The sequence below is a fragment of the Ochotona curzoniae genome, unplaced genomic scaffold, assembly GCF_017591425.1.
Source record: "Ochotona curzoniae isolate NIBS_2020 unplaced genomic scaffold, NIBS_Ocur_1.0 contig_1274, whole genome shotgun sequence".
Lineage (NCBI taxonomy): Eukaryota > Metazoa > Chordata > Mammalia > Lagomorpha > Ochotonidae > Ochotona > Ochotona curzoniae.
Window position 1 is genome coordinate 12,444,622 of NW_024465023.1, and position 72,089 is coordinate 12,516,710.

Genomic DNA, 72,089 nt, shown 5'->3' on the forward strand with positions numbered 1-72,089 from the left:
AAGGCTTTGGGCCGTCCTCGACTGCTTTCTCAGGCCACAAGCAGAAAGTTGGAACAGAAGTGAAGCAGCCAGGATATGAACCAGTGCCCAAATAGGATCTTGGCACATACAAGACGAGAATTTTTAGATACTAGGCTACCTACCAAGTTAGGCCCAGAAAATAATAATTTTTAAATGACAACAGAGAACTGATATTTCATCCAAATCTGAAGGCCTGGAAGGTCAAAGTTCAAAAACCCAAGCACAAGATTCCTCTTATTTAGCCTTGTTGATACATTCAGATGTTGTATTTATTACATACGGCTTATCAAGAGGGTAAGAGTCTTTATTGATCTACATTTTCAAATACTAATCTCATCTAAAAATTTTCTTATCGACACACTCAGAATGTTTGACCAGTGTCTGGACTCTCTCAGCAATCTAATCAATTTGACACACAGAATGAGTCTTAAATACCAGGTTTTTTTTTTTTTTTAATTTAAAGATTTATTTATTTAAAAGTCATAGGGAGAGAGGGCGAAAAATCTGCCCTTGGCTAAGGGTGACCTAAGCCAATTTCAGCAGCCAGGAGCTTCATCTAGCTCTTCTATGTAGATGGTAGGGGCCCAAGTACTTGGACCATCTTCTATTGCTTTTCCTAAGACATTATCAGGGAGCTGGATTGGAAGTGGAGTGGCAGAGACAAGAACTGGCACCCATATAGGATGCTGCCGCTACAGGTGGCAGCTTTAACTTCTTTGCTACAAGCACCCCCCACCCCCCCAATAATTGTCAGCTTTTGTGAATTAACAGCCAGGAATCTTTGGAAATTGCAGGAGGAGGAACTTTCCCATAAAGAAAAATATTAAGATGAAAACACTTCTAAAGGAAGATATAAATTTGGGAGCAGATGAAAACTTGAAGGAGGTACACAAAGTAATTTGTATGCGTGAAACAAGAAGATGAATGAGGATAAAAAAACAAAGATCACTGAAGATCTACTTGAAATTAAAAATTTGATTACTGGGGTCCCACATCATGGCAAGGCAGGTTAATCTGCCTCGCATGACTCTTTCATCCCATACGGGCATTGATTCAAGCTCCAGGTGCTTCATTTGGGTTCCAGCTCCCAGCTAATGGGAAACCAGTGTAAGATGGCCCAAGTGCCTCTCCCACTCATGTGGGAGAGCCAGAAGAAGCTCCTGACTTCATTCTGGCATAGCCTAGGCCATTGTCACCATTTGAATGAGAGAACCACAGGATAGATGGTCTTTGTTTCTCCCTCTTTTTCTCACTCTAACTTTCAAATAAATACTTTTCTTAAAAATTGTGATTCCTGGAATATAAAAATGTTCAGAATATTGACCCCAAATGACAACAGCAAAACTAATATTCTTGTTAAGAAATGGGAGAAGGAAATAAACAGGAATTTTCCAAAGAACCCATTCAAATGACTAATAGACATAAGAAAAAATGCTAAGGATCCCTAGCTTTTAGATAAATGCAAATAAAACCACTTTGAGATTCCACCTAATTCTGGTAAGAATAGCCAACATTTGGAAACCTAATAACAATACCTGCTAGCGTGGATATGGGGAAAAAGGTACCCTTCTGCACTGTTAGTGGGAGTATAGGCCGTTGCAGCCACTGTGGAAGTCATTATGGAGAATGCTAAGAGAAGTGAAAATCTGACTTATGACCCAGCTATCCCACTCCTGGGAATATATCCAAATGAAGTGAAATGTGGATATGAGAAAGTGACATACAACCCTATATTTATAGAAGCACAATAGCAAAGAAATGAAAACCCAGATGCCCATAAAGAGTGGATAAAGAAACCACAGTACATCTATGCAATGGTCCCTACTTGAGGCCAATATGCTCAGTGAAATAAGACATTCCCAAAAGAAGTATCATATGATCTGATCTAAGGCAACAGTCACGCGAAACAAAACAAATAGATGTATAGTTGAATAAGTATATACATATATTCTCGTAGATGAACTGTATACTGGAGACTACCATACCACAGTGTGAAGATATATTGCGTTAGTATTTCTGCTTCCAAATAAAAGGAGGATGGACACAAGTGAAAGAGTTTCATATACCTTGCCAACATGAGTCTACAATTTGTTTTTGTTTATACCTAAAATGCTATGATATACCTAAAAAGGAAGAATAGTAAACTTGTAACTGTTTCTAGAGTACTATACTACTATAATATTGGGGGAAAATGGTGGGGGAGGAAAACAGGGAAGGAGGGCAAGATGGGATACCCTATACCCACAAATATATATCATGGAGAATAATAAAAAATTTTTTAAAAATTGAAAATATTTTAAACTGTTATAAGATACAGAAAAAAGAAATATATAGCAAATATTCCAAAATCGGAGAGATGACTCTTAAATTGGAAATTAACTAAAATATTAAAATGCTGTGAACTTTCAAAATGCTGAGGATAAAAAAAAAATCACAATTTTTTAGAGATAAATATTGGTTATTTCACTAGGAGTGGGAATTAATTGTATCCATGTTATTGGTCAAAATATTATTATTAAGAAATTTTCCTGTGAAGTGAGAGGCATATGCAGAGTCCTGTGGGGTATAGGATTAGGGTTCTAAGAGGAAGGCATTGAAGAGGCTGGCTGGACTCCACCTAGGAAGAGATCCTTCTGCTGATTCTAAACTTTTCCTGGGCAAAGGAATCGTTTCTGCAGTATGAGCCACCTGCCCTCCTCAGCTTTGCACTCCCATGGTGGAGGAGACAACATGATGGTGATTATGCCTGTGGCCTTCACCTTTTACTGTAAGAGTGTGCAATATTATTTTCTAGTTTGTTGGTCAATACAGCCTGAGAAATTGCTGGAGCTATTTTGCAGTATTTCTTTTTTTAAAAAGATTTATTTATTTATTTATTTATTTATTTACTTTTGAAACATATACAGAGGAGAGACAGAAAGGAAGATCTTCCGTCCGATGACTCACTCCCCAAGTGACCGCAATGGCTGGAGCTGAGCCAATCCAAAGCCAGGAGCTCTTCTGGGTCTCCCAATTGGGTGCAGGGTCCCAAGGCTTGGGTTGTCTTTGACTGCTTTCCCAGGCCACAAGCTGGGACCTGGATGGGAAGTGGAACTGCCAGGATTAGAACCAGCACCCACATGGGATCCTGGCACGTTGAAGGTGAGGACTTTAACCACTGTGCTATCGCACTGGGCCCTGCAGTGTTTCTACTAGCAGTGTTCTATGAACGATTCCATGCAGCCTGAGACTCTAGAATCCTTGATCTAGCTCCCTGCCAAAACTGATTCCATAAGTCACATTTCAGCATCCAACATAGTTCCATGCCTGTCCCTGGACCAAATAGAACTATCCTTTTGGAGATACATATAGCTGTTAGGCAGCAGATGCTGAGTTTTCCTCACCTCCCAAAGACAATGCTGCCTTTCATTCAAGTGGTGGTTCACTACTTCCTTATGTTCTACTTCTTGTCCTATAGTAAGTAGGCACCTCTGCATTGCAGTGGCAGCAGGTGCCTGGCTGGGATACTTTCTCTTCAGCTAGAGAAAAGCAGTGATAGTGCACATTACAGAGCATTGCCATGATGTTAGAATCAACGGCATGGCCTACTGATTGCATTTGGAAGCAATTTGAGCCTAGATTCCATCAGCTCTTCTTGCTCTTTCACACATACACACACATGCTCGTGCATGTACGCCCTTTTTGCTCAACAGATTTAGCCTTACAGTTCCTCAGATAAAGCAGTAACCTCCTGGGCTGCTTTTTTTTTTTTCTACTGAGATTCCCACTTTTCAGAAAGAGATGCCACTTGGGGTGATCCCAGTCATATGTTCTTGTCTAATTGGGTAGCTTTCTCATTAATGACTTGATCCATTGCTTCTTTTTTTTTTCTTTTTTTTTTTTTACATTCTGCATTTCTTTTACCAGCCAATATACGAATTTGGTGTTTGTCTTTTTTTTTTTTTCCAAAGTCACTAACGGAAAGTTTTTGAGTTTTCCGCAATATCAGTGATAGCTGAGGAAAATTTCTTATCTAACTAAATGTAAAACTCAAACTTAACAATACAAAATAAATTCTGTGAGCCTGACACTGTGAAGCTGTGGATAAAGTCATTGCCTACATTGCCAGCATCCCATCTAGGCCTTGGTTCAAGTCTTGGCTGTTCCACTTTTGATCCAGCTCCCCGCTAACGTACCTGTGAAAAACAGGGAAGAAGGCACAAGTGCTCAGACCCCTGTCACCTGCACGGAGACCTGGGAGAGGTTCCTGGTTTTTTAGCCTCTGTCTGGCCCAGCCCTAACTATTTTGGCCATCTAGGGACTAAACCACTAGATGGAAGAAGTCTGTTTCTTCCACTGTTTCTTTAACTCTTTCAAATGAATAAATGAATAGATATGGAAAATAAGTTCTAGACTAGTCATTGGATTCAATTAGTTGAGAAATACACTGTGCCTTTCTCTAGGTATGGTGTGTTGCAGCAAAATCACTGTACAGAGGGGTGTTTGAGACTAAATTCAGGCTCAGAGCTTGCAGAGTGTGTTTTCTTAGGCTGCTAATGCATCACTTTTGTTGCCAGTTTGTTTAGAATAAATTTAAAAAGAGGCATATTTGAGAAAATGGTGGTAGATATTTTAAAATAAAACCATTGACATTTTACTTTGACTTAGTACCCTGGTTTACCACAGTTGAACGAAGCAAAACAGTTTGAATTGTTTCCCATTAGTGCTTTCACATATCTGTCTCCAAACCAATGATTTTTGAAACACTAATTGCTAGGCCTTAATCCCAGAGCCCCAACACTGGCATATCTTGGTTCCCAGGTGATATTCCTGCTGATGGGCACGGAACCCACACTTTGAGAATCCCTGCTTTAAACTAAGTGAGCATTCCCTGGCTTTGTGCATAGATATTTGAATTGCTGATTGGCAGGTTGTGTATCTGGACATAATTGAGGTCAAAAAACCACTGATCAGTACATAAGCACTCCACATACTTTTATGCAGCTCCAACTATGTGTACCTATATCTTTGTGCAGGCAGGGCTGCAGCCAAAGTACTTTCATCAGCATGCATCGAATCACTTGTCCTTATTTTTTAAAGAGCTGCGGTTTCTTGGAACTAGTTCAAAGTTGAGAGAGACCTTTGTTCTTCAGTGTAAATCGGCTAGGCAGTCCTGGGCCAGAAGGGCAAAAGCTCAACTTTCTCTTTGGAGAGACATACGGTATTTCAGTTAATGGCCAGATTTGGATCAGTCCCCAGCATCCATGTCCACACCAGGCAGAACCTCTTCTCTTCTACATGGCCATCTTTTATTTATTAAGTTTTAATTTTAGAGACTTTAATTCAGTGACATGTGACTTAAAATCTCTTTTCTAAATGAAGAATCCTTGGATTTTTATCTCCTTCAGTTGTTAGTATTACTGCAGTCTTATTCCAGTCTAAACTCCCGAGATAAAGTGATGATGATGATGATTCTTTTTTTTTTTTTTTTTTTTTTTTTTTTTTTTTTTTTTTTTGCCAAACTCTGCTGTGCTTTGCAGCTAGACCCAATTGTGCCTGCAAGGCTGAGGAGACACAACACAGCTGTCCTTATTGGCCTGTATTGTGGTTTGGGAGTGTGTACTTTCTCTGTGGATGCCAGTTAAATATTGGAGAGTGAAGAATGTGTGCTTCTATGGCTTTGAACCAAGAGAAGGTTATCAGCCTACTAGATCGGGGTTAAAATCCAAGAACCAATATTTATTTCTTTCACTTCATCCATTTGAAGTACTGAACTTAGCATGGACAGAATGAATGCCAGGTGCTGACAGAGTCCAGAGTTACACCATAATGTACAACTAGCTCATGACAGTCTCAGAAACCAAGGAATAATAAAACCGTGAGAAACAAGTAAGAGTTAGTGCTTACTGGTGACTCTAGTGCTCCCTAGACATCTCAGTATGAGCTGCTATAAAACATCCTTCCTGTAATGGGACCTTATCAGTTAGGTATGAAAAATCAAGGCCAGTTAGAGTGTTAGGAATTTGAAACTAACAGAGGAAAACCTCAGTTTGGGAGTTTTTAGATATTCAGGATAGAGAAATTTCATGCAAAACCTGAATTTTAGAGATCCATGCTTGTCAAAGGTTGAAGCTAATGAAGGAGAAAGAGATCTAAATTTCTTCCATCTTTCTTGAGCTGTTATGTTGTCAACCCATAATTATCTCATTTAAGTTCATTACTATGTTCCTGTTCATTTGGAATTTAACGCCTGATGTCTTTGCTCATTTTGGATCTAAACTTCTGTTTTCCTCCTTCCCCACTTCCCTGTTTTACAACTATTCAAAAAGTACCTTCAGCTCTTGGCCCCCTTCTTCTGCTCCCCTTTCCCCTTCCTGGCTTTCAGTCTTTTATCCTCTAGAGTCTACAAATCTCCTTAGTCCTCCTGATGTAGTGGACACTACTATGTCTTGGATCTAACTATCCCAAGTTGGTGTATACAAACCTGTTAGAGACCTTAAGCATGCTTCCAGAAGCAGTTGCCCTCTTGGATTTGTGTCTTTGAAAAGTGATACCTCGTAACTTCTTAAAAGTTACACATTCTTAGGTACTGTCTCCAGTCTACGAAACCCTCATTTTGTTTACCACGGAATTACAAATCCAAGTTTTCTTCATTGCTTCTATGGTAGAATCATCTAGAATTTCTTTTCAGGCCGTAGCTTCTGTCTTGGGTTCTAGTCACATTCAGTTCCTTGCAAAGGAGCTAAAGAAGAGAGAGCATGGACTACACTTTCATGCCATTTAATTATTATCCTGCCCTTCCCAACTGCTTCTGGAAAACAACTGAAGATACGTAGTCATCACTTCATATAATGCCATTAATCAGTGGGTATACAATTAATGTGGACTGTTTTATACTATAAGTACCGTAAAAGCAATATTGCTATAGCATGAATGTTTAACAGTGTCATGTGAAAAAGAACAAAACAAATATATATGTATATATATATTTAATTTTGTGATTGCAAAGAAAAGATTTTTCACCTAGAGTTCTATTCTAACCAAGTTGCCACAGTGTAATAACTTGTTAGTAATTGACATAAACATCTTATAGTAGAAAATCATATGACATGAGTAAAATATCACTTGTTCACTTTATTCTGTCACTGAGCCACCTAACATGAAACAAAAAAGAATTAGCCAGTCATTTCTGTCATTATCGTATATATGCTTTTAGATCTTTTAAAAAATATAAAAATGTTCTTTTTTTTAATATAAGTAGCGATTTGGCTTTTCAACTTAAAACCATATCTATATTCTTTCATTATCTATACATAAGGACCTCCATTGTAAGTTTTAACTGTTGTGTCATATTCCAGAATATAAATTCACTGGGACTCAACTATTAGAGAACAGTTGGAATAGGCCCAGCTTTTTAAATTTTATAAACAATGCTAGAGTGAACATCACTGCGTAGCCCTCTATTGACTGAGGTACTAATGTCCTATGTGATAATGGATATTATGCCCTCTATTTTGTCCTTTAGTACAAGTAATGTTCCTAAGACCCTGTTTACTTGTTTTGCCTTGAGTATGGCTACTTTGTTATATCACATAGAGTTCCTGAGCTTTTCTTTCTTTCTGGTTATGTTATATAATATTAAGTAAATTTTGACAGGAATTTCTAATCTATCATTTTTATGCTTAATTCTCATATTGAGACATTTAATTAATGTGATGGAATTATGGCTTGCTATCAAGGGACAAAGATAGGACCGAATTCTGTGGAATGCCACTTTTCCTGCCAATTACCTAAAGGTAAAAATCAGGCTGCTAAATCTTTAGCTTTAATGTCTGTTAGCTCTGAGTTACTTGGCAATGTGAACTATTCTAGTTGTTACAATCAGGAAAGAATTGGCCAGCATTTAGATCATAATAGCCTCTTTTTTAAGAATTCCAAAATAAAGGCTGACATTGTGGCAAAATGATGGCATCCCATATAAGACTGATTCAAGTTGTGACTGCTTCACTTCCAGCCAAGCTCCCTCTTAATACACCTGGGAATGCAGCAAAGAATGGTCCAGTATTTAAGCTCCTAAACCTACATGGGACACCAAGATGGAGTTCCTCGTTCCTGGTTTCTGGGTTGAGCCTGGCCCAGCTCCCACCATTGTGGCCATTAAGGAGTGACTCAAGAGATAAAAAAAATAGATCTGTTATTCTGTCTTTCCTCTCTCTGTAATTCTGGATTTCAAATAGATAAATCAACATTTTTTCTGTTTTTTTTTTTTAATGAAAAATAAATTCCAAAGTAGCTATAATCTTCCTTGCCTTGTATCTGTTTCGGGTCATCTTTTTTAATGAAATTTTCTTTGTGTTTAGTGGTTGCACTTAAGCAACACCCAAAAAGGAAAAAAAATCATTCCTATATAATTAGCTTTTCTGTCACATGTTTAGAAAATGGCAAAAATTGTGAATATTAATTGGTGTCTTAGGTGTGTTTACATACATTGTGTAATTTAATCCTAACTTCATTGTTGAAAATGGAAATAGAAAATGCCTTTCCCCTAGTTTCCCAATGTGCAATTGATGGAAATATCACATGTTTTCATTTTAGTCAACAAGCATTTGGTTCAATAAGATCACATTGTGTCCTCTCCAAGTTCACCCCAACTCCTTGTGTGACAGTATCTGGAGGCAGGGACTTTGGCAGGCGAGGTGGGAGGGAGGAGTAATTAAGGCTAAGTAGAGTCGTAATGGTAAGGCCCTAATCCCGCAGGGCTTGCGTCCTTATCCCAAGAACGAGACTCAGAGAACTTTCTCCCTCCATGCCTAAACAGAGAAAAGATCACATGGGGGTAAAACAAGAAGGTGACCTTTGGCAAACCAGCAAAAGGGGTCTCAGTAGAAATCAAATCTCCTGAAACTTTGATCTTGCACTTCCCTCCTTGAGAACTTTTAACACAACAAGCTTTTGCTGGTTAAGCCACCTGGTCTGTAGCTTAAACTATTTTTAAACTGTATCTTAAACAGACTGACACAAATAGGATCTCAGTTCAAATCCTTTCAGGTCTTCTTGCTCACAGTCAACTCTTAAGTAGGTCATTTCTGTTTCTTTTATTGCTGTTCCATTGTTTTATGAGTACAACCTGGGAAAATGTATTATACATCTAAATTTCTATAAACTAATGAGTGCTTGTTAAATGCTCTACTCTGCTGTGACGTAAGGTTTTGCTTTCCCTGGTTTTGGTTACTCATATCCAACTCCACTTGGGAAAAATTAAATGGAAAATATGAGATATAAGCAATCCATTCATTTTTAATTACATGCTACTGTAAGCATTGTAATGAAATCTTGTGTCATTCTGTTCCATCCCACTAAGGAAGTAAATCATCCATTTGCTGAGTATAGACTCACTGTATATACTACTCACCTGTTAGTGCTGTTTCACTTATCAGATTGACTGTCATCGTATCACAAGGCTTGTGTTCAGGAACTTAGCTTAATAATGGCATTAGAATGCAAGAGTAGAGATGTTGGCAATTCAGCTATGCCAAATTGAAGTGCATCTTTATAATAAGTTATTTTGGACAAGGGACAGCACTACACAACATTTATTAATTTGTTATGGTTATTCTATTTATTATTCATTACTGTTATCTCTTTATGTGCATAAATCATACGTTAAATTTTATTATAGGTATGAATAGGGAAAAAATGGAGTATATACAGAGTTCAGTTCTATCCAAGAATTTAGATACCCACTGAGGAACTTGGGATATCTCTGTAGATAAGGGAGGGAACTGCTTAAATACCAGAACTGCTATTAAGTAATTTAGAATTACTAAGTGAGAGCTTTAGGGTATAATATGCTAATTTTATACATTATATTTTTTTGAAAAATGAGACGTATATATTTGATAGCAGTTCAGCATGATATGCTCCAACATACTGAGGCAATAGAACAATTTCTTGAAGTGTCTACTATAGGTCAAAGTCTGTTATGCATAACACAGTACACAAATAGATGCAGGTCTTGCTTCTTTGGAACTGAGGATCTAATGCAGGGGAGAGGGTATGTAGACTGAGCCATGTTCCCCAAGGTATCCATGTCCTAACCAATGGGACCTGTACAAATGTTATTTAACATGACAGAGGGACTTGCAGGGTGAAAAAGTTTGTAAAGAAAGAGATTGATTGATTAATCAGGATAATCTGAGTTGTTCTGATATTAAATGCATGTCCTATAAAAAGAAAGCAGAGAAATGTTGACTAAACAAGTATTAACTGTAAAGACTGAAGCAAGATTCTACACTATGACTTTGAAGAAGGAGAAAGAAGCTATGAACAACAACAGCAACAAAAAGGTGAATAATGTTCTGGAGGAAAAGGCAAGGAAATAGAATTTCTTTTCAAATGTCTACATGGAGCTTGGTCCACCCATTGCTTTGATTTTTGATTCAGTGAAATTTTGGATTTCTGGTATCCAGAATTATGAGAGAATAATTGTGTTTGATTTTTAAGCTACCAAGTTGAAGATCATTTGTTACAGCAGTGTAAATTCACAACAACTAGATTTCTGGTCAAGATATCCAGTCCTACTGTTCAGCATACCAAAAGGCTTCTGCATGTTTGAGAGTCACAGGCCTTCTCTGGTTTCCTGTACATTTTCTCTCCTATCATCTGAATTGCATACTTTTCAAGGCTCATGTGTGTTTTTCTAAAGTATGTTTACTAGAGAACATCCACGATTGGGAATTTGTCAACTAAGAACAATGGCTAATGAAAAAAATAGACAAAGATCCACTGTGAATTTAAGAGAAAGTGAAGAAAGCCATCCTATTGTGACACTTACACCATGGGACACATAACAATTGTCATGGATACTCAAGAAAATTCCCTGAGAAAGTGATACCTAATCTGAGGAGGAGGAAAAAAAGTAATTTTTCCTTGATCATTTCTGATTTCTTTCTTTAAGGCAAAGGAGATGTAGCTAGTTGATAGACCAGTGATGTTAGAACAGGAAAGTCTAGATTAGAAGTGAAGATACCAGTGCACGAACTGACGCCCATGTGGGATGCCAGTGCTAGTAAGTGAGGATTTAGTCACTGGGCCATCATGCCTGTCCCCCTCCATTTCTTTGTCCTTTTTTGTGTTTAAAGATTTGTTTATTTTTACTTGAAAAGCAGATTTACAGAGCAAGGAGGAAAGAGAGAAAGATCTTCCATCTGCTGATTCATTCACCAAATCTAAGTGGCCAGAGCTGAGCTGATCTGAAGCCAGGAGACAAAAGTTTCTTCCAGGTCTCCTACATGGCTGCTGGGTCCCAAGGCATTGAGCCTTCCTCTGCTTCTTTCCCAGGCTATAAGCAGACAGCTGGATGGGAAGTAGAGCAACTGGGACACAAACCTGCACCCATATGGGATCCCAGCACTTGGAGGTAAAGGATTAGTCTGTTGAACCAACATTCTGGCCCCTCCTTTACCCATTTTTTGACCAAATTATTTGTCATTGTTGAGTTTCTTGAGTCTTTTTAGATTCTGTATATTAATCCTTTATCAGTTTTATAATGTGAAAATATTTTCTTCTCCAGGCTGTTTCCTAATTTTATTGAATATTTACTTTGTGCAGGAGCTACTTCATATAATTGCAGAACCATATTCTAGGATCTTATCCAAGAGGTCTTTGTCTTTGCCTATGTCTATATTTGTTTATTCTGTTTTCCTGTAATAATTTGTTGGTATCAGGTTTTAGATTTAGATCTTTGATCCATTATATGTTCATGTCTGTATATCTTTTTTTTTTAGACTTCTGCCTGTGTAAACTAAGTATTCCCAACACATTTGTTGATGAGATTGTCCTTTCTTTAGAGTGTGGCTTTAACTCATTTGTCATGGGTTAGTTGATTGTAAATGCATTGATTAATTTATAGGGTTTCAACTCTTTTCAACTCTTTTCTGTTGTACCACATGTTTATTTTTGTGCCAATATTACATTATTTTGATTATAGCTGCCTTTTAGTATGTCTTGAAATCTGGTATTGTGGTGCTTCCAGTTTTTGTTTGCTTTGCTTTGTTTTTGTTTAAGATTGCTTTAGCTGTTAAAGGTGTCTCATGTTTCCAAATGAGTTCAGGATAGTTTTTTCTCCTCGATTTCAAGAAAATATCCTTGGCATTTGAGGGGAAGAAAATTACATTGAATCTGTAAATTGCTCTAGGCAGTACTAACATTTTGATATTAATTCTTCCAACCCATGTCATGGAATGTTTTTCTTTATTTCTTCTATTTCTTTCCTTAATGCTTTGTATAATTGCTTGTAGATATCTTTCAAATCTTTGGTTAAAATTATTGCAAGAGTTCTAACATATTTTATGTTAGTAAGGATTGGCAGGGTACTAAGAATGAGACAAAGAAAAATTCCAGGAATATCTCTAGACTCACTATTACTTGTTTTATTTATTTATTTTGATTTTGTGCTGTCAATAAAATTATGGTACCATCAACTGAATAGTGCATGATGGAAGACCAGGGAGGAGTGGTCACAAATTGGGATTTCTGATTATTTAATTTGAGAATCATTAACTAAATTACATAGATGTATCCAATAAGATGCTTATATGGGTGAAGACTAAAGTCTTGCTGTGGCCTAAGAAAGAATAAAAAAGAAAAGAAAGGATAATCCAGTGTTGAGCTTTAAGATTTCATTTTTACCAGTTGGTCAAAGAAATACACAATAGAAAATTTAATTTTTTAGGTCTTTGAATGGGGTTTTGTTTGTTTCTGTGACACAAAGGTTTTCTTGGTACTTGATTCATTCAAATTCTTCACATTTACTTTCTGTTAAAAAAAAAATTAGGACCTAAGAACAGACATTTGCTAGTTAAGATGCTTTTTTAAGATGCCTACTTCCCACTTCAGAGTAACTGAGTTTGATTTCTAGTTCTGGCTCCCAATTCCAACTCTGGCTCCTAATTCTACTTCCTACCAATGCAAGTCCTGGGAAGACCTGGATTTAGTTCTTGTCTTCTGGCTTTGGGTCTCTCATCTTCTCTCTCACTTTTTACCTTTTTTCCTATTCTCTTTCTTTCTTTACCACCCTGACTCTTGAATAAGTAAGAAAAGAACACCGAATTTATGACCACATTTTGTTTCTTAACTACAATATTATAACCTCAATTTTAATACGGAGAGATTATACAAGGCCTCAGGCATAGACAATAGTTTGAGGAATCATGTCAGTGATAGTAGAGAACCTCCCTTACACATTTTGGAAAATTGTTTCTTGGGATGAGGGAAAAGGAGAGAGCAAAGCAGGCAAAAGATTCTCAGGGGCCTGTAATTTCTAGAGACAAAAATAATTCTGGATCCTTTAGGTTAGTGTGCTGGGTAAGAGACTTCACAGAAACTTGAAGGATAAAAGGATGGAGCGATTTATGCACTAAATGTCTGTTTAGCTTCCCAGAGTGTCAAAGCAGTATATGAAAAATAGTGATTTAGTACGGGTAATGCAACTAAGAAGGACAACTCAACATAGCCTTAAACTCTAATGGTGGCAAATGATTCCCCCAATGCATTGTACCTTAGAGTGAATGTGAGGGCTTGCTCTCCATTTGCTGCTGGTTGTATGAGTTGTATGCGTATATTTGTTGTTAACCATTCAGATGAATATTGTGTATTCTTTAACAAATCAATTCTATTTATCAATTTGACCTTGTAATGATTGAATGAGATTATTACTCTTTCATAACAAAGTGGGTTTAGGTATTGAGATTTGTTACCTTGGAGATTCTGTGAGGCACCTGCCATTCTTTGTTACATCTCCTTCTTATGCAGCTGACTAGAATGGGCTCTGTTGCTTACAGTTATGAATTATACCCTGAAAGTCACAGAATTTTAAAACTGGAAAAATACTTAGAATTCATTTCCTGTGGTACCTTTTCAGGCTCAATAATCCATTTCAAATTTCCAATGTTAAAGTTCTTTTTTTTTACTAGAAATTTAAGTGGCTTGTGTTCACCTTTTTATAAGTATGAAACTTAAAATTATTAACTTTCTAAGCTAATGAAATTCTTGGTAAATTAAAAAATGATATATCTGCTCTCTACAAATATCATAAAATGTAAGATTTTAATCAGTTTTTTGGAAATATTAAAAATAGGGTATTCATTATGAATTTATTGATTTAAGCATGAAAAACTCTGGTATAATCTGTTTATCATTTTAATATTAAATCAAGTACAGGCTAGCAATGAAGATACATAATCTAAGGTTTCACAGCTAAATAATGCATGACCTTGAATGAGAACCTACCTTTAACTAGGAACACGTTTTAGCATGCATATAGAATGCATGCCACCTCTCCGAGACATCCAAATATTTATTGAGTGCCTAATATGTGCCATATATACATATATGTAAGCTACATAAGCTCTAAACTTCATGCTACAGAAGAGAAACAGATACCAAATGAAAAAACAGATATGAAGACGATTTGAGGTGGATATGAGTGGTGTATGAAATAATGTTTCAAAGAAAGCTCAAAAGAATAGTATATGGAATATGAGGGTGATGATTTGGTATAGTCAAGGAAGATTTCACTCAGATCAACTTTGAGCTGAGACTTGAAAGCCTTGTAATGCAATCAGGAATAGGGTACTTGAAAAAGAAATCAACAGCAAGAATACAGTCCCTGTGATTGAAACAAACTGTGACTTTGTGAAAGAGCAATGCTATCATGGAGGGAAGAAAATAGAAGGTAAGGTCAAAGAGCAAAGCAGGACCCAGAGAATTCAAGAACTTTTAAAGAAAAAATAGAATTTTTTCTAGATTTATCAAAAAATAGTACAATAAAGCCATTTCAGCAACAGAGCAACATGATTGTTTTGAGCTTTTTTTTTTAAACTTATTTTCATCTTATTTGAAAGATGGAGACATGGAAACATGGGCAGAGAGATTGATAATCTTCTGATTTACTCCTCAAATGCTCACAGTGGCTAGGAGTGGGTTAGGGTACAATTAGGAGAACAAAATTTTTTTCAGTCTTCCCTATAGGTGGCAGGGACCCAGTACTTGAGTCATCAGCTGCTACCTCTCAGGGTACACCTCAGCATAAAGCTTTATCAGAAGTGGAGGGCATGTACTCAAACCAGGAAGTTTGATATGAAATGTCTGCATGCCAAGTTACATCCTAAGTGTTATACCAAACAGCTCCCACTCAATTTAAAAATCACCCTGACTTCTACCAAGTGAATACATGTTAGAAGGGACAGCAACAACCTGATTTCTGTTATACGTGATTTAATTATTGTTTGTGTATTTCAAGTTAGCATATAGACCTAACTGGAAAGAATGAGCTGCAAGGCAAGGTTTATTCATCTTTTACAATGCCTCTTCATATTTTACAGTCCTTAATAAGGGACTAACAACACCAACAATTCATGTTATTTTAGGTAGATACAATCTTACAACTAATAAATTATACATCAAAAATGCCACACCTGGTAACTACACAGTCACACTATGGCAGATTTGAAATATTTGCTTTTATATCATAAGCGTCAGTGAACTCACTTTTTTCATGCCAGTTTCCACTGCATATACACATGTAAGTTTTAATGAGAATTGGATACTAAGATTGCTCGGTGTCGTAAATGGCAGTGCAACTAAAGGAGCTAAAATAATCTGTCAAAGATGTACTTAACTATGTAAACCATAATTACTCAAAATGAGCTTGTTAAAGTGGAGTGGGAAATCAATTTTTGACAGCACTTCATGAGCCAATGAGAGGGCAAAAGATGTCTTCAGCACCACTCTGGATTGATCTGACTAAGTAGGTTCAAAGCTAGATTGCAAGAAATTGCAATTGTTAAACAATATTCTTTCTACTGTCGTCTTCTCCATCACATTTTCTGGTACTCAAGTTCTAGCCAAAGTAAGAGCACTAAAGCAAACCACAGTGCTAGCCAAATGAGAGTAAAGGAGTGAGCTCACAATTTGGCCAGACTGCCCACAAATAGAGAAGTGTAAGGAATTTACAGTAAAAATATTGACTTTTCTGTCAAAGGCTTTGTGGTTAATATTCATAGTACTAGTTAACTTTGTTGATCAATTCTTGTGTGTCAGGCACTGAGCCAGTGTTCTGTGTATTATCTCAATTGACCCTTGGATATGGCCATGTCAAGAAGATACTAACATTTATTTCTTAGGTACATGGAGAAACCGTGGTTCAGAGTGATTAAGTCACTGGTTCAGGTTCACAGAAATTCTTAGCTACAGAAAGGAGGATAGAACCTGGCTACCTCCATTGTTGCTGCCTTTTCTTTATTAGATAGCAAGACCATTTGTCAGATACTTTTGCTCCTTCATTAACTTCATTGGTGTCAGAAGATCAGCTGACATGATCCACATTATGTAAAGAAATGTTTGGAAAACAGACCTTTTATCTAGCTGCACAATATTCTTCAACAGCTCTTCTCTGGTTGATCTAACAAAGCAATTTGCATCTTAAAAGGCATAGAATTGCAACAAGCAAATTTAAATATTCAATGAATCTTTATAACTAATTCCTCTGTAGCAAAGAAGTCTTTGTTCTCTTTTGTATAGCAACTTTAAAATTCTAGATGTCCTAGATCAGCTGAAAACCATGTGATTTGATGATTGTTGTTCCCAGTTAGAGGCTATTAAGTAGTATAGATATTCTTTCTTATTTAATAGATAAAATAATGTCTAATATATCAAAGTTATAAGATACATGGATGATTCTATATAAAGGAGAATTTTGAATCCTTAGAGTTCTTCAAAGATGAAATATGGTGACTTGGAAAGTGGCAAAGTGGGATTGTCAAGTAAAAATTAGGCAATGGGCATGTTTTAAAGGAAATAAGCACTTGAAATGAGAGATAAATAGATTAGCAAGTCATATTTTTTTTCTGAACTCATGACAAATGACATTCACCTGTGTAATGCATTCTCAGTGGCAAAACTGGACCAATATGTATTACATGGCAGGAATCTACCCTTTTCTCTTCCATTAAGGACAAGGTGTTATAAGCTAGATGTCAAGGAGAGTAACATTATTGTGGAAATAACCTTGAACTACTTCCACTTACAGATATATGCTGTAATAGAGACAGAGATAAAAATACAGATGAATGTATACTATAGCTAGAGCTATGGTAAATGTGAGAGTAATTCATAAAGTATCTGAAAATGAAGTTAAAAAATGTATTTATTGGGGTCAGTGTTGTGACACAATGAGTAAGGTGCTGCTTTTGGCTTCAGTATCCCAGAGCATAGTGCTAGCTTGTGTTCAGCTTCCTGCTAATGCACCTGGAGAGACAGAGATCTTCAATGTGCTGCTTCATTCCCTAGATGGCCTCAGCATCCGGGCTGGGGCTTGCCAAAGCTAGAATCCTGGAGCCTCACATGCGTCTGCTACATGGTTCAGGGGCCCAAACACTTGGATCATCTTCTGTTTTCCCAGGTGCATTAGCAGGGAACTGGATCAGAAGTACAACAGCCATGTTTTGATCTGTCATCATGTGGAATGGTGACATCACAGGCAGTAGATTTCACTAATTTCACCCAATTTCACCATAATTTCAGCCCTTCAACCTAATTAGAACATTTCATTTTAAAGGCAGAATTGAAGAGTTAGAAGGAGAGAGAGACAGAGATACTCCATTTGCTAGTTCACTCCCCAAATGAATGCAATGAACAAGGCTGGAGCAAGAGAAACCAGAAACTCAGAATTCCATCTGAATCTCCAGGTAGCTGTAAGGAGCCAAACACCAGGCAATTGTCTGCATTGCTGAATGAATTAGCAGGGAGCTGGATTGAAAGCAGAAGAGCTGGGACTTGAGCAGATACCCACATGGGATGTCCACATTGCAGGTGACAGTTTAATCTGATGTGCCACAATGCAGACACATCAATTTTTAATTCCATTTTCCCCCAAACTGAAGTACATATACTTACAATGGAAAAAAACCCTAGTGACTGTACTATGACTGATAGCAAATTATCCAGGGCATAATTTATTACAACTAGTGGAGTGGGGATTTGACTAGTGGTTGAGACATCTATTTAGGCACTGGCATCCCTTAGAGGAGTAGCTTTTTTCCATATCTGGTTTCACTCCTGGCTGCAGCTCCCTGCTAATGCAGACCCTAGGAGGCAACAGCAATGACTACCCTTCCCTTCCTTCTTCTCCACCATCATTTCCTTCCTGCCTGCCTCTTTTCCTGTTCTCTCTCTCCCTCTTTTTCTTAACTATATGAAATTTGTCTTAAAACTTGCTTGAAATCCAAATGTACCCCACAGAGTAGCCTTATCTGGGAATTTGTAAGACCTTCAGAGCTCATGCCACCCTAGACCTGCTAAATCAGCAGTTACATTTGAACAAGATCTCCAGATGATACATAACACATTACTGTTTGAGAAACATTGTCCTAGATAAATGTTGAATTCCTTCCAAGTGGAAATATTCATAAAAAATGACAGGACCTGCTATGACATCATCACCTGCAGTGAAATCTAACCCAATAGCCCTATACAATTCTATACCCTTTCATCCTTCAAGCACAACCACACTACCGAAGGAGACAAACTATTTTTCTGGAGAACAGTTGCTATCCAGCATAGAGTTGCTGACAGATTGTCTCCACACAAGATTGTAATTCATAACTCAGGTATCTGCTGAAATTTTGAAGATCCCAAAGCATTAGTTGCAACAGTTTGGGGTTTGTGTTTTTATCTTCTTCCCTATCGTCTTCCCGGTGACTTTTGGCTCATACCTTAAGATCGGTTGGAAAATGAAACCATAAAAATAAACTGGTAGTGTAATTTGAAAGACAAGAGTGCCTGGAAACTTTTCATTATGCTGTCAAAAAAGAAAAATGGCGCTTTTAAGTGTTCAATACTTGATGATGGCTTTCTAAGCATTGCTCTGTGTCTACAGTGTGAAACCGAGCTTCAATCTTGCAGTAATGCATGAGTTATGAATGCATGTCAGACTTGTGATTTTCATCTAGTAGTTCCAAACAGATCTGGACCTGACTTTCTCTACTACAGGTTTTCTGATGAACAATGTGAGGCTCATTTCTTTCTGAGATAACTGAATCACTGGCCAGAAGCAGCCTGAAAATTAACACACTTCCTGATATACAGAATCTCACTTCCTGTTTGTGTGCTTGCTTTTTTCAGTTTTTCTTGAAAGGAAAATTTCCAAGATGCCTTTGCAACTGTTATCAGTCCCTGCCTAATTTCATAAACCTGAGTCTTCTATTTTTCATTTGGTTTTGTCTTATCTTTAGTTTTCATCATTTTGTTTTAGAGTCTGTGCATCTCAACTCCTTGTTGATGCTCAGAGGAGAAAATGTCTTAATAATAGTAGTCATGTGTGTGATGCAAGAGCCGTTTCTCATTAGTTGATGATAGACCCTACAAAACTAAATACGTTCCCATTAAAAGGTAAGATGAAAAAAAAAAGTGGCTTTATTGCTGACATATTTGAAAGTATAATGGCAGGGGGAAATGGGAAATGGAATAATTCAGGGAGTGATTGACCCTAGTAAGACTTAACCAAACAATAGACAGAAATATATTCCCTGAGCCATGAACAATATTCTATTTTGTCCCTCTTAAGTGTGTATTTTTCAGAAATTTTGATGAAAAAATACATCACTTGGAGTCCATTGGGATGGGAAGTAAGACTAGTGTCCACCCACTATAGGAGGATTTTCTATTAGGGCTAGGGTAACCATCAGCTGTAACACTCCAAAGAATTACTATTTGATGGATGCATCTGCATTGATTTCCAATATTTACTAATGAAAACATATATCTCACCCTTCTATGTACATGAGGACCCGCAGGGAAAATGAAAAACACTAGTGCATCAGAAATGTGGTTTCTACTTGTGAGATACTTTCTGTCTGGTACAAACTATAGTCATGAAAGCAGGGTCATCAGAGCAATTGAAATTGGCTATTGTAAGAGACTAGTTTTGACAAACGTGACCAGCCTTACCTTCAGGAGACCATCTATGAGATGAAACTTCAGGGATGCCCAGAAAGGTGTACTCTTACAACCACTAACAAGTGTCTAAAATCCACTACCACACAGTTCTCAATAGTTGTAGGACTGTGGAGCCTATTGAAATGATAATCCTGAAGGGAAAACTATTCCACTCAGCAGCATTAACATATTTGGGAGTTAAATTGCAGAATGATGGTCTTGTGACAGTTGCTGAACGACTATACTATTGTAATAATATAGGGGAAAACAGGGAGGGGAGTGGGTAAAAGGGGAAATCCCAGAGTTTAAGGAACTGTATCATGAAAAATAAAACAATTTAAAGAGACAACCAACCTTGACAAAATAATAATAAAGTCTTCTCAGTTAAAAGAAATTTAGAATTCTTTTCTTTAAGGAATAATTAATTATTCATATGACTGGTTTGCAATGAGAAAAATGTAGGCCATGGTAGATAGTCAGGTGGAGGGAGTGACAGGAAGCACATCCTGCCAGCTTCCTCTTTGAGTATTCTTTCTACATGTAGAATTGCCATAAGTAATTCATGTGAATGCTTGCTTTAAAAAGGGTAATGGACTCCTTCATGTCTATGTTTGTAAAAGCAGCAGCCATCTTACTGCCAAACTCATCTGCTATGGTCACTTTTATCCAACTTCTCTCTGAAGTTCCTCCGCCTCCTTTCATGGGCTCTTGTCCTTACACACACAAAAAAGCCTTTACCTACTCACTAACTAGTTCAGAAGCATTTGGTACAGCAGTTAAGATGCTGTTCACTAGTCCTCACATCCTATGTCAGAGTGCTCAGATTGAGTCCAAGTTCTACGTTGATGGTTGAAATAGTTGGATCTTTGATACCCATGTGTGTGGGAGGCCTGGATTGAGTTTCAAAATCTTGGTTTCAGCCTGGGCTGCTTTGAGCATTTGCAGGGTGAACAAATGGTTAAAGAAATCATTCATATTCATTTCATATTCATTCTCTCTCTCTCTCTCTCTCTCTCTCTCTCTCTCTCTCCCTCCCTCCCTCCCTCCCTCCCTTGCTCCCTCGCTCCTTCCCTCCCTCCCTCCATCTCCTTTCCTCTGCCCCACATGCATTCTATATTTGTCCCATTTTAATTAAATAAAAATAGAGAAATTGTAACAAAAAAGGCAAGTCACCTTTCCATGAATAATCTTCCTGGGACTTCTGACACAATGAATTCTTCTCCCTCATACTCCTATGTTCACCTCATACTCTGTGGAGTATCATCTCTATTGTTGAACATGGATTTGTCTGAGTCAACTACCAGATAACTTAGAGCCAAGTTCTAGTCCTATGGTTCTTTTGCTAAGGGATTCACTTTATGTGAAAGGCATAGTGAGAGAGCACCAACCAGTGAGAGAGGGAGGGAGGGAGGGAAGCAGGGAGAGAGAGAAAAAGAGAGAGAGAGCTAGCTCTTTGAAAGGAACAAATTGTTTGATTCATTCTCCAAATGGCTGCAATGACCAGGGCTTGGTCAGGCTGAATCTAAGAGCTTCATCTAGGTCTGCCGTGTGTGTAGGAGTCCAAGCCCTTGTGCCATCTTCTGCTGCTTTCTTAGGTGCATTAGCAAGGAGCTGGATCACAAGCGAGCAGGTGGGACCTGAACCAGCACCCATGAGGGATGTCAGTGCTGCAAACAATGGCTTAACCCACTGTATCACAGTGCTGACCTCTCCAGTGGTTCTTGACATGCCCTCTGGACCAGCAGCATCAGAGTCCATGAGAAAACATCAGCAATGCAATTCTCAGGCCCATGCCAAACCTATTGCCTCAGACACTTGACAGGTACAGCGCAGTCATCTGTGGCTTTACAAACCCTCCTCTGCTGCCCACTGAAATTTAACAGCTACGGTTCTCCTTTCAATTCCTTCCTCTATGTCACAGCATCTGAATGGTTGCCATAAACTGTTTTTCTGGCTGTGTTTAAGCACAACCAACACATAGGCATGACTAAGAACCAAACTCCACTTCAGGTTCACCTCTGCTTAGTAGAGCTGAAACGTGTTACCCTTGCTTACTGGACTGATTGTCAGAAAGGAAGAAAACTCTGTCAGATTACATCAGCCAGAATAAATTGCCAGCTGACACTCTTGCATGTGCTAGTCACAAATACTATAAATCATTGACTAGAATTTGGTGACAGCTTTCCTGCCCTAACTCCCTGCCAACAACATCTTGTTAGGGAGTCACAGGGATGCTAACAATATATTTATTGCATCTTCTAAGAAATCAGACAATTCTGTGAGTTATTTTCTTTTTGTATGTGAAACATCATCAACAAGACTTGCAGCATTTCATTTATTTTTCCATTACATCCTCTTGTTGTTTTTATACTGTTCTTTCTAAAAATATATAAATGTAATCTCTCTACCTCCTCCCCTACATCCCTCTCTATCTGTCTCTTGTTCTCTCTGTATGTGAGTGTGTATGTGTTCTCCCTGGCTGTGTTTATACACATGGGAAATAATTCTGTCTCTAATGTCATCTTTAAAGATGTGCCTCAAGGAATCTCAGTGTTGTTGGCAAAATTGAATTTTGCTGCCCTGCATCACATTATTGCTTTTCTAATTAGACTATGGCACATCCAGAAGTAGAAAACTAGCCTATTGATTCCTTGCCCAAAAACTTTCCTTCGGTGCTTCTAGCTGAACCTTCACCTCTTCTTTTAACTTGCTATTCATAAAACCACAATGTTAACATTTCTAATCCTACAAGTGGTTGTTTTGTTGTTCAGATGTGTCCTTCAAAATGTCAGTTTTCCTGAAGAGTGGTTCAGACCCATAATTGCAAAAATAAGGAAGGGTGTTCTGCCTGAATTCAGACAGGTTCTTGATTGCAAAGAGACACATGCTGGGGCCCTTGCCTCCTACCATTTCTTTTTTTTTTTTTTTAAGATTTTTATTCATTTTTGTTGGAAATTCAGATGTACAGAAAAGAGGAGAAACAGAGACAGAGAGGAAGATCCTCCATCTGATGATTTACTCTCCTAGTGACTGCAATGGCCAAAGTTGGGCCAATCTGAAGCCAGGAGCCCAAAGCTTCTTCTAGGTCTCCCATGCCAGTGTAGAGTCCCAAAACCTTAGGCCTTCCTTGACTGCTTTCCAAGACCACAAGTAGGGAGCTGGATGGGAAGCAGGGTCACTGGGATTAGAACCAGTGCCCATATGGGATCCCAGTACATGTAAGGCGAGGACTTTGACTGCTAGGGTAGCATGCTAGGCATACCTCCCACCATTTTGAGAGAAGATAATTAAGGAATGGACATGATATGGCAATGGCAGTTTGAGAGGCCCAGGACTTTAGGGTTCCCCCAGACCATCAACCACCAAGTGTGACCCTGAGAATGTCCCATACCACTCTGGTTTTTAATGTGCTGTTTAACATTGAGGAGGTTCGCTGTCATGGCTTGTAGGATTTCTCAATAAGGCAAAATAATGTTTACTGGAATCTAAATTTCTGATACTTACATTTAGACATAGCTGATAAGGACAAGTTATCTTTGCCTTCCCTGACCAAGCAGGGTGAAGACGATGAACACCCTTTGATTTTCCTAACATTGAGACATCTCAGTGTTCCCTTAGGGAGCTCAAGGAACACTTCAGTGCTTGCACTATCTTTAGCTAATCCTCAAAGGCTTTTTCTCCATTATGCCTGACACTCTTTACTGTTTAATGTCAGAAAGACATTCCCACCCACCCCTTGCTCAAAATAAATGACCACTGAGAAAAACAACATTTTACGAAGGTACTTTGGGGAATTACCACCCCCCCCTCCAAGCACTCTTCAAAGAAAGATGGCAGCAACTGATGTGTGAATATGAGGAATCTTATTTTTTTAAGATTTATTTTATTTTTATTGCAAAGTCAGCTATACAGAGAGGAGGAGAGACAAGGAGGAAGATCTTCCATCCAATGATTCACTCCCCAAGCAACTACAACAGCCAGAGCTGAGCTGGTTTCAAGCCAGGAGCCTCTTCTGGGTCTCCCACATGGGTGCAGGGTCCCAAGGCTTTGGGCCGTCCTCGACTGCTTTCCCAGGCCACAAACAGGGAGCTGGATGGGAAGAGGGGCTGCTGAGACATAAACCAGCGCCATAGGGGATTCTGCTGCATGTAAGAGGAGGACTTTGGCTGCGAGGCTACTGTATCGGGCCCTGAATAATCAGTAATCTTTAAAGTTTATGAAGCATTTGTATTATGAAACATTGTTTTCAAAATTCTTTTAAATTTTTAAGGGTTTATGTAACTGTGAGGCAACAAGAGAGAAAGAAGAGAAAACAAGCTCCGCTACACTGGCTCATCATCCTCTAAAAGCCCTCATTGGCCAGGGCCAAAACTGGCGCTTGGAAAGTCAACTGGATCTCTCACATGGGTGTCATGAACCCATGTTCTCAAGCCCTCAACACTTCTATCCAGAATTTCCACTGGCAGGGAAGCTGTAATCAGGATCCAGAGGTGGATAATGAAGGCAGGTACCACGATCTGGAATGTGGTTTTCCTAACCAACATTTTAATTCTAGTATAAAGACTGGAACACACTTCAACTCATTTATGTACCTAAAATACACTTCGTTCTTAATTATATTTCCCACAAATGTCTTAAAGTCCTCTCATATACTCTAGTTACATGTTCATGGGATGCATTGGGTGGAGAGTATTGGGTAATGTTTCCTCGCTCTCAGAATTTTCCAGCAAGAATAAACTGAAAGTACCTATGATGGTAGCTGCTTTGATAAGGAAGTTTTTGATTCCCTACCTTTCTGTTCTCGCTTCCCCACCGTCTACCAGTGTTTTCTGCAAATTTCTTCCCAAGTAAGCCATTTACACTGAAATCGTTGTTTAGAGTTTGTTTCTAAGGGAACTCAATCTAAGAGAGCTGTTTGGTTGAATATCAGAAATTTAGTTTTAAAATACAAGAAATTGAGCAAGATACATATTCAAAATCAAATAGCACCTTTATTTTGATACCATGCAGTAACCAACATACTTCTATATATGCTGTACACAATTCTCAGGTGGATTGATGCATGACTTTAAATATCACATGTTTAATTGAGTAGTAATCTCCACTCCTAGAGGCAGCATGATTGGTCCTGTAAGAGTCTACTACCTGCTTAGTGCTTTACTATTTGCTGACTAATGATGCCCATTGGGACAGCAAGAACATTGTCCTTGTTTGTGATGACTTTTGATTCCTGAGGTTTTCCCACTTTGGGTTGATATTTTGATTTTTCTTGTTTTATTCTCTTTCTGAGTGAATACCTGTGTTTATGGCACTTGGGGAATGTGTCCATAGGGTAAATGGTGTGCTTCTCAGTTGCATAAGTAAAGCTGTGGATGAATCTACTGCGTGACTAATAATAGTGCTCTGCAGAATGCTCAGTGTATATCCATACAGTTGAGGTTTCAAGCTACATTTAATATCATGTTTATATATTTGATTTTCTTTAAAAACTGTAATGAAAGAACTTCATATAGCTTTAGAATTGTTTACCAAATATTTACCTTTTGATTACTAGTGAAGCACAGACTCAACTTATGATTCATTTCAAATGAAGGTTCCTTTACAGGAAATATAGTAAATGATTACTAAGTGATTATTGACATAAGGAATTTCTAGACCTATGTCTAAATTTTTGAGTATGCCTCAGCATTTGTCCTAGAACAATGACAGTAAATAGTGTGATGAAGTATGTTGGAAAGAAGACTAATCTTTTGGGTTTATGGTAGTGAGACATCTTTCTGCATGGCATGAATGAAAATTTTTAGTTTGTTGACAAGAACTCAATATTTATAGGCTTTATGGAATGACTTTCATTGAGTAGAGAATTAGCAACACTATGTAAAAAGGGAATAGTTTTTGAGTTATGTTAAAGTGAAATCTGCAGTGCCTGATGATTTTATTATTTGAATGATTTGCTTTTTGACTTATGGGGTAAAGTACAAATCACAGAGCTACTTTTCTATCCAAACTCTACTGAATACTGAGTGAATATTACACAGTTTTTTGTTACTTTGGCTAAAATATCTGAGAGGAGCTAAATATCTGAAAAGGAAGGAAGAAGATTACTAAAGTTTAGACCTTTGGAGGTTTACAGTCCAAGATAAAAAAGTCCCATTGATTTAGGCTTTAAATGAAGCTTAAAAATGGCTGAGGGACAAATCACATGGTGAGCCAGGGAGCACATATCTTCTATGAATAAATATTTGGTGAGAACTTCCTCCGGAGGGCAAGGTCCCAGTGACCTAAAGGTCTCCCCACTAGGTCAGCTTTCCAGATGCCATAATTACATCAAGTCTTCACCCTTAATCCATAAACCTTAATATTAATACTTTGTAGCTGAAATATCTGCATGAGTCCAAGATGCCAAATCATCTTCAAACCATAACAAAGAGTTTTAGAAAACACAAGAACTGCTGGATCACTGACTTATTACATACTGAACAACTTGTATATTTAGATCACAGCATGTGAGAGTGTGTGCTGTGTATACACAAGAGCAAAATCCCAACACCCTGGAATTGGTATCTCACAAAACATCCTGTTTACAGCTAAACATGCACAGGCCTGCTGTGCCTAACAGCCAGGGGAACAAATTGCATATGTGCTGGTCTGTGATGCCTTTCACTTAGTATTTTTTAAAGGATAGCCTGAAGTGGATCTGCATAATGTAGATTTTTTTTTTCCTTGGCATACAGGAAGGTTTTCCCATAGCTTGATATCAGGTTTGAGTCCCTGAAAGCCTTCACCACACAATACAGGTGGTTTTTGTTGTTGTTTCTGTTGAAACAGTATGGAATCAGGGCATTCTTTTTTTTTTTTTTTTGGTGAATAATAGAATTTTAAAGTGATTGCAGAGTTGCTGAAGTTAATAAGACTTTGGAGAATAAAGGAAAACTTAAATTTAAGGTGATTAAGACCCTTATAAAAGTTTTAAGGTTCTTTTCATGCTTTTCATTTTGTGTTCTAAAATGTAGAAAGAACTTGAGGGAGAGAAGAGGAGGAAAAATGTTATCAGAAAGGGAAAAGTATCTAATGAATTCTACCTAGAGGGGAGAATGTGAAGGTGGATCTTTTTGTTTTTCAAAGAATATTGCTGTGAGAAATAGGTCTGGTGAAGGACAGAACATATTCCAAAGTCACTCATTGTCACAACTTTCACAGATCAGGCAAAACTTACTGACTGTAAAAGCTTGATAGCCCTTTGCCTTAACTTGATAATTTAATTCTTCCAATGGTCCAAATGTTATTGTATCTTATCATTCAGTGGAAATTTGTTGAATACATATGTGTCGGTTGCAGCATCATTTCTTGAAGACACAAAGATGGAAATAGTGATGGACAAAATAAATACTTTGTGTTTAGAATATTCATGGTATTTGTTAAAGACTGCAAGGGAGAATAAATGTATTAGGGGACTATCACAATGGATATAAGGATGACCACAATCTAGTCTAGCAGTAGGACAGATAAACTGACCTGAACTCCCAGTCCTTTTCTTGTTCAAGAAGAGAGTTTTCTTTCTTTTGAATGATGCAGCCCATTTCTCATTTGATGGGCAATATTTGCAGGGGAATACAGGCAGTCAGGCATTTAATGATGGCAGCTTCCATGAAACAAAACAGAAATTAAGGTAACTAGAAACTTAATATATAAATCCAGTAGTCAACTAACAGATTTCCAAACTTCAGGACATAATTTCCATGAGACATAAAATTCTTATCCCCTACATAATTTAGATAACAAGTAAAGGAAAGCCTTTTTACAGAAATCCAAGGAGACTTTTTTCCTTCTAGAAGAGAGAAAGCCATGACAATACATTGCTAGACTGTGAAAAACAAAAGAGAAGGACTGTAACTCAGTCCATTTATTCTTAGCAGTTTGATGACTCAAAAATTCCTTTAAAAAAAAAAAGCTTTATATAATCATTTTATACCCATTTGTTTTTGTCTCGTATTTTTCCTCTTTCTCAATTTGGAGCAACTATAGTCACCTTGCTTCAGGACAGAATTATCTTTTTATGTTAACGAAAACACATTCCTTGTGCTTTGTGTACTTTTCCTTAAGAAAAAAATCTTGTTTTCTTGCATATTTTGTATGCAAAGTTATTTCCCATCACCCTTATTATTTTTAATTATATATATTGGCTGTAATTTTTGACCCTCAGTAAGCTTCATTTTACAGAGAAAAATAGGACATAGGCAATTGTAACATGTCTGTGACATGTATCATTGTGTATGATCAGACTAGCAAATATTATAAATGTATGTAGCATGTCAGATTTCTTATAGGTGTATGCTATTTCCTCATGGTATATTTTTTCATGTTTATTAGTAGGTGTCTATACATTTTAGCTTTCTGATACCATTTAACAATAAGAAGCTTAAAAAATATAAACTTAGGTTCAGTAATTAGTGGTTTGGTAGTTTATGTTTCTTAGAAATAAAATTTACTGAATATCTTTTACTTGATTTCCTTTAGCATAATGCAAAAATTTAGTAACACTAAAAAATTTGGACATTGACGTTAGGCAAGCATATAATACCAAGTCAGGCTAGTGTTTTTCTAAGGCTATTTTTTTTTTTTTTGTAAGCGTCACAATAGCAAAAACCTAGAAAGAGTTAAGTATATTTTTGTGGTTTAACTGCTGTGATGTATGTTCAAGAAATAATGAGATGGTGTTTTTGCTTGTATACTTATTCTTAGGTTGAATTTATACATTTTACAATTTTAAACTCCTCATAGAGATAGCATGCTGCTAAATCCAGGTGGAATAAAAGTATATGCTACTATTTTACTTAATGCTGATAACTCCAAAGCAATAACTGTGTTTATGAACCTAACTATATTTAAGTCAATCATGGGTTCTGGAAAAGCATTTGCATTAGTTCCTATATTTCCAAGTGCTTTAGGAATATGTAGTCTGTATAGCACACATTCATGTCTAAACAAATTAGAATGGGAAATCTTTAAAGGATTTTAAAAAAATAGTTTGATAATAACAACCAAGGTAGGAACTATCACACACACACACACACACACACACACCTACACACATATATAATGTATATGCATATATATATGTATAAACATTCCGATATGAAGATAAATTTTATATTTTTCATTCTAAAATGTTAGTCATAAATCAGAGAGTACTATCATACAAAGCTCACTAGATTGTTTCCTGCTTTTATTTCTGTTCGAATTGAGTTTCTGACACAAATGGGACAGGTTTGGGTTGTTGCTCAATAAGGACTAAAGCGTTTTATCAATTTTTGTGGAGAAGACCTCCAAGATTTATTTCTTCTCTGATACAAAATGTTATGAAAGCTGCAGACTAAATTTTACAGAAGACACTGAGGGGCATCAAGCACATGTCTACATGTCTCCAAAGGTCATCTGAAGTGATAAAATATTCAAGGTCCTTTCAATTAGCTTGCCCTTTCTTTTCCACCACAGAGAGTTGTTTTCAGGGATGTCTGAGTACCTTAAGAGCCTCCAGTAAAGGTTGTGGGCCTAAAGTTGAAGTAACAGGGAGTTAAGAAGCAGTGTTGATAGAGAAATTTCTGGAAGGGCAAAGCTGAGGGTAGAGGAGATAAAGTTCCTGAAAGGGAACTTATCAAAGGAGTTGAAGGCAAGATATAAGGTGGTAAGAGGAAGAAAGAGATGAAACAGGTGGAAAAGAGAAACTTTAAATGAGCTAATTTGGGGAGCTCTTATATTCCCCAAAGAGGCACTAAACTTACAAATGATCTCATTAGCAAAATCACACCAAGGAAAGAAGGGAAGTGGATCAAGATGGCAGAATGTTAGTCAACAGAAGTTTCAAAAGCAGGGTCTCAGACAATTGGGAAGCTTCAATGGATACAGTAGTTTCAGTCAGGACAAAAGGCCTTATGAAGAACCAAGAAAAAAATTACAACACAGGAATCAACACAGAAGAGTCACAAATAACTGATATGTATGTATCAAAGAGCCAGGAAGGAAAAAAAAAAAAAAAAACGACTTCAGCCCAGAAGTACTGATATGGTTTGAATGTCTCCACTAAAATTCATGTGGAAATTTAAACCCCATTACAATTACAAGGTGTTAACAGTATAGAAAAATTCTTTGATATGAGCACTCTCCAAAAAGTATATGGAAAATGAGAATTCTCAAAAAAACTACACATGGATTTCAAAAATGTTTGTACCAAGATCAACTGTTTATTTTAGGGATTAATGTATAAATTCGAAAGATTTATAAAAGGAGAGAGGGACATATGGAGAGAGATCTTGCATATGCTGTTTAACTCCCTAAATGGCCACAACAGCCAGGTCTGGGGCAGGCTGAGGTCCAGTGTTTGGAGCTCCATCTGGGTCTCCCATGTGTTTGGATGAGCTCAAGCACTTGGGCCATTTTCCACCTTTTATCTCAGGTGCATTGACTGGGAATGAGATTGAACTGAGCAGCTAGAACTTAAATTGCCTGTGGTAGCTTTATCCCCTGCACTGCAAAGTCAGTCCTAGACTTATCCTTTAATTATATCCTCCATGACTATTTTGAAGTCGGCCTGTATTTGGAAAGAAAAGGTTTAGCAGGTAAGTCTGGGTCAGTGAGACAAACCATAGGATGAAGCTGAAGTCCAGTATGGCTGTGATTTAGAAAGAAAAAGAAAGAAAAAGAAAGAAAAGAAAAGAAAGGGAAGGGAAGGGAAGGGAAGGGAAGGGAAAGGAGGAAGAAAGGAAAGGAAAGAAAGGGAAAAGAAAGAAGGGAAGGGAAGGGAAGTGAAAGGAGAAAGAAAGGAAAGGAAGGAAAGAAAGAAAGAAAGAAACAAAGGAAGAAAGAAAGAAAATGGAGAAAGAAAGAAAGGGGAGAAAACTGGAACTAGAATGTTCTGTGTTGTGTTACATCCAGTGCTATCTTGAAGCTCTTTTTTTAAAAAAGATTTATTTATTTTTATTGCAAAGTCAGATATACAGCGAGGAGGATCTCCTGTCCGATGATTCACTCCCCAAGTGACCACAATGGCTGGAGTTGAGCCGATCCAAAGCCAGGAGTTAGGAGCTTCTTCCAGGTCTCCCACGTGGGTGCAGGGTCCCAGGGCTCTGGACATTCTTTGACTGCTTTCCCAGGCCACAAGCAGGGATCTGGATGGGAAGCAGGATCACTGAAGTTAGAACTGTTGGCCATATGGGATCCTGGCATGTTCAAGGTGAGGACTTTAGCTGCCAGGCCACCTTGCTTGGCCCAAACCCCCAGCCCCCCTTTTTTAAAAGATTTATTTATTTTCATTGGAAAGTCAGATATACAGAGAGGAGGAGAGACAGGAAGATCCTCCATCCAATGATTCACTCCCCAAGTGGCTGCATTGGCCGGAGCTGAGCTGATCCAAAGCCAGGAGTCTCTTCCAGGTCTCTCATGTGGGTGCAGGGTCCCAAGACTTTGTGCTTTCCTTCACTTCTTTCCCTGGCCTTAGGGAGCTGGATGGGAAACAGGGCTGCTGGGACATGAACCGGCACTTATATGGGATCCTGGCGCATGAAAGGCAAGGACTTTAACTGCTACGCTACCATGCCAGGCCTCACCTGGAGACTCTTAAGAGAACTCCTACCAGCAGGAAAGCTATTACTAAATACAGCTTGAATTCTCCAACTTTCAAAATCATAAGCAAAATAAATCTTTATTCTTAATTATCCAGTTTGTACTGCTTAGTTATAGCAACAAAAAACAAATCTAAGACACATAACTTTCAAAAGAAGGTTGCAATTCTAACTCAGACTAGATTATTCAGAATCAACCATATATCTTCACCTTGCTTCAATGGACTTCCATCCCAGGCATGAACTCAGTAGTTAGGCTCATCAGTTTGTCCATCAGTCAGCCAAGAGTGCAGACAAAGCTTCAAGGGTACATACTTTGGGTCCTGGATAGAATGTCCAAGATTCAATGATGAATCTAAATTTTATTGAGTCATTTGTATCATAACTGATAAAGCAAAAAATATTCATAGCACTTTTTAAAGACAGTGAGGGAGGTGGGTGGCTGGCTGAATGGCGTCAGTGAGCTAATCTTCCACCTGCAATGCTGGTATACCATATGAGTTCCAGTTAGTGTCCCAGATGCTCCACTTCTGAACCAGCTCCCTGTGTATGACCTGGGAAAGCAGTAGAGGATGGCCCAACTCCTTGAGTCCCTGCACCCACATGAGAGACCCGGAGGAGGCTCCTGTCTCCTGGCTTTAGCTCAGCTCAGCTCCTGCCTTGTAGCTAGGGTGAAAAATTAGAGGATGTGAAGCATCAGTGATAAGCATTGAGGGAAAGGTCTTGCTAAACCAACCCAACAGGATTTTCACTAAAAGCAGGCCAGAGTAATCAAACACTCATTGTAAGACATGAAAACAGGCCATAGTAATCACATTACCCAGAGTGATTCAACAATTTGAAGAATTGATCAAATATGTAGAGTGGACAGATATCAAGGTTGGCAGATTTTCACTAAAATGGTTTAATAGCATTCTTCTTCAAACTGGATTCTACAAAGACAGTGAGAGAAACCCAAGGTCAGGCATAAGTAAGCACAAAGCTCAGAGAAACTGGATCAGTTTAGTCAAAGGACATAATCTTTGTCACTTAATTTTCCTCTTGGGGTTTAGCAACCATCCAGTGTACACTAAATAATATGTTATGAATCTGAGTGCTGTCAGGGAGAATGAGATGCCTTAAAAATATTATGGGAGTGGCTCTTTGCTTTGAGGTCCCCATGAGACAACAATGATTGTGCTCAAATTTTTACAAATAATCCAAGCTACAGAAAGAACCGTCAAAATGACTCTTGGACAGGGAGGATAGGGAGAATCTGGGGGACAGAAGTTTCTAGATGGACTCCTAAGCAGACTGATTAGACCATGCAGTTACTGTTCAGCCTCTTCTATATTTTGATTTTTATGTTTAAAGGTGGTGTGTAGTCCTTAAAAGGCATGGAATATAGGCAATAAAATCTGATAGGTGTTTATAAAAGATTATTCTGGATAGATGGGTGGATAAAAGACTGTGTGGAGGGGGCTCCTGGTAGCCTGGTTCTAAGACTATGATATGGTTAGCCCAGGATGTGAGATATTTGAAATAATATTTTTTTTTTGGTAATATTGAGGCCAAAATCTGAGGATTGGATTAGAGAGTGAGCAATATGAAAGGACTGGGAACAACACCAAGATTCCTAACTGATCTAAGTGGATGACTATTGAAGTCTTTCATGGAGACCGTGGAGGGGCTAGCAGGGGCTAGCAGGACCAGAGTATGTGCATAGGGGGTTGGGGGAAGGGTGTGGATAGGCAAGGGAGAAAACAGTGGCATTCTTCATCTTTTGACCAAGCTCTTTCCAAAGCACTGAGTTTCAACTTTTGAGTGACCCACAGTAAAAAAAAACAAACAAACAAACAAAAAAAAAAAAAAACAGAAAACGTAGTTTTAACATATGCAGATGGGGTGGGGTATGAAAGTTCCTAAAGGGCCTGGCGCGGTTAAGGTCCTGGGCTTGCATGCCCGGGATCCCATATGGTCGCCGGTTCTATCCCAGCAGCCCTGCTTCCCTTCCAGCTCCCTGCCTGTGGCCCGGGAAAGCAGTCGAGGACGGCCCAAAGCTTTGGGACCCTGCACCCGCGTGGGAGACCCGGAAGAGGCTCCTGGCTTCGGATGGGCATAGTATCGGCTGTTGCGGCTCACCTGGGGAGTGAATCATTGGACGGAAGATCTTCCTCTCTGTCTCTCCTCTCTGTATATCTGCCTTTCCAATAAAAAAAAAAAATAATAAAAAAAGAAAGTTCCTAAAGTAATGCCCCCCTTTGTATGTACAATGAATGGGTCCTTCCTACCTTAGTCCAATAAAAAAAAAAAAAGAGGGAGACTCAGAGACACATGTCACTTCCGCTAAGCCAAGAGGCGGAAGTGACGCAAGATACAGCTGATTGGCTTGGCATCCTTTGTGACGCCACCACGACCCTCAAACTACTGTTAGTTGTTCGGAGCTGTGGTTCCAACCGCACTGCAGCTTTACTAGGAGGATAGCTGGGTTGTACTCATCCACCCAGCTGTCTTGTCTCGCCAGATATGGCAAGCTCCAGCACTTCACGGCAGCCCATCAAAGGGATCTTGAAAAACAAAAGTTCCACTTCTTCATCGGAGAATGCCTCTACTCAGGAATCCAAAGTGCCTGGTCAAGAAGTGAAAAGGAAGAAATCTCAAAAGTGGGACGAATATAACATCTTGGTGACCACTCACAAGGTCCATGACTTCCGGAAGATCAAGGAGCCAAGCACTGCGGATGTCAGCGTGCCAGAGGACGAAGATCCAGTTTGTGACATAGAAGGAAATGAAGCCGTGACAGTGGACATGTTAGCTAAGAAACTGGCAGCTGCTCAAACTTTTGATCGTAACTATCAAGTGGAAGAGCAAGAGAAATGTGAGCCGCATACCAGCAACTTCTGCTTTCAAAACCAGGAAAAACAACGGCAGTTTGAAATGAAGAGGAAGCTTCACTACAATGAGGCACTGAACATTAAGTTGGCAAGACAGCTTATCTCAAAAGAACTACAGGATGAAGATGAAGATGGCTGTGACAAGGAGGAGCCACCACGTGACAAATAAAAAAGACCATCATGGAAGCTCTTACCGGTTCTTTACCGGTAGAGGTTCTTCCAGTTAGAACCAACATCATACTGTAACCAATATAAGACATTTTCATTCTCACCATCTTCACTAAGAAACTCTGCAACCATAATGAACTGCTTGTTAGAACGGAACCGCAGTCCGGAACAACTTAATCACTTAAGTTGTGCTGCAGAAAGTAAATAGCAGTGTTTGGACAATAAATAAGTGCCAAATGTCTGCTTAGTTTTGTTCTTGTGTTTATTTGAAACCAATACACATCTTACCATTAAAACTATCGCTGAATATGTGTGTGTTCTTGTAGCTCAATAATGCAATAAAGGTTTAAAGGGGGAGGTAATTGTTATTCTCTTCCAGGTGTGCCAGCTTTTACAGAAACGGTTTTGTTAAAAAAATTAAAATGCATTGGTACAATAGGTTATCTAGGTTGGTAAATATGCAAGCAGAAAAGTACTTATCTTGGGTTTGAGAATAAATGCAAGAGTTACCGGGTGAAAATTATAGTGGTGTTTTGGATTCTGTACATTCTGTATAGCTTTGGTATCAGTATGCTTTAAAAATGCTGATGTACTAAGCTCAGTGGTCCCTTCTCATGCCTGTCTTAATTTCCACCCATTGTTTTCTGCATCCTTCCTGCACACTTCCAAACTCTTAACCTTAATGAAATGTTACTGTTTGTCCAGATGTTAGGAATGCTTCCTCCTCTCAGACATTCTGGAACTGGTTGCAGCAGACATATTTCTATTTTCAACATCTGGGTCAACATATGGAGTAAACATTGAGTAGCAGAAGTGCTACAGATGTGAAATGTAGGATTCCACTGATAAATTAGCTTTTAGACAACAACTGAAAGGTTTTGTTTCATGATAGGATCATGCAAACTTTGTGTGTTTGCTTCACTTAAATAAAACTGTGTCACATAATGCAATGTAAATAAAAAAATAAATAAAGTTCATTGGGCTAATTGTCAATTCAGATTCAGTTATGAGAACTACCAGATTCTAACCCACCTTTATGCAATTTCCCCAATGATGACTGTTGTGTAACTGTTGTGTAACTGTACCATGCAACATCCAAGGTATTGATTTACTGCAATTAATATTGAAAACACTGCATCAGCACAAGGATCCCTCATGATACCCTTTATGGCCACACCTGTTCTCCGTTTCCGTAATTTTATCACTTCAAGAATGCATGGGAATATTACTTTGGAGAGAGATGTGGATGCAAATGCCACATTTGCTCATTGCACTTCTAACAAGTGACTATACAATTACCAAGAATAACCACATGATAAGAGTAGTTTCCTGTATTGTGAGATGAATGAAACACATTCTGCCCCCCTTGGGTTTCAAGTATAGAGAAGGAGTCCTATACAGCTCTGGAGTGGTTTCTGAAGACTTCCTTGGGGTAGAGGATTCCTGGAACAAAAGAAGGGTAAGTATTCTGGTTTGGGGCACACAACTGAATGCACAGGCGTGGTTCCTATATGGCTGCAGGGTAAGCACAAGTTTTCAGAAGAGATCTGTTCTCTTCCTTCTGCCTGAAGGTCAAGGAAGAAAAAGCCCAGCCTTATTGAACTATTGCTGCTAAGAAGACATGAAATTCACACTTCGCTGGAGTTAGGGGAAGAGTAGGATGCAGAATAGATGAGAAAATCAGAGACAAGATCCAAGCGGGGAGATAAACAAATGAGGACATTGCAAGGAGTGACACATGGTACTACACTAGAAGCACAGGATATCAACTTGGAAAATGCTTTTCCATGGGGTACTGTTCACACCAGTACTAACACAGTACTATACTTTGGTTACAAAGCAGAAATGTGTGCAAGGAAGGACTTGAAGATGGAACCTCCAAAACCCAAATGTTGGGAGAATAAAACTGGGAATTAGTTGTAAATTAAGAAATTTGATCATATTGGGACTACCATTTTACAATAGAAAAATTCAGTCTATGAGTGATGGAATGCAACATTCAACATACATTTAAGCGAGGGAGAAGGGATTGTACACTCAGTCAGTGCCCACAAAGGCTGGGATTTAACAGCCAAAGCTGCACATGTGGACGCCGTTGGAGGATTTAAGAATGCAGGTTGTGAAAAGACTGGAGAAAACTGAAAATTGTTGGTGTCTGTGTTTGTGTGTCTACATGTGGGCAAGGGAGAAAGCTGCCTTAGGCGTTCTTCCCCATCAGTATAAACACAGTTCCTAACACAAGGTTATACATTATTAGCTCCTAAAAAACATAAGGAATTGTTTTTTGTCATTGCGTGGGCAGACCATTTTTGCATCACTGAACCTGCCTATGCATGCTGGGTACTAAATAGCTTAGTCTTTCAGGGAGACTTCTTTTTTCTTCATCTCTCCCCTCTCCTGGTTTTAAATCAGACTCTTTGAAAGGTGCATATGAACCTGGTTTCCATAGCAATTGCAAGCCTCAGTGATAACCCATAGCTTCTAAGTTATAATATACAGGCTACCGTATTAATAAGTTTCAGACTACATTTTCATGAGACAACAGTTCAGCCACTGATAAGGTCAGACCCTATCTTCAAAGTTTAAATTAAATCAGGATGGATCAAAATGTGATGGAGGGAGGGTTGTCCTTTGGCAAAGTGGACTGTTAAAAAAAAAAAGAAACAACAAAAAAAAAAAAACCCCTTCTGTTCTTTGTCATGGAAGCAAAACAGTTGCTTTGTGGCTTGTAATGACCAGGTGAACAAATTGTAAAACAGACCCAATTTCTTTTAGGCTCTTAATGGCATGTTGTCACTTTTTGTTGTTACTTTTAACAGTGAGTTTGTCCTGTGGTGGTTCAGATTCAGAGAAAGTACACCATCAGTCCTTTGCCCAAGAAAGAGCAAATGTCATAGTTAATTCCTGCCAGGTTCGGAGTGGCACATGAGAGCACACAGTCAATTATAAATTATTAATTATTAATTATAATTACACGTTTTTTTCAGCACTGTGTCACCAAGTCACCTGTGTCATATGTAAGAGTGCTTTGCAGGTAACTGAAGGCTCAATGCCTACCTGTGCAGTTGATTTTGAGTATAACATCTAGAGGAGAAATTAAATCTGAGTGAAGAGAGGCACCCTCAGGGAAGTTTGCATTCTGGATATAGATAAGAGGAAATGGGACTCTTTTAGGACTTTGCAGAATCCTGTATGGGATGATGCAGTTGCTTTAAAAAGGCCAGAGGGACTGGGGAAGGATCCACAGACTACACAAAAGTAAAGGGAGCCTGTAACTAGTCAGCGTTTCATTCCTACAAAGAAACAGCCAGGTCAGCTACTTAGGAAGAAAAGAGAGATTTATCTAACTCAACAGTTGTGGGACTGAGTCCAAAAAACTTGATGCAGGCTCTGGTGAAGGCTCCATGGCAGATAGTGGATTACATGTGGAAGAATGAGGCCCTGGTGATCCAGGAAGTAGAGAATAGAATTGAGCAAGATTAAGAGACTTGCACAATCTACCTTTCAATGCTTTATTCTTGTGCAGTAACACACTAATTCAAACTTTACTTTGTCACCTGACTCACAAGCTAATTTACAAATTCAAGTTCTGTATTGAGGCTCTTATCCCCCTACCCTAAAGTCCTGTAAATGTCTTAGTCTCGGGTCAGAGGGCATGTTCTGTGGCCATCACACTTACTTTCTTTATGGTCCCTGGAGAGAATACTAAAGATGGAGGAAGGGGAGGAGGTTATCTCCTAGGCAAGGGTGGAGATAGAGCAGTGCCGGGATCTCTCTCGGGCTGGAGCTTCAAGCACCTGATACAGGGGCTCATTCCTCAAGCAGCTGGTTGAGAGCAATTTGCCTGCTCAGCTGAGCCCCTTTTTATACTCACTGGGGCTTCCTCTCTTCTTCAGCTTCTATCTCCCCCTAACAGATTAGTGAGGCGGAGCTGAACATTATCTTGTCTTACACACCTTAACAAGCTAGTCCTTGTTCACAAACAAGTCCAGACATGCCTCTTGCTACTGCTCCTTACTGTAAGTTACACACAATTACATTTCATTAACCAATGTTTCACACAATTCACATATAAGTGACACACCATTTTAATATTCCAGGCATTTCACGTTTTAAGGGGATGGCTATATACAAAGGTTTTTTTTTTTTTAAGATTTATTTATTTTTATTGCAAAGCCAGATATATAGAGAGGAGTGAGAGAGGAAGATCCTCTGCTCAGTGACCCACTCCCCAGGTGGCTGCAACAGCCAGAGCTGGGCTGATCTGAAGCCAGAGCCAGGAGCTTCTTGTGAGTCTCCCACATGAGTGCAGGGACCCAAGGCCTTAGGCCATCTCTGACTGCCCTTCCAGGCCACAGTCAAGGAACTGGATGGGAATCATATCCCTGGAACACAAACCGGCACCCATATTGGATTCCAGTGCATACAAGGTGAGGACTCCAGCCACTAGGCTTTTATTATGCTCATCACAGGACCCAATCTCAAGTTTTTTGTGACAGTCCTCCTAGGAGGACTCAATAAGTTACATAAGAAGTTTTGTCTGAAGATACGGCCTCAATGATCTGAGGACCTTCCACTAGGCCTCTCTTCCTGAAGGCTTCATCACCTGCCAGGAGCTTCATATGGGTCTCCCTCATGAGTGGCAAATGAGTCATCATCTGCTTTCCCAGGAGCTTTAGGAGGGAGTTGAATTAGAAGTGGAGCAGCGAAGACATGAACTGGTACTCTTATGGGATTCTGGCATCATGGGTAACAGTTTAATCCACTATGCCATAAGACTCATTACTCCGGACCAACAGTTTTATGCAGGAGTGATATGATTGGGCTCATGGAAAAGCTAGGGTTTGGAGTAGAACAGCATGGGGAGAACAAAGGTAGACAGCAGCACAAGCACATAGCATGTTTATAGGAAGCCAGTGATTGCAAATGTACAAGTGCTATACTGCTTACCTTGCATTCACAGCAAAATTAGACTCTGCTCTACAGCAGGTCCATGCACAGTGTAATCACAAGACAAGCTGCATGAGTATCAGTCACTCAGAAACAGATTCAAACTCCAGACTTGAAAGCTAGGAACTGCTAGGTCTGGGCCAGCAGACCATACTTTAATAACCTTTCCCAAAGATTTTTCTGGTCATCCAACTTTGAGAGCCACTTCTAGGCAGTTCTATTTTAGTTAGCTGAGATCAACTCTCTGTGGGACAACTTTCACTGCCCCCTTTCTCTCTCTCTCTCTCTCTCTCTGTGCTGTTTTGTTAAGATGCATGACAATGAATATCAGGACTGCGCACAGCTTCTCAAGAAATTTCCCTCAGTTTTCTTGACAGAATAATTCAGAAGAGTGGCTGCTTGTCTTTGGGGAGGCAGAAGAGTTTGATAATTGATAGTAAACTTTTGGTAGTCAAAAAATCTGAGTTTAAATCTGTATCATGCAGTGTATTAATTGGGTCACTTGAGGCAATGCACTTTATCTCTTCAAATCAATTTCCTATGCTTGAATGAGAATAACAATACTGTCCATTTGTGGTTTAGGGGGTGATTAAATAAGAAGATATTAAATACCTTGCTTTTAATAAGTATTCAGTAACTGGTAGCTATTGTTATCTGCACATAATTTTTCTGCATCTGTTAAACTGTTGATCTTTCTGTAATAGTACTATACATTTCTGAATGTGTTTCTCTTGTCCGCCCTGAGGACCTCTTGGAGTTAACAGTTATGCCCACTTTTCTCTCATGTCCCAGAGTAGTGGCTTACATTCCACAGATGTTGCAGAATGGAACTGAGAGATTATGTGCACACATTTCATTCTTCTGCCCAATCCGATTGTAGAACCTACCTGTGACTTACTTATTCAAACACACTTCATTCCCTGAGATTCCTCAAGCTTCTGCACCATAAGCTATGAGGCACACAGGGGAAGACAAAGAGAAAAGCTGGCAGTCCCAAGGGGTAAGGTTTGAGTGGCAGCTGCTTCAAGTAACCTTCTCTTTGAGGATGTCCTTGGTACTTTTATCATCACTAAGTCTGAAAAATAGGACATGAAATGGGAGGACACTAAACAGGCTTTAGATATAAAGTCAATCTACATTTTAATTTAAAAATGCATTGAAACTTCTAGGACACAGTCAAGTTTATGAAAGAGAGGAATTAATTCTGTGTCCTGAATCTAAACCTCTGTTAAGAACCACCTTCAGTTATTTATAACACATGACACTGTATTTACAGGTTTTCTGACTCTTATTTTTTTTTCTTCTGAACTCCATTTATTAATTACTGTTGACTTCTATCACAATATGTGTATTTTTTAGATCTAGAGGGGGCTTTAAAAGACCCTTTAGTCCAACTAACACACCTTACAGATAATGCTATGTTTCATAAGCAGCAGAGACTAAATTATTACCCAGTTGTTTATAAAGCCATGGAGAGGCTATGGTTGTATATTGCCATGCAAACTCTCTTTTTAAATATGAGGAACAGAGATGGAAAATAAATGAAAATATATTTTCCAGTTGATACTGAGACAGTTCTTACTCAAGAGTACATCAAGAATTCATGGAAATGGAACTAAAACAAAAGTTTATTTTGATATGAAAACTTTTTAAATCCATAGTTTTGCTAGTATGTATTATTCTTGAACATTCTGAAGACCTTGCATATTTATAGCTCAGAAGAACTGGGAAAATATGTCCTTTTTTAGGAAGTTTGAACTCAGAGTAGTCAGTACTCTGTCTGGCTGATACATTGTCTATTCCAGCTTGTACCTTGGTCCTCTGGTAGCACTTGTGTATTTAAAAACAAAGAAGGTTATACAAAAGTTGGATAGCACATCTGGCACAACAAAGCAGCCCTGAAATCCTTATTTTCTCTGATGGAAAAGGAGACACTTGTGGTCCCCTCACTACCTCAATCTGCTCAGCACCCTCCTTTGGGGAGAGTAGAACTAGCTATGTCCTGGGGCTGGTGTAAACACTTCATGGGGAGAGTTCAGTTCAATGTCAGGTACAAGACAAATACCAAGACCACATGGAGTCTATTTAATATTCTTGTTGCCTCTGTATTACAATTTTCTTTGAGGCATCAGTCATAGGCAGTGGGCCCTTGCTTGGAACGTTGGGATTGAACAAAGGCAAATGCAGCTACCCTCAGAAGATACGATGCATGACAAGTCAGCACATTCTTGTAATCACAGACTGGGCTTTGTATTGGAACTACAATTTGCACCATATTTAACCTTTGCGGGAAACAGGTGATCCATCACCCAGACTCATATTTAGGATCACAGCTGCTTCAGGACATGGCCCTCTACATCAGGCTCCCCTTCCTCAGCGATGTCTCAACTGATTGGAAATACTTGCTGGATTATTCCAAATCCAGTGACTGATTGGTGTAGGAACCTTAAAGGACCTGCCCCTTTAGGTCTAATGTGAAAACCCATAGTATCTTCAGAGCTCTGTGTGACATTTGCTAAAGCCTATGGCTGAAACTTCATTCCAGCTTGATGTCTCTTCTCTGCCCAGATTTCTTTCCCTTTCTCCCCTTTCCTGTTTCTGTTGCTGCTCCTAGGAGTCTCCTCTAATAACTTCCTGTATGCTAATCCCCAGCTTCCATTCTGATTCCAAGGGAAACTATCCTGAAACAGTGCCTAGCATCAAACATGCTAAAGTGAGTGTGATCTAGTTTTAAATTCAAACACTGTGTCCAGATCTCAGAAATTGCCAATCTGAAGTCTTCTGTAGCTGCTGCCATTTCTGGGCTACATCTGGTATTGACTCTTTCTGGACAGAGCAACACACAGAGACAGTTCCAGAAGGTAGTTAGTGTTGAGAAATAAGCAGGAGATAAAACATATACCTTAAGCACTTCCACACTTACCTATTTGGGTAGGACTCTCTTGCTCCTAACCCTTGACATTTGACCTAGGGACAATGGAGGCTTCCCTCATCCTATTGGCTTTGTGGGAGTTTCAAGCAACATTTTGTTTGTGCCTTATGGGATCCCCACATCTCATTTTTTACCAAAAATGTATTGGGATTTATGGTACACTAATTTATCACTGATTAATAGGGAGTCTCATTATGGACACTGACTCAAGTCCCACTGACATCAGACAAGTTTTAACTACATTCTTAAAATCTAACACATCTAAAGCTGTGGACAGCCTTATCATCTGTTAGAAAATGTATGCAAGTTATCATCAGATAGGAAGATCTTCTATGTTAATTTTAAAATTCCCTGAAGGTTTATTATAGTTTGAATACTCTATATAGTTTTAGTGTATCAACCTCAAGGCTTCACTAATCTGGGCCCTTCTGGTTCCTTGTGATAAGGAAGAAAAATTATATTCTAATTTTCTGTCTACCTCTTCTATCACTAAAATTATATTATGTCTGTGACATTGGATTTTGGAAAAAAATTATAGAAAAGAGTAAAAGCAATGCAAATACCATTCAGCATGATTTGTTTTTGTGCTCCATAATTGTTATTCAAATCTATTTATATTCTACACATTTTCTTCCTCTGTAAACCAAACTTTCATTTCTTGGAAGGCTTTGATTCCTCTGCTCTGTAACTTCAGAAAGAGTGTATGGGAGAACTCTAGAGTGGCTAAGCATTATGGAAACAGATGAAAAATCATATGAAATGTGAAAAACTGAAAGCAAATGTATTCTAGACTCTATGTCCTCAAATCTCATCTTAGGATCAGAAGTGAAGTAACTAGTAGTGGAAGATACTGTGTGCCTTGACAGTAGCTAGTCCATGTGGGCTTCTAGCTGGTTTTTGTTTACGATTTGGACCCTTGATGTATTGATGAATTGATAGCTTGGTTCATCTGAGGTGCAAAGAAAATTGTACGATAAACTTTCCTACAAAATACACATAGCAACAGTATCATCTTTGTAAAGACATTGTCTCTGGAGGGCCCAGGAATTTGTGACTACATAGTTTTGATAGTTTCATCAATGTGCCTTTATTTAAATAAATTAAATGTCAGTGTGCTTGAAATTTTAGATGTAGTTTGTGACATGGCCCATATTCTCAAGGAACTCCATTAACTAGGGCAAATGCTTGTTTGTTAGTTTTAATACATTTTGGCAAATTTTTAATATATTAATGTTTGGGAAACACAGATTAAAAGATATTTACTGTCCATTTTAAATAAATAACATCTCCATACAATTTGTATAGTATCACATTGTAGCTTAATGCTTAAAGACAGATGAGAACAGGTTATGATCATGTTTATCTTAATAGACTTTGCTGCATCTTTGATCTTAGGTAAGCTGAAAGAAGATGGTGTATTGGGGGAAGAAAAGACTTGAATTTGGAGTCAAAACACGTGAATTTGTATCCTATATGTTTCTTATTCACTGAGCGTAAGAATGATTTTATTAATACCATGGGATTTTTTCATTTATAAAAGCAAATAAGAAAAGAATGGTAAATCAAATAATAACAAAACTAATATTTCTTGAATACTTATAATATGACAGACATTGAAGAATCATTATTATTATTCTAAATTTATAGATAAGAAGATTGAGTACAGGAAAGGTTAATTCATTTGTAGACAATTAAAATAGTTTTTGGCAAGTTTAGGAGCATTCCAGGGCTACCAAGAAAGAATGAACTTGTGTCAGCTACTATGGCCTTATATATCTACCTGAAAGGCTTATAGTAAGGCTCATCTGAGAAATAAATGTGAATAATTTTTAAATTCTAAACTTTGCAAACATGTGCATGTGGGATTTTAATTGCGTAGCATTGGCGGTTTAATAACAATTAACATTTGCATGCAATTGTTAAATTTGCATCATGTATAATTTAGTAATAGAGTATGCCAACTAGCATTTTAATGTTTAGAATACCAGGGGAACTTCTGGGAACAGAGTTAGAAACATGGAACTACTAAATAAAATTAGCATAAATAGCCTGACTGCATTCTATAATTCTCTTTGCTGTGGAACAGACTTTGGTAGAATGAGGCTTATCTCAAATTCATTCAACCTTCTTCAAAGTGGCAGATTTTGCTTCTTTCCAATTCGTACAGAAATGGCAATAAAGACCTATAAAAGGGAATAAATCAAAAACAGTAGTACAAGGGGGGATTAAGAGCCAGCAGTTGATCGGAGATGTTGACAATATCTGAACACATAAGAAGTTATTTTGACAGATGAGAATGTGGTAGATGCTACAGTTCATGACACAAGAAGAAAACAGAGGGGGCAGAAGCAATGGGATAGTCTCTGCAGACTGAGGAATTCTGAGCCAGGAGTTATTGTGTACCAAGACTTAGAGTCTGTAGGGAGGTAGAGCTCACAATGACGAATGGAAATGCTGGCTCATAAATAGTTTTTGCTACTTGGCTAGTGTTTAGCTTAGCAGGTAAGATACTGTTTGGGATACTTGCGTCCTGTATCAGAGTACCTGTGTTTGTATCCTGTCTCCACCCCTAGTTCTAGCTTCCTGCTAAAGTAGGTCCTGGGAGGCAAAAGTGATAGCTAAAGTAGTTAGATTCCTGCTACCCAGATAGGGGAACTGAATGGAGTTCCCAACTCCCTCCTCTATTCTGGCCCATCCCTGGTCATTTATTGAAATTTGGGAAATGAACCAAAAAGTGGTATCCTCTTTTTTACCTCCTTTCTGAGCTTTCTTCTTTTGTCCCTTTCTCCCTTCTTTCCTTCTTTCCCCGTTTCTTCTGTGCATTCCAAATGAATAAATCTTTTGTAAAAGGCACTCTTTTAAGAAATACTTATTTATTTGAAAAGCAGAGTATCAGAAAAGAAAGAGGGAGAGGGGAGTAGAAAAGAAGGGAGAGAGTGAATGAATGAATGAATGAATGAATATCCTGCATCACTGGTTCACTTCTCTGAATGGCTGCAACAGTCAGATCTGAACCAGGTCGAAGCTTGGGGCCGAGAACTCCATTCAGTCTCCCATATGGATGATGGTGTCATAAACATTTCGGCCATCATTTGCATCTTTGTCAGGTACATTAGCAAAATGGTGGCTCAAGAACAGAGTAGGGGGCAGCACAATGGTTCACAAATGCCAGCATCCCATATAGGTACCAGTTCATGTTCTGGCTGCTCCACTTCCCATCAACTCTCTGTTTGTGGCCTGCTAAAGTCGAGAAGGATGGGCCAAAACCTTGGAACCCTGTATCTCTGTGGGGGACACAGGAGAAGCTCCTGGCTCCTGGCTTCAGATTGGCTCAGCTCCAGCCATTGCGGCCACTTGGAGGGTAAAAACTCCACTCCTACCCTCAGCAGATGGAAGATCTTTCTCTCTGTCTTTTCTTTCTGTAAATCTGCCTTTCTAAAAAAAAAATAAGCTTTTTTTTTTTTTTAAGAGCAGAATAGCATGGACTCAAACCAGCACTCCTTCAGGGAGTAAGGATGCAAGATGAGATATGATACAGGTTTCATCAAATGAAGTACAGAAAACAGCAAGTAGGGTTGAGGATTTTTAGACAGACTGTAATGAGGTATGAAATAGTTGGAGCAAATGTTACTACTCTTTTTTATCTGCAATACTAGAAACTAAATGTCCACTTGATAGACTGTTACTAACTATCTCATGGACACTGACAATTTCTCACAGAAGTGGAATATAGTAAAATGCATTGAATACTGAAGCCAATTTGAATGAATATAATTTAGTCTTAGATAATGTTGAAGAAATGCTGAGATGATGCATTGATCAAAGGTCATGATTATAAATATCTTGTCCTGCTGAGACATGGAAGTATTAATATGTATGGAAGATAGAAAGCCAGGAAGAAGGCCTTATTTTATGGGATGTACACACACACACACACACACACACACACACACACACACATACACACACACACACACACACACACACACACATGAATACTGGAAACAACGTTAGAGAATATCAGTGTTTTCCAAACAATCATTAAAAATCTGGATGCTTACATGTTCTACACAGGCACCATAGAGATTGAAGTTGCAATTTATGATATTCAATACCTGAATGCTCTCAATGGTGGAAAGACTAGAAATTGTTTAACCACCCCCCACCCCCGCCTCCACAGCAGTGCTCTTTCTGTTTCTTTACTTGCTTACTCTTGAGTAGAATAGACTTTTTGATGCAGAGGACATTAGAAGGAGCATTGGAAATTATATAGAATGGTATCACTGGCTCAGATTTTGACAGGAAGCTAGTGAATATATTAACCCATCCATCTCTACTACCTTATTCTTATCCATAGTAATTTCTGTCTTATTTGCTCTGTTTACAATTCTTGGTCAGTTTGCCTGTTCAAGAAGAATGCATGTAGGAGAAAAGATTGTCATAAAACAAAGCAATGCTCTGTAGATTCCACACTGATAGATTTAACACCAATGTCTCAATAATATTCAGAAAAAATATTATCTATTAGACATGTACAAATATTTTTCCTGTTGTTAGTCAATACATAATAGATGTGACAACTACCTAATGTTACTTAATTTAATGTTCATTGAAATGGAATTCAAAGAGTCTGGCACTGTGGAGTAGTAGATTAACCATCCACCCAGTGTTGGGTTTAATATGGGTTTGAGTCCTAGCTGCTGTACTTTTAATCCAGATCCTTGCTAATGGTTTGGGAAAAGCGATGGAAGATGACCCAAGTCCTTGGTTCTATTCACTCATGTGCAAGAGCCCCCCCCCCCAAAAAGTCACAGGCTCCTGGATTTGCACCAATTGAGCTGAAGCTGTTGCAACTTTTTGTGGGAGAGAACCAGTAGATGGAAGCTCTGTCTCTCTCCTTCTCCCTCTCCCTCTCCCCACCTCTCTCTTGTTTCTTATTGATGTAAAAATCTTTTGGAACCCATTCAATTTTTAAAGGATTTCTTTGTTTATTTGAAAGGCAGAGTTACTAAGTTCTTTCAGATACTTAGGTCATCTTCTGCTCTTTCCCAGGGACATTAGAACTGGATTGGAAATGAAGCAGCTAGGAATTGAACCAGCACCCATATTTTATGTCAGTATCACAGGCATTGGCTTAAACTGCTGTACCAGTATCCTGTTTTTCTTTTTCAAACAATATACATTTTTTCCATGGGCTTTTCAAATACTGTTCATGCATAAACTTTATATTGTATTAAGTGCCGATAGCCATTTAGAGATGATTTAAAATACATATAAGTGTGTGTGCAGGTTTTATGTAATAATGTGCCATTTTGCATAAGGGACTTGAACATCCATAGAGTGGGTATCTGTGGAGGATTCTGGAACCAAATCGCTATGCCCGCTGAAGGATGATGGTACTACATTGCATGTTACTTGATTGTAAATCCATTTTCCACACTACACTATATGAAGTATTTGCTGACTTTAGAGCAATGTCTAAATCTCTGATCTTTGACTCACATAGAATCTCATGATGTTGATTCTACCTCCATAAATACTCACCCATCAACACAGCCTGCCTTTACTATTTGGATCTACTTGAATTATTCTGCAATCATATCTCACCTCTGATCTCACACTGGTCTCAGGACTCCCCTCAATTCTCCTTGCCATGAGATCTCAATGAGTAGCTTTCAGCACCATCCAAATTTCTATTTTGTCTTTCCTACAGATTAGTATTGCTCTAGACTGAGGGTTCTTTTATCAACACAGGCCCAATAAAGCCCCCACCCAGCTTCTACAAAGCGTACAGTCCAAACACAGAACCAAGCTTCCTCTTTAAAATCAGTTTGTGGTAGGCATGTGAACATAGCTGGAACAAGTTCATATGGATGTAAGGGCTCTGCCTGATGGGCTTCTATCTGACATAGACTGGGCTTTGAGAAGTAATGCCTACTGAGTTCCTTTAGGAGCTGTGGGCATGCCTGCAGTATTGCATTCCCTGAAAGGCAAACTTGGCCCTACTTATTGTGTGACTCACTCAGTGCCTGCTTCCTCTTGGACTTAACCCAAGCAAAAGAGTCCTCTCAGCAAAAACAGTTTGCCTGCTTCCTTGTGTGTGGCCAGCTTAACTTATTTTTTGAAGCTTTGCTTCAGAAACACAAAGCAGCCAGAGGGCCCTTTTTCTCCATTTGGTTTTGTGTGTCTTCTTAAAATTGCATCTTGGATAGAACTGTTCTTTTTCCCTTGGTGGTTTTGTAACTCACAAGTTGAACTGTGATACCCTGAAAGATCAACAAAAACATCCTCAGGGTAAGTAAAAAGAATATCCTATATAATAAACATGCTTCCTAGCACTGGAACAGGAGCCTCAGGAAAAAAAGGACAACCTTTCTATCTTCATTGTGAGCAAATGTGAGCAGGAGAGACAGAAAAATTAATAGTTCAGTGTAACCTCAGTGCAAAATTTACATCCAATAGATACTTGGATGTTTGGCCACGTATCTCTGAAAACTGACCTGCATTTGGGAATGAGATGACAAGCACAATGTGTCCTCATTCCTCCAAATGCTCCACAGTTCTAAGCTTGCACTAGTTCCATGCCAAATTGTAAATGTTTGATTTATAGGTTTTAGCCTGGGTTGCCTAGGAAACAGTTTGAGGTAACAAGCTTATGTGCTGAACCTGATTGGAGAGCGCAAATCCAAGAAAACAGGAGTAGAGGAAAAAGGAGTACTGAAGTATGGAAAGGAGGAGAAAAGAAACAAAATGTTTTTAAGTTGCAGTCATCATTTTGCAACCAGTTTAGGTAATTTCTTGGTCTTACAAGACATCTTCAGAAAGGCTGTGTGAACTATGTATATCAAAAGACTCCATCATGGTAAAAGACAGAATGTATTTCTGGCACCCATCTGTCCCATTATCTCTCATTAGTCAAGTCTGCTTTACAGGATGTTTATTTTGTATAGTAGATGATCGGTGAGGTGTCCCATCAGATTGGCAGGAATGCTGAGTGCTAAGGGTTCCTAGTGATCCTTCTCAGGTAATTGCCTAGGGCAGGGTCTGCAAACTTTCTTGTTTCAGAGTCTAATTTTTATACTTTGTGGGCAATTCAGTCTTTAGCCATATTTTCTCAAGTTTGCCATTATAGTATAGTATGAAAGCAACCAGGAGGAAAAAAAGAAAGTAGTTGTATTCCAATGAGATTTTTATTCACAGAAAGAGGTACTAGATGAAATATGGCTCACAGACCATACTTGCCATGTCCTTTGATGAAAGAACTTACTTTACCCAAGGTCATGCTCCAAGACAGATCAAATCCAATCAATGACTTATGAGGGATAGGTGAATAAAGGCACATCCCATTTCCTTAATTCAGGATATCTCTAAAGGGGAACCCCAATCTCTAGAACTTCCTAGAGCTAAACTCTTTGCTGTATGTTGTAAAGTCCAAACTTTTTTCCCTCTGCCCAATCTTGCAATCAAATACTCCTCACTTTGCAGTTGGTTATTCTGGGCAGAGCTCCCCAGTAAGTTTTCTTCTTGCTAATCTCCTCTGAGTATACTTCATCAAAAACCATTCCAAAACATTCGCCACAAGAGATGGTTCTTATCAAGTTCTGTGGGTCAATAGCATCCAGTTTCAGGGTGTTAATAGGGTGACCTTACTTTAGTAGTTTAACAATGGAGAGGACAACATTGGCCAGCCTGGATCTGTGATTACAGAGACAGGCCATTGCTAGAGGCAGTGTAGTGGAAAGCAAGAAAAGGAGAAAAGCTCCTGGCAAGACATATAATCTGATCATGGTACCCAGATTTCAAAGTTGGGAGACGGGGGCCATATATGGTTGCAACCCCTCCATCTTTCCACATCTCTCTCTTTTCTCTACCTTTTCTTTAGCTTTAAGCTACTATAGGTTAAGCAATAATGGACTTAAAGCAAAAATGGATAAATTTAGATAAAATTAAATACAGTCTTCAAGTGTAAGTTGAAGAGATACTTCTGATTCCAGTAGTTGCTAGCTGATTTTGTGAGGATCAGAACATCAGGCGTAAGAGAGTAGTGTTTAATTTGCCTGCTTCCACCAGTAAGCGTTGCACCAAATTGTAGAAACATTAAATCACTAGGCAAGGGTATTTCATGTATACACTCTGCACATTTACTATGTATTAAACCAGTTAAAAACAGAAGAGTTTTATGAGCCATTTTCTCAACAAGATGTTTCCTACTCTGACAACACTCATTGTTACTTTTCCAGTTTATTTTTGTTATGCTTTTTATGCATTTCTAAGAGTTAACATCAGACCCATCAAATTATGTTGGAAAGTGTCACAATTTCTTGGTGAGAATCATTTAGTCCCATGAGGTTTATGGCCAGGGCTGCTAAATACAGATGATTTGAGCAGCCATATATAGTGTAATTATTATTATTCAATACCACTTAAGGTTTTCCTTGGAAAAACACACATGAATCTATTGGAAATTAGAACATTTCCTAGAAGTGGAAATAGATGTCATCTGCCAATTCGGCTCAGAATATATTCTCAGCAGAGCCGTGGGGTTTCCTTAAAATTGCTCATTTAAGAGTTTTGGCTTAAAATTGTGCTTTATTAAAGTTCAACTGGTCCTAACTGCTAAAGGGAATTTCAAGATCCTACTTAACAAGAAAAAAGTACATGGCCTTAAATGAAACCAACATTGGACTATGTTTTGGTTGTTTCTAAATCATAAAATTCCTGAAATGATGTTCTAAAAAATGACTTGTCTTTAATGATTTGTCTTAACACAACATCACTGAGAAATTGTAAGTTATTACTAGTGTCTTAGATTCACTCAGAGGTATACCCTGATTGATGTGCATGCAAATGTTTTATTTGACAATCCTAGGAAATGCCATTTAGTGGGTGGAAACAGAAACAAAGAGCAGGCAGCAATCCAAAGGTGTGTTATCAAGCTAGTTATATCCATGGAATTCTTGGAGACAGTGTAGCGCATACTTCAGTTATCACAACCAAGGAGTAAGTAGGTAAGTTTCTCTACAGATGAATTTCAGCAGTTATTGGTGTACAACCATTGCCAAGAGATATTTGCAAATTTACCTTGTGGGTTCTTAAGGAGGAGATGCGACTGAAAGGAAATGGAGGGACAGTGCTCTAGGCAACTGACAAAGTTTATTTCCAGGGTTACAGTTCTTATACACTTAGTAAAGCACTAGTTTAAGCACAACTCAGAATTAGGTCATGTCTGTAAGCGGAGAATTCAAGGAAAGCTAACAGGGCGCCTTGGTCAAAGCACTATTAAAATGGGGAATAGATAAGGAGTGCTGTTTGTCCTTAGTTAGCTGAATAGACAGGGCAAAAGTGTTCACCTATCATCAAGGAGAGCACAAAAGCACATCCAAGGATTCACTGGGGGCAGCATGCATGCTGGGTGATGGGCCCTCGCTTCCTCTTTGTGGAGACACTTCTCGACATGTTCCCAACCTTGCATCTGTCGCCCAGCTTACCTTGTTGGATATGATTCCACAGATATTTATTCAAGTTTATTTCTTTTCTTAAGGATTTATTTTTATTGAAAATATAGATTTATAGAGAGTATGAGACACAGAGAGAAATGTCTTCCATTTGCTCGTTCACTCCCCAGATGACTATAGCCTTTGGAGATAAGCTGATCTGAAACCAAAAGCCAGAAGCTTCTTCCAGGTCTAACGCATGGGTTCAGGATGTTAAAGACTTGGGCCATTCTCTGCTGCTTTTCCAGACCACAACAGGGTGCTGGGTTAAAAGTGAATCACCCAGAACACGAGTCAGTGCCAATATGAGATGCTGCTGGATATAGGTAAAGGATTAGCCTGTTGAGTCACCATGTCAGCACCCATCTATTTCTAACCTTTAGTGGGAATGGGCAGAGAAGTCACCAGTGGTGAGAGAAAGCTTGAAACACAGAGATGTAGATGCTAGCAATTGGACGTAAATCCAGAGAATACTAAAATTGAATGAACCTTGAGAATATGAAGGAGATATCAATAGTATCCATCATGAGTGGAGTTATTTGACAAATATACAAATTTTGAATTTCTCTTAACAAAGTATTAAAGATCATTTTTGCTTGTAGAGCATCTGCAGTAGACCGACCCAAAATTATCAATGTTCTCTGATAGGTACATCTTTGTATAATATCCTTACTCAATGTGGAGGGATACTGATTTTGTTTCAACCAACAGATTATAGAAAAGGTGTTGGGTGGGTGCTGGTGCAATGGCTCAGTGGCTAAAATTCCCAACTTTCATGCACTGGAATCCCACATAGTTGCTGGTTCTTTTTCCCGCTATCCATTTCCCTTATAGCTCCCTGTTTGTGGCGTGGGAAAGCAGTAGAGGATGGCCCAAAGCCTTGGGACTCTGCACCCATGTGGGAGATCCAGAATAAGCTCCTGGATCTGGCTCAACTCTAGCCAGTGCAGCCAGTTAAGGAGTGAAGCAGCAGACAGAACATCTTTATCTCTGTAATTCCTTCTCTCTGTAACTCTACCTTTCCAACAAAAATAAGGAAAACAAGAAAGGTGAGTGGAGGTCCCTTACATGAGTAGATAACACACAGTTTTGACTTTTGTTATACTAGCCGATTTTCTCCCTGATTTTGATGAGATCAAGACACCATATTGATAAAGCCCATTGGCAAAGAACTGGGGGAAGCCTCAAGCTAGAATCCTGTATTGGACTAATCCTGTCACAGTTACATGCACTTGCAAGCAGACTCTCCCAACATTAAATATTCAGGTAACAGTCTAGCCCAGGGACCATTGTTGTGGCCCACCTATGATGCTAGTATCCCATATTCCAGTTGCTTTGAGTCCTGGAGGTGCTGCTTTCAGTCCAGCATTCCTGCTAATTGTCCTGGGAAAGCAGTGGATAATGACCCAAGTACTAGGGTTTCTGCCACCCATGAGGGAGGCCAAGATGGAGCTTTTGCTTCCAGGCTTCATTGACCCAGCCATGTGACAGCCATTTGGAGAGCAGACCAGCAGTTACAAGAGCTTGCTCGCTCTCTCTCTCTCTCTCTCTCTCTCTCTCTCTCTCTCCCTCTCTCCCTCCCTCCCCTGGTCCCTCTCTCAAATAAACAGATATTTTCACCTAATCCGTATCTTATGACAGATGGATCCTGGGGAGCAAGGTTCAGCTAAGACAAGTTGGATCCCTGACTTTAGAAATTGTGACATTTGTGTGTTTTAGGCTTCAGAGTTAGTGTTAATATTGTTATACAGCAGTAGATAATGCAGCATTCTGCAAGGAAGCATGAGAAAGTAGGTTGGTTTAGGGATAAGATGTGAGTAGTTGGGAGTGTATATGAAAAATGAAAAGAACCTGGAGAATGGAACAGGGTAGAGATCGTATACCACACACATGATGATTCCTTTTGGCCGCAGAAAGGATTTTGAAATGCCATCAGCAAGTGCAAACACATTTTCATGAGTTGGTGATTGGAAACGCTCAGTGACAAGAATGTTCAGTGAAAATGTGTGACTCATAGCTAGATCCCATGAGACAATGAAGAAGAAACATTTTCGCAGAAAGTTTTTCACAAATAGGACTTCCACAGATGGCTTGGAGTTGCCCAGATAAAAACTTGTTCTAAATAATTGTGTGGTTACTGTAATGAGGCAGATGGGCTAGCAGTTTAGGAAAACCGTTAAGTCAAGTCCCACTCTGCGAGAGAGATACTAATAAAGGGGAAATTTAGCATTTAATCTTTAGTTTACACTTGCTACCTATTCCAAGGGGATTCATGAAGGAAAATAAGACAGGAGACTAGTACTGTGTGATAGATCATACGTCACAGTGCTCTCTCTCTCCTTCCCTCCCTCTCCTTTTTCCTCTCTCCCTCCACCTCTACCCCATCATTTTACCTTATAAATAAATCTTTTTGTTTAGTTTTAATTTTTTTTAATTTAAAAATTTTTCCATAATACATTTTTGTAGGTATAGGGTGTTAATAAGTCTTTAAAAAAAAATCTAGTGCTGTGGTACAGCGAATTAAGCTGCTAACCTGTGGTACCAGCATTTACAACATAGTGCTGGTTCCAGTCTCAGTCTCTCTGCTTCTGATCCAGCTTCATGCTAATGCACCTTGGGAGGCCCCAGAAAGTGGCACAGGGGTCTGGCCTCCCATGTGAGAGACCTGGCTGGAGTCAGAACCATGACACAATCTTTTTTGACTTAAAGCTGATTGTATCTGTTTTTAGGCACAGAATCTAGTAGCAGTAACTATTTTACTTATTCATGAGAGAGAGAGGGAGAGAGAAAAATCCCTCTATAATCTATATGTTTAAGTATAAACTGAAGCATTCTCTTTTCTCTGCCATTTTGTGATGCTTGGGTTTTCTATTCACATTTCATAGCCTTAAGCTCTGAAATAGTTGTTGTTTTATACTAAATGAGTGGTTTAAGGATTACTGTATGTGATATCCATGGTTGATCTACGAATAGTGTGTGAACAGGAGAACATTCTAAATCCTGGAATCCAGTGTTTTTTTCTCATTTCTAAGACTGTGTCTGAAATATTCTATTTATAAAATACCTTTAAATTTATAGAGTTCAGAAAAGTGCATTTGAAAGCACTGTCCTGGAACTTCTGGAATAATCAAGGAAATAGCTCAAAAAAAAAAAAAAAGAAAGAAAGAAAGAAAGAAAGCTTGGAAAGCACTTGAAGCACTGAGCTAGCACCATCAAAACACTTTGGGGAAGAACAATTGGTGGAAAAATCATCCCCAGAACAATTGGTTTTTTCAGTGCATTCAACAACTGCCTAATAGTTAGACCCATCAACTTAAGGGGGAAAATATACACTACCATATAAACCTCTGAATGTGCTTTACAATAGCTACAATTTCAGAGAAATGAGACCTTATTTAAAAGATGGATTCATAAAACTGTTGCAATTTTTGAGTAACTCTAATAGGCAGGGGAGGGACTGGCTTTAGTAATAGTGCTTTATTTTTCTTTTAATGCTATGCAGCTGCCCACGTACTATTTCTTATTCTCTATAGCTCTTGCTGCCAAAGGCGGGGTGCAGGCAGAGAGGGGAACTTCAAAGATCAAATACAAAAATGGAATCATAGAGTGCCCCAGCAAACAGAACCCTATTCTGACAATCTCACTAGTCAACAATTTTCGGATCTAATTCTGTTTTTCAAATGTGAACAAAGAACAAAAGTGTTTTAAAGGTGAAAGGACCTCAGATGTTATCTTTTTATTTCAAACTGTTATTTAAATATGCAGGGATATAACATCACATATAAAAAGCTCAATTCAAATATAATAAGTACAAATAAAAGTGAAAAACTTGCAAAACTAAAGAAGTAATAAAATATAAGTAATAATAACATTAATGTGACAAATGAGGTTCTGATGATATGAGGGAAACTGGTACTCACAGTGTAAATATACATTCATTCATGCATGCCTTTGTCCATTCACTCAATGCACATTAGCTGAGCACCTGCTTTCCCCAGAGACACTTTTATAAGAATCATAGAAACATTAGTAATCAAAATAAAATCCAATGTCCTCCTTATGGAGCTCACATTCAAATGAGAGAAGATAATAATTTAAAGAAGTGAAATCTTATTATACAATGATGGATGCTATGGGTGACATAGGAAAGACTTCATGGGAAAGATGATATTGTTCCACTTTGAAGAAGGTGAAAGTATTACTGGGTGAGAGTGCAGTCAGTGCTTCAGAGGGCACAGTGGGTGCAAAAGTGCTCAAACAGGAGTGAGCCTGTTTCTAGGGGTTCTGTTAAAAGCCAGTTCTATTGAGCTAAGCTAATCTTTACAACACTTGCCATTCTTTCACCACTTCTATTTTGGTCAAGCTACTGTGAAACAACTAATCTTACTGCATTGGTTGTTAGATTATTTGTCTTTTACTGGAGGCTAAGAAGATCTTCATATATTACATTCACTTAATTTTGAAAGTTAAGCAATAACACTAATATGATAGCAAACCTAATTACACAATGCAGGTATCAAAATAAAATGGCAGGTGTCAGGGTTAATTGGTTAATAGGATTATATGGATGATAATTAAATATATTTATATCACTTTCAAAATCTCAATATTGAATTAGTAAATTTTCATGAATCATGTGTGCAGATATCTGAGAATAACTTCATGGACCTTCTGTAGCCTAAAAACCTCCATTTTGGGAAATAAGGAAGGGCTTGTTGTAAGTTGACTAGTTCAATGTCAACCATTTGCCTGCAATAGCCAGGATTAGGAGTTGGAATTTAGTCCAGGTCTCTCACATGGATGTCAGGAACCAAATTATTGATCGGTGACTGCTTCCACCAGGTTCTGCATTAGCAGGAAGTTGGAGGTTAGGAGGTGAAACTGGATGTCAAACCCAGGTTCTCCAATGTAGAATGTGGACATGTTAACAGTTAAGCTAAATGAATAGTCCCAGGCTTAGATCTTTTTGTTGTCATACACACTTATGAAAAATGGTCTGTGGTTTAGACAATGAATAATCTAGCTCCTCTCTTCACACTGTCTGGGAAGGTAACAACTTTCTTAATTTTTCAGAGTATAAACAGGAAATTTAAGTACAGTTTAGGCAAGACAGCATCTACCCAATTTTTTGTGGCAACTCAATGCCTGTTGCATTGAGAGCTATCTCAGAACTGACTGTGGATTTTCATGTATAGCAATAAAAACTCTTCTTGCCCATATCTTAGGAAGTTGGCAATGGTCTGGGTGACAGTTCTGAGGAAGTTCTTTTTCAAAAACCATAACATGAGAAAGGTACGTTGGGCACCACCATTAGGAATGAATGTAGCTGATAATATCTATTATAATAACTGGTGCATATCTGTGACATTTAAAATGAAATTGAAAGAACTCCAAGATATTTTTTAAGGAATTGAGCATAGTGAAAAAGGAAAAATTTCTTTTCATAAGATGATCTAGGAAATTGGATGTGTATTCTTGAACAAAATTTCTTAATCAACCTCAAATGTCAAAGCAGATTATTTTGATAGGTTGTCTTGACTCGTCTCGACTGGCTGTAACTGCCTGAAGGTGTTTGTCTCATCAGGGATAATTTAATGCTAGCAGCTTAGTTGTAGCTTCTAGTGTAAACCTCCATAATATTCCAGGAAATAATCTTGTCAAGGAAGTGTGATCACTGCTTCTTACAATGTAAAAGTGTAAATTTTATATGAATAAAACTGTTGCCTTTTTTTTTAAACTTATACTGCCTTCTTACAGCCTTGCCACTATCACCTACCACTTACCTTCCACTCTCCCTCCCTATACATACCTAGGCATGCGACCCACAATTTGTATACAAACATGCACTTGAGATGGAACATTGTGGTATCCCATAAGATTCACACATTATTTGATCAGCACCTCAAGGGAAGAGAAATGGATATCTCTCATCTAAGGTTTCACAACTCAACTTCCATAGAGTATCAAAAGACACACATTAGCATGTATTGTTACAAAGGTAGTATAGCACAGAGGTGAGGAGCAGGAGCTCTAGAGCCAGGCTGCCTGGATTGAAACTTCAACTCCACTACTTACTAGCTGTATAAGTTACTTAGCCTTCTGTGTGCCGTGCTCACCAGTAAAATGAGTCCGATAATTTGGTTAATAATAAGTCATATGGTTATTGTGAGGATTGATTGAATTGCTAATTTATGAAGCACTTCAAACAATGCTTGGCATATAATGAGCATTATACAACTTAATAAATAAGCAAAGGAAGCTTATCTTGAGAAAAAAGCAAGTAGATTGTAGCAAATGGTTGACATCACAACAGAGATCGCTAGAATGTGCTTGATTCCTAAAATAATACAAAGTCTTCCTTTATTTCAATTCATGTGAGATTTTGATAATACAGATAGTGTTTTTTTTTAATAGAAAGGAATCAATGCTTTAGAACTGATCAGAATTTTCCCCCAAAGGTGAAGCCTGGTTTGTAAGAAAAAGTAATATATATTCATGAAAATGTACTCATAGCCCAAGAAATCAACAACTGTTTGACATTCCTAAAATGTCTTTTTTAGTACATTGTAAAGTAGTTCAGAACAGGCACTCCTGGTGGAATAAAATCTTGGTAAGCATTACCAACAGGAAAGTTCCGAATTTTCTTAATTGTCCCAAGAATGCTTGTTTTACAAACACTGTAAACACTGTAGTAGATGCTGTGGAATGCTGCTGAGATGGCATGTTCAGTACAGAGACATTGATTCCCTCAGATTTTGGGATTGGCAGTTGAAACTGATTAGCTATTTGCTCTTTCTGGAAATTACTTTGTGTTGACAAAGATCTTCCTCAGCCAAATCCATAACCCTGAGCTGACAGTCCCTTCCCAGGGAGACCTGACTTCCAGTGACTGGTTGATCTTGATGCAGAAGGACTCAACCTCTTTGTCTCAATTTGGGAACATTCTTAAAGGGCATCTGAGATCTTCAGGTTGTCATAGTGCTGGCTGAGGCCTTAGTTGCATTGCTTTTCAATTCAGTGATTCCATGTGCCAGTCTTCCTTCCTTCTCCCGTACTTACCACAGATTCTCCAGTAAACTTTCTCTACACCAGTCTGTTTACCAGTTAAGTACTTCCCCAATAGATACACACTGAATAAGAAATTTATAAGCTATAGTTATTTGAAATCATGGATATTCTGATATTTCATTTTTATTTTTCACGGAAATACCTTCCTGTGTTTATTGTAATCTTCTTTAAGGAGTTTTTTTCTTCAGGAAGTTCCTCATTTATTGGGCCCTGGATCAGATCTTGTCAAAGTACAAGGCCATATTCAGAATCCAAGGATGTAAACAAGAATTACTGAGTGATAAATTGCAGAGTGGTAGCCTAGTGGATTAAACACTTCACCTTGCGTGCCCGGGATCCAATATCAGTGCCAGGTTGTATCCCAGCTGCTCCAATTCCCATTTATCCCCCTATTTATGATCTGGGAAAGCAGTCAAGGACAGTCTAGAGCCTTGGGACCCTGCACCTGTGTGTGAGACCTAGAAGAGGTTCCTGGTTCCTGGCTTCATATCTTCTAGGTTCTGGCCGTCATGGCTACTTGGGGGGTGAACCAGTGGATGGAAGATCTTTGTCTGTCATTCTCTGTAAATCTGACTTTTCCATACAAATAAATAAATCTTAAAGAAATAAAAGACAGAATTATTGGGTGGACCCAGCACAATGGCTCCATATCTAAATCCTTGCCTTGAGGTACTGGGATCCCATATGTATGCTTGTTTGTGTCCTGGCTGATCCACTTCTCATCCAGTTCCCTGCTTGTGGCCTGAGAAAGTAGCAGAAGACAGTCCAAATCCTGTACCCACATGGGGGAACTGGAAGAAACTCTTTGCTCCTGGCTTCAGATCGGCTTAGCTCTTACTGTTGCAGCCATTTGGGGAGTGAAGCAGTAGACGCAGAAGATCTTTCTGTATCCAATTCTCTATGTAAACCTGCCTTAAAAATGAAAAATTATTATTATTATTATTATTATTATTATTATTATTACTATTATTATTAATGGACAAGTCCAGAGTATGGCCAAATATCCCACGCCTAAATTGATCCTTCAAGAATGAGTGTAACTGATTCTAATTGTGATTACTGAACAACAGATGAGATAATAGCAGGTGGAATTGAATCATATAATAAATTTTCAGAATTAATACCAAGGGAGCCGACTCCAGAAGTAGAATGTGAATGCTATTTAGTGCTATTGTTCTTCAGCATACATGCCTGATCATCTTAAACTCATTCCTTTCATTGAACATAAGAGAAAAATAATCAATGTGACCAAGAAAGCCTCAACAATATATTTTGTTCAAAGATATTTCATATGATTTCATATGTTAAAGAATTTTATTTTTTATCTTAGGCTTAGAGAAATACATCTTTTATGTGAAGTTGTTCAAGGTTTGGATTCAGCTGAAAAGAATATTTTTTAACCTTTGTGAATGCTTACGTTCTCACACAGTGCTTTGAAAATGCTGCTGTAAAACTCCTGAAGACACATAATTCAAACAATAGCAATGGTTTGAACGCGAATACCTAGTATGATAAATGAGGCATTTCCCAGGTTGTCTTACTTCTCTCTTTTTTTATAACACATGATAGCAAACAGTATGAGTTTGTTGGATCAATATTTACTGACACATAAAAGGAGAGGGATGGTAGAAGAGTTAGCTCTGAAAGCTTGATGTAGACTGTAGCAGCATGCTGCATTCATAGGTAGCTTATCACTGCTATTTTGACAAATACTTGTAATTCTAAACACACTGGCAAAAGATATTCTGAAAATAAAATATTATTAGCATGGATTGTTGTCAGGCATGGATTTCACAAAGCACCAACATATCCATCCTGAATCCACAGCCACCTGCTGCACATTACTAAAAATGCCACATGGTGCAGAGGCATGTTTGGTGCTGAAATCAGGTTATGTGAGCAACCCTTGTAGCTCCCAGAATCAGGTTGATAGATTTTGATTGGTATATTCTTTTAAAGTCAGTTTTAGGCAAAATCTGTGTTCAGGAACCCTAAAGATTGAAGTATATCTTCTTGCCTTGAAATGGTTGGTATGTGCCCAGGATCATTAGCAGTCTTCCCTGTGGTAAGCCTATCCATTGACAAAAGGTCAGGATGTTTATTTCACAAGACAAGCTGTGTCTCATCTAAGAACCATTGGCTTCAATAGATTTTGCAAACTATTGGAAATTATTTCAAATTTTGCTCAAGCATGAGTCTTTCATGCAAGATAATTTTCTTAAGCATCAAAAATTAACAAATTCATTCAATCAAGAAACACTATTGGATTGCTTTGTGGTAGACTTAATGTATAAGATATGCCTTCATATATTATGTAAGGACACTCTCCTAAATTACAGTGCTAAAATAGATGACACAGCACTGGGAGGCAAATAGCAAATCCTTTACCAGATTGATTCTGTTTGTGACATTTAAGTCTCTAAACCATGACTGATTGTGCTGGGGAAGTGGGTGTGGCAAATTGCCTTTTTAAAATGGTCTCCCACGTGTTGTTTTATAAGGTGACCTTGCCACCGTACAAGCAAAAGGTGAAATGTTTCTCTGCCTCTTAAGACAGCATAGGCCCTGTACCACTTTGACCTTTATACTATGGCAGAAGTGACACTGCACCAATTCTGTGCAAAATCATTAGTTGGTATGAAACAATTCTTAATCCTGTATTATGGAAGCCAGCCACCAGGTTAGAAGTGGTAGCCCATAAGGTCACTACTAGTATGAGAAGCCCAAGTGCAATGGAAGCTGAAACACCATGTGGAAGAATGTGGCCTGGCACGATGGCCTAGCAGTTAAAGTCCTCGCCTCACACACACTGGGATCCCATATGGGGCCCGGTTCTAATCCTGGTAGCCCCACTTCCCATCCAGCTCCCTGCTTGTGACCTGGGAAAGCAGTTGAGGACAGCCCAAAGCCTTGGGACCCTGCACCTGTATGGGAGACCTGGAGGAAGTTCCTGGCTCCTGGCTTCAGATGGCGCAGCACCAGCCATTGCAGCCACTTGGGGAGTGAACCATCAGATGGAAGGTCTTCCTCTCTGTCTCTCTTCCTCTCTGTATATCTGACTTTGCAATAAAAATAAATAAATCTTAAAAAATGGCTTCTTAGGAGATCTAAAAGCACAACTAAGTTCTTAGTATGATGGAAAATATAAAGAGAAACATATCATGGTGCAGGGAGTTCTGAAAATACAATGAATCCTAGATTCTGAATTCCTCCAACAGAAATAACCTAGTGACTGCTACCTTACTTGAACAACCTAATAAAATCATTTACCAAAATAATACTTATTAGGTACATACTGAATGTCTGATTCATTGCTCCTCTTTTCAAATGCATAACTTCATTTCATTCTTACAACAACCCTATGGCAAGAAGCTATTTAATATTATTTAACACAGAAATTTAGACAGATTAACTTATCTGCCTCAAATTACACAACTACTAAACAAATGAGTTAGGATTTGAACTTGAAACTCCCTAACTCCCTTGAAACTTCCTACCCTTTAGCCTTGAAGAAGAATGAAACCCTGTTACTAGCAGCGAAGTGGATGGTACTGGAGAGCATTTTGTTAAGTGAAATAACCCAGACACAGAAAGACAAGTTTCTTATGTTCTCCCTTATATGTGGGAGGTAAAACAAAGAAAGAAAGACACCTTATACTTGTGAAACTGTGTCATGGAAAGTGATAAAAAATAACTGAAAAATAAGACAAAGCAAACAAACCAACCCACAATCTGAATCTAGAATGTCAATTACTAAAGACTGGGAGGGTGATTTTGGAATTTGGATAAAAATATTAAGGAATGCTGTGTGTAGTTCATCAATTCTGATAAAAATACTAACATGAGATGTTAATAACAGGAAGTTGGGTGTGGTTTATAGATTGTGACAAATATATCTTACTAGTATAAGATGTTAATCATAAGCAAGCTGAGTGTAGAATACATGGGAACTGTCACAATTCATTTTTTGTGAATTGATAACTCCTCAAAAAATTAAAAAGCATTGATTTGTGACTCATTACTCTTATACCATTTGCTCTATAAATTCTAGATACTGCTTATGATTTTTCTTATGCTTTTTCTAGGCAATATGATTGCCTAGAAAAATCATCCCATATCATCAGATAACCTTTGTTTTTTAGTTGCCATAACTATAGTGTTGATTACTGCAAAGGAGCCAATGTAAGTTGCATGTGCAGTAATAGAACAAAAATATGGCAAATGCTTTAGAAGATGGTTTGAGAATTTGAACATAGGACCGTTATGTAATACATACTGATGATACATTTGAAGATATTCTTTCTTGATTGAGAAATTAGCAAGTGACCTGGATTCTAAACAAAGTGAAATGTTTCTGGCAAACAGTCTCTAACATGGTTCCTGAGAGTTGCCCCACTCCCACCTGGTATTCATACCCATGTATAATCTCTTCCTTTGCAAGAACTTTGAGCCTAAAGATTTGATTTTCATTTTTATGTGCTCCTTGATTTACGATGGTGGTATGAAACTGATAAACCAATCATACGCTGAGATGGAAAATGCATGAATTCCCCTCACCTACGGCCCATCCCAGCTTGGCAACACAGCAAAAACAGTGGTGGTTTCTTCCTGTGACTATGGCTGCCTGGGAAATGGATTCACTGTTGCTGCCCAGCATGGACAGGATCCTACTGTATAGGTCTGGCCCAAGAAAGAGCAAACTTCAACATTTTAAGTACAGTTTCTAATGGGTGAGGCTTGTCCTCATACTAGTATTAAAAAAAAGTAATCATACTTTGAGCCATTGTAAATCAGGGATTGTCTACTAGGATATAACAAAAGTCATAAGATGTGCCTTCTGAGGTTGGGTTACAAAAACTCCTCTGAGTCCTCATTCTGAGGGAAGCAAACTGCTGTGCTGTGAGCTGTCAGGTGGATTTATCTGTGTAGAAAGGAATTGAGGGTAATCTCTTGCTAACAACCAGAAAGCACCTGAGATGTTTAGTCTAACGATCTCCAGGAAAGAAAAAAACCCTTTTCCATAACCACTAAGTGAGTTGGAGACCTTTCTTTCCCAAGGTGGACCGTGCGTTCAGCTGATGTCACAGCTTATTTGCAATCTGATAAGAGCCCCTTGGTCAGAAAGTTCATTCAGCCTGGCGTTTCTGGATTCCTGATTCACAGATGCTGGGAGATAATAAATGTTTGTTGTTTTAAGCTCCTAAATTTGAGAGTGATTTGTGCCCTTCTGAATATAGTACTAGTCTGCTCTTGTGACAAAGGGTACCAGAGGATAGATGCTTCCATTTAAGAAATTCCAGTTTAGGGGAAAAAGAAAGCCCTACAGAAACTTTTGTTTCTGTGACAACAATTTACAGTTTTGGTATGCCTAGTGTAAACACTGGATGGTAATCCCAGCAATTTTATTGCCACAAATTTCCTCATTTAAGAAAGGAATGAAGTATTGAGGGAGACAAAGCCAGTGAGTCTGTCACATGACTTGTGCTCCAGGGATTCTAACACTGTGACCTCTAGTTCCCAGTGGTTGCTTAGGACTGAAGAGAAGGGACAATATGGGGAGTTATTACTTACTCTTTGGCTAAAAAAGAGAGAGAGAGAGAAAGAAAAAAAGAAAGGAAGGAAGGAAATAAAGAGAGAAGGAGAGAGAGAGAGGAAGGGAAGGGAAGGGAAGGAAGGAGGGAGAGAGAGAGAGAGAAAGAAAGAAAGAGACAGAAAGAAAAGAAAGAAGGAAGGAAACAAAGAAAAGAAAGAGGAAGGGAAAAGCAAAGAACACTGAGCTAAATCTCCAGCTTCCAGCCAAATAGGAACAATGTAACTTTGCTTTCAGATACTCCCCCCAAAAAATTGATAATGGAGGATGCATTTGCTAAGCACTCCATTCTCAAGCTACTGCCATGCTCACTCACACCTAACAATGATCTAATCAGCTAGGTGAGGAAGGCATTGGGGGTACATCTGATGTAGTAAAAGTGTGCTTTGGTGGCTTGTGCTTGGAATGAAAAAATAAAGAGGAGTCATCAGGGAGTGACTCTTCTATCACAAAACCGGCGAGTGGAAGCATAAGCAGAATGAGAAGCAAGTACATCTTTCACCGATACTGAGCTTTTCTTTCCACCGCCTCACTCTGCTTAGGTAGACCTTCCCCTAGCAAACATTTGTGTTCTGCCCAGGGAGTGTAGAACTGTTACTTCAGAAGTAGTGACCCTGGACCACCACTGGCACCACAGGGTTTATGCAAGCAATGTCCCATATATATATGAGTTCCACATCCATGGATTCAGCTAAGTGTGGATGGAGAATATTTGGGGACAAATGTACAGATTTTTTTCCTTGTTATTATTCTCTAAATGATGTGGCATAATGACTATTTGCCTGGCATCTACATTGCAGTTATTGCAAATAATTTAGAGGTGATCTATACTTTAATTGAGGATTATATACATTATATGCAAATACTAGATATCATTTTATGGAAGGGACTTGAGCATCTGAAGATTTTGATATCTGTGGGGGATCTGGAAAAGATATCCAACCATCTCTTGGTATCTACTTGATGTGCACTGAATTAACGAACCAAGTTACTATTCAGATTCCTAGTAGTTAGTATTCACTTCCTAGATTCTGATTAATTCATACTATAGTATGAAGCCCAAGACTGCATTTTTCCATGCACTTGTGTGTGATGAAAGTGGTACAAGCAACTTTGATAAATGCTAACTTGCACACTGCTTATCAGTACTGTGCTATAACAGAGCTGAAAAAAACAAAACACATATCTCACACATACAGATATAGAGGGAACTATCTCTGTGCAATACATTTTCTCAGAAAAGTTTTTGTGTTTATCGGAATCTATACATAATACATTTCGTTCACATTCTGTACCCTAAAGATTGTTTGATCTGTAATATCTGGCACAATGTCTAGTTCCTTATATTGGCAGAATTAGTGTTGGCTCGGTGAGTGACTTTAGCTGTTCGAAGTGGTGATAGGCCATAGTATAACATGATGGCTAGTCAAAACTGCTTCTAGGACACAGCAGAATACTGTAATATCACTTTCTCATGTTCATTTAATGATTGTAAGTGCTGCTTTTATTTTAACATTCAGAATTGTGAAAAAATAAGATGGACTCTGAAATTGTTTTGAGAATGCAAAAAAAAAAATTAGAAAAGTAATGATTTTAGTTTCAGGGCTTTTCTTTCCTCTCTAACCTCAAAAGTTATGACCTTAACCTTCCCAAAAGACTATAAAATCTGTCATATGTCTAACTCCAGTAGAAGCAGAAAGGACGTCATAAATGGAACAAATATGAAGCTTTAATCTCCCCTTTCACAATAGAGAAGACACACCTTGTTCTTGAATCAATGCATTAAAACCTGTTATTTACCCAAATGGTAGACATCTCTTAAATAGGACTGGAACAGTCACACCTGTGTGTATTGTCATATACTCATTAGAACAGAAGCTGATGAGGATTTTTCTAGCTCAGCTTAGGAGATCAAACTACATTTGATTGGCCTATGGAGGAGGTATTTATCCGGAACTGCTAAATGGAGAATTTCCTGCTTATTTATTTATGTGACAACTTGTCTGTTAACAGAATGATGTATGTATGTGTGTATATATATATACATATATATATACACTCATACATACACACACACACATATACATCTCCTTATGATTTAGCAAATAAGATTCTTAAATATTTCATTTCTAAACCCATAAACTGGTACTAAAAAATAAGCTTTTCCGAGGATTGTGTTTGACCTCAAGTGTTTAGATGAGGCAGAGATATTGCTCCTGATTCTGCAGTTGAAAGCCAAGCTTTCTTCTTTCTCTGATTTGAGCTATTGGATAAGCTTTTTGAAAAATGGAACTTACAGTTAGTATGTTTTATATTAACTTCAATGATGATATGCATAACAATAGTAAATTTTTAAATAGCTGTGTTATATATGCTGAGTAAATGATGAGCCCAGTAGTGCTCTCAGCAATCCTCATAGAGCAGCTGGAAGGTAATTGGGGTCAAGATTATGAGACAGGGGCCCGGCACTGTGGCGCAAGTGGTTAAGGTCCTCACCTTGCACGCCCGGGATCCCATATGGGTGCCGGTTCTAATCCGGCGGCCCCTCTTCCCATCCAGCTCCCTGCCTGTGGCCTGGGAAAGCAGTTGAGGACGGCCCAAAGCTTTGGGACCCTGCACCCGCGTGGGAGACCCGGAAGAGGCTCCTGGCTTAGGATCAGCATAGCATCGGCCGTTGCGCTCACTTGGGGAGTGAATCATGGACGGAAGATCTTCCTCTCTGTCTCTCCTCTCTGTATATCCGCCTTTCCAATAAAAAAATAATAAAAATAAATCTTAAAAAAAAAAGATTATGAGACAGGGCCCAGCGGGTATCCTAGCGGCTAAATCCTCACCTTGCATGTGTCAGGATCCCATATGGGTGCCAGTTCTTGTCCCAGCTGCTGCACTTCCTATACAGCTCCATGCCTGTGACCTGGAAAAGCGGTTTAGGAACCTATACCCACAAGGAAGACCCAGAAGAATCTCCGGGGTCCTGGTGTTGGATTGGCTTAGTTTCGGCTGTTGTAGCCACTTGGGAAGTAAATCAGTGAATTGATGATCTTTCTCTCTGTTCCTCCTATGTATTACTGCCTTTCAAATTAAAATAAATAAAAAGATTATGAGGTATAAAGATATGGAGGCAAAATATTTAATATTTTTCATGCTTTGACAAATGAAGGCTTGCCAATTTATGCCAAGTTAGGCTTAAAGGAACTAAAAGGACTATACATGGTGTGATCATTATGGATGTCATCACCACACACCAAGAAAAGTTGTGGGAAATTTTGTATAAATCAACTTCGTTGCCAACTCTTAAAATGGATTAGGAGTAGACACAGAAAATAAGAGCAGCTCATGTTATATTGCTGTTTATTTTCGAAGTTCTTGAGCATTCAGTATTTCATTTCATCATAGCAGGCCTTTGATCTAAGAGGGAAGGAAGACACAGAGGGAATGAAGAAGAAAGGGAGGGAGGCAGAGAGGAAAGGAGAGAGAGAAAGAGCCAGCCAGCTAGAGAGACACAGAGACAGAGAGGAGAGATCTTTCACTTAGTGTTTCACTTCCTATGTAGCTGTGACTGCCAAGGGTGAGCCAGGCCAAAGCCAGGAGCCAGGGATTTCATTCAGGTGGTGTCCTACATGGGTTGCCAGAGCCCCAACACTTATGCCATCTTTCATTGTTTTTCTCAGACCATTAGCAAGGAACTGGATTGAAAATGGCATATGTAATACACAAACTGGCAGCCATAGGAGATGCCAGTGTCAGAGGCAGTAGTTTTACCCATTTATACCGCAACACTGGCCTCAACTTCCAAGTATGTTTTGAAGAACTAATGACTGAAATAAATATTAACTCTGCTGAAGTCCAGTTTTCAATATTTATTCACTTATTTATTTTGGTTTGTAGGGCAGAGGAAGAGAGCGAGAGAGATCTTCCATCTATTAGTCCAGTGTGCAAATGTCTGCAAATAGCCAGTGTGGGCCCTTCTGGAATCCAGAAGCCAGGAACTCAATCCAGGTCTCCCACGTGGATGGCAGTAACCTAAATCATGTGCTGCCTACACATTAGCTACACATTACCAAGAAACAGAAATCAGAATTGGATCCTGGTACCCAGTGCAATGGTTACATTGGCTAATTGTTCCCCTTCAAGCACTGAGATCCCATATGGGCACCAGTTTATGTCCTGGCTGCTCCACTTTCCATTCAGCTTCCTGCTTGTAGCCTGGAAAAGCATCAGAGGATGGGCCAATGCCTTGAGACCCTGAACTTGTGTAAGACCCAGAAGAAGCTCCTGGCTTCAGATTGGCTCAGTTCTGGCCATTGCAGCTACCTAAGGAGTGAACCAGTGGATGGAAGATCTTTCTGTCTCCTTCTCTCTGTAAGACTACCTTTCCAATAAAAATAAATAAATCTTAAAAAAATAACTGAATCCTGGACTTGAACCAGGCATTTTATTGTAGAATATGGGTGCTCCAAGAGATATCCTAATGTGCACCAACTACATACCCACAACTGGTCAATTTAATAATCAGCAATGCTTTCATGTGGTCTACAACAAGTCATGTCATAATCCATTTTATTAAAGTCTTTTTAATCTAATTTCTTCTAGAATTTTTATAGTCAGATTTTTCTTGTTTACATCTGGGATCCATACTAAATCAATTTGTGTGTGTGGCATAAAGCATGGACCAAAGTTATTTTCTTCTAATGTGAGATAATCCAATACAGTTTGCTGCAAAGACCATCTTTCTCCATTGATTTACCATTGTATTTTTTGCTAAAATTAGTCTTCTGTAACATGTATGTCTAATTTCTTATAGTCTATTCTCTTTGATCTATTTGTCTATCTTGATTATTAATCCCGTACTGTCCGGATTACTGTAGCTTTATGACAAGTTATAAAATCAGGTAGTATTAGCTCTCCAAAACTGTTGTTCATCAGAGTTACTTTGATAATTCTCGGCCTTTGATGTTTCTTTGTAAATTCATCTATCTGATTTTCATTCATTTCACATGAAGGAAAATATCTGCTGAGATTTTTAAAGTTAAAATTATATATGTAAATCAACTTGATGAGATTTGCATCTTAATTATATCAAATCTTCTGACCTAAGAACATGCTGTATTTCTTCACTTATTTAGATCTTGTTTAATTTTTCACCAGTGTTTCATAATCTGTAGTATACAAGTCTTTCACAGCTTTTCCCAGATTTATTCCTAAGTATTTAGCATTGTTGATGCTATTATACTTTTTTGATTTATTTACCTTCAGCTTCTGAGGGTTACTAATATGTAGAAATTCATTTGATTTCTACATATTGATTTTGTATCCTACAGCTCTTTTAGACTTAAATTTTAATTCTAGTAATTTATTTTGGAGATGCAATCAGATTTTCCATATAGGTAATAATGTTATTTCAGAAGTAGGAGTTTTTTCCTTGTTCCCCCTTTGCTTAGCAATATAATCTGAATATCTTTTGTTTGGTGTCATTATTTCATTGTGATGGCTAGAATTCCAACCCACCATTGAGTAGAAGTGGTGAGAACAAACATGTTTCCATTGTTATCAATCTGAAGGGGACAGTATGCAGTCTTTCATTATTAAATATAGTGTTGACAGTAGTTAGAGTTTTTACACATGTCTATATTGATTTTTTCTGTTGCAACATAACAAACTACCTCAAAACTCAGCAACTTACAACAGTAAGAATTTATTATGTCACAACAACTTCCATGGGTTAGGAATCCAGACAGAGTTTAACCAAGTGTCCTGTCCTCCCAGCCTCTCACAACACTGTAATCAAAGTATGAACTGTTTGTTTCTCTGATGTCTGAGTTCAGGGAAGATCAGTTTTCAAGCTCCTTCATGTGGCTGTCACCACGACTCATTTCCTTAAAGGCTGTTTGATTGTGGGTATTAGTTCTTTGTTGCCTGGGGATGGGATATTCCATCACTTTTTACCACCATGTGGCTCTCAGCATCTCATACGTTGGCCATTAGCTTCCCTTAGAGACCAAGAAACAGAAAGCAAGATGGAAGCCACACTCATTTTGTAAGCTCATCTCAGAAGTGACATTTCAACAGAGTTCAACACAGATTTCTATTCATAAAAAAATGAGTTACTACTACATCTGGCCCACAATGAGGGGAAGGGATTACAAAAGAGGCAGGGTTTGTTGGAAGCATCCCTAGATAATCTGCTACCACAATGCATCCTAGTGTGTTAAGGAAATTTCCTTCTGTTCCTAGTTAGCTGAGAGTTTTCTTCAATATTGTATGTTGAATTATGCCAAGTGCATTTTCCTTCTACTAAAATGACCACGTGATTTTTTAAAAATGTTGTGAACTTTTGAAAATCTGTTTACATTGATGGGCTTTCAAATGTCAAACCAAAACTGAATTTTTGAGATAAACTTCACTTATCATAATGTACTGTTCTTTTTGTATACTGTAGGTTAAAAAATGATTTGGTAATTTTGTATCTATGTTAAAGGCAGTATGGAGGTTATTTGTTTCTAATTTCTTCTATGCTTGCCTGGTTTTGATGCAAGGATAAGGTTGCCTCGTAGAACCAGTTAGGACATAGTCTCTCTTCAATTATTGGCAAATTTTTCATAGAAAATTGATTTTAGGTTTTCCTTTTGTATTTGGTAACACTTATCTGTGAAGCCATCAGAACCTATAATTTCTTTATAGAGAACCTGATTATATGACTGCATATTTTAAAATTTATCGATACTTTTATTATGTCTTAGAACATGGTCAGGCTTGGTAAATGTTCTTTATGTATTTGAAATTTTTAATTTTATTGTTAACGTTGTTTACATAGTTGAGAGAAATGAATGTCTGTATGGGTCTCTGATTAGAGTGGGGAGGGTCAAGCTATGGAAGAAGATGGGTGGAATAAACATTTCTAATGTTTGGGCCCAGTGCAATAGCCTAGTGGCTAAAGTCCTTTCCTTGATTGCACTGGGATCCCATATGGGCTCCAGTTTTAATCCCGGCAGTGCCACTTCCCATCCAGCTCCCTGCTTGCAGCCTGGGAGAGCAGTCAACGAAGGGCCAAAGCTTTGGGACCCTGTACCCACATGGGAGACCCAGAAAAGGTTCTGGGCTCCTGGCTTCAGTTTGGCTCAGCTCTAGCCATTGAGGCCACTTGCGGAGTGAATCAGCACATGGAAGATCTTTCTCTCTGTCTGTCCTCCTCTTTGTATATCTGACTGCAATAAAAATAAATCTTTAAGGAAAATATATACAAAAACATTTCTAATTTTTTCTCTTGTGTTCACAATGGGAGAGGGGTAACAAGAGACTATTCCTTGATGTCAAACAACATCAGCCACCGGGTATGGGGGACAGTCATTTGATGATGCTTTAGAGACCCTGATGTGGGGAAGAGTGTCCCGAGGGTGTTGC

The 72,089-nt window shown here is 38.5% G+C and overlaps 1 protein-coding gene and 1 pseudogene across 1 annotated transcript; both read left to right on the forward strand.

The window, feature by feature from the left end:
• The first annotated feature begins 2,700 nt into the window (after positions 1 to 2,700).
• LOC121171328 lies at positions 2,701 to 3,612 on the forward strand (annotated as a pseudogene).
• Positions 3,613 to 34,118: 30,506 nt separating this feature from the next.
• On the forward strand, positions 34,119 to 34,655 carry PPP1R2C (PPP1R2C family member C). The gene has a single exon (XM_041002998.1). The coding sequence runs from the start codon at positions 34,119 to 34,121 to the stop codon at positions 34,653 to 34,655; it is 537 nt and encodes a 178-aa protein (XP_040858932.1).
• Positions 34,656 to 72,089: the final 37,434 nt, after the last annotated feature.

What these genes read in the sequence shown, in the direction of transcription:
- PPP1R2C (XM_041002998.1), top strand. Translation starts at nt 34,119, where the DNA reads ATGGCAAGCTCCAGCACTTCACGGCAGCCCATCAAAGGGATCTTGAAA.